This window comes from Melanostigma gelatinosum (genome assembly GCF_949748355.1).
Source record: "Melanostigma gelatinosum genome assembly, chromosome: 3".
In the NCBI taxonomy this organism is placed as follows: Eukaryota; Metazoa; Chordata; class Actinopteri; order Perciformes; family Zoarcidae; genus Melanostigma; species Melanostigma gelatinosum.
Window position 1 is genome coordinate 5,572,700 of NC_136636.1, and position 72,089 is coordinate 5,644,788.

At 43.3% G+C, this 72,089-nt stretch overlaps 1 protein-coding gene across 1 annotated transcript; it reads left to right on the plus strand.

The window, feature by feature from the left end:
• The first annotated feature begins 7,138 nt into the window (after window positions 1-7,138).
• cntn3b (contactin 3b) lies at window positions 7,139-53,284 on the plus strand. The gene is made up of 23 exons (XM_079296054.1): window positions 7,139-7,226; window positions 12,431-12,561; window positions 14,722-14,857; window positions 22,931-23,106; window positions 27,039-27,137; window positions 29,825-30,028; window positions 31,923-32,025; window positions 32,373-32,557; window positions 32,938-33,074; window positions 34,194-34,323; window positions 34,955-35,105; window positions 37,853-37,980; window positions 40,033-40,208; window positions 43,330-43,447; window positions 43,904-44,062; window positions 44,201-44,350; window positions 45,822-45,892; window positions 46,219-46,453; window positions 46,891-47,009; window positions 47,924-48,110; window positions 48,822-48,934; window positions 49,035-49,200; window positions 49,737-53,284. Exons 2-23 carry the CDS (start codon window positions 12,507-12,509, stop codon window positions 49,826-49,828), a joined length of 3,090 nt encoding a protein of 1,029 aa, XP_079152180.1. The 5' UTR covers window positions 7,139-7,226; window positions 12,431-12,506; the 3' UTR covers window positions 49,829-53,284.
• The last annotated feature ends 18,805 nt before the right edge of the window (window positions 53,285-72,089 follow it).

The window sequence follows — 72,089 nt, forward strand, 5'->3', positions numbered from 1 at the left end:
GAAATGAGTCAGTGACTCAAACAAGCATTCAGTAAAAAAAGTCTCTGAATGCTCACATTTTTTACATTGCAGTTACATCAATGTTTCGCACAATGTGAAAGGCATTGTATACGTTTAGATTTCCTTCTGTAGTGTTCTTTATATAGCATGGGAATGCAACAATGAGTTGGTTTCTATTTCTCAGTGTTGTTCCTTTTTCCCTACTTGTTCCACCTTTTGACAAGTCCACGGTCAGGCGTTACCCACATCTGTTGGCTTTTCTTTGCAGCACAGACTCAAAGTGAGCCAATGAAATATAAAGTGTTATTCTCGCCAGTGAATGTTGTTATACCTCCAACTTTAGAGAACTGGCAGTAACAACAATGAAAGCAGTATTGTAAGCTGCCAAGCCCGGAGCTCAAAAGAACTCAGCAGCATCTCAGTCAGTTGCTTGATATTGCTCGTTCACGGCAGTGTTGTGTTGAAGTGCAGCGAGCATGCCAGCCTTGTGACCTCTTTTCAAGTTGTTTTTTAAAATCTAACTTGCATATGGCTTCTTAAAGAATCCCTCAATTTGGTGCGACAGCGCCTATCAACCCAAGATTTTGTTTGGGTGATGAAAACACACATGGAGTAGGTCTTGGCAAGGCACAGCACAAAGTGATGCAATTTCCCTCAGAAATCTCACCCCTCCTTGCCAGAATCCTATGTCAGTCAAACCAGAACACACGTCATGCACAAGGAATCAGAGATTTTAGTGATTTAATATTGTTTCTTGCCTGCAGTAGACAGATAATTAGTTCATAGGTGTGTTGCCCACAATCGGATACAAAAACATATCCAGTGGGACTGTTGTGACAGTGGATTGTGCTGCAGGAGTCTGTTTAATCCTTGTTTGTGGAGTTTCAGTCAGCACCATCAGACCTGTAGAAAACACTGTCACTACTGCTAGCTACATTAAATAAGAAACTCGTTGTCTCATAATGGGCAAGTGTCAATTTGATCCCCCATAATTGTCTTTACCGGGAATATTTGCTCTAGAGGCCCAAACCGTAAACATGTTTATTTCTGCTGTAAATTTGGGCATTTTTACATGCGGCTCTATAGAGATTGACTCACTTTTGGAGCCAGCCTCAAGGGGTCATTCGAGGAACTGCAGTTTTTGGCACTTCAACGTTGGCTTCATGTCTTGGCATCAGAGATTTCCACTTGAATGAATCCTGTTGAACTTCCTGTTTACATCTCCGAAAGCATAACGGAAAAAAACTAAAAACAAATTCATCCCAAATTGAAGTTTTCAGTTTTTTACACTATCGAACATTTTGAACAGTATTTCGTCATGCAATGTCCGATCAACACTGTTCTCCCTGAAACACTGATATGTTCCTCTATCCGCTCAAATACAGAAACCTGCTGGGTTTAAAACCATGTGACGCTACAGGCAACAAAGCGATTCATTTCACATTGTGATTGATATATATATATATATATATATATATATATATGGCGTGCCTACGACTCATTCATTAACGAGTATGCCATAAGTCTGTAAATACAGGGAGTGAACACCGGGCAAAAACAATGTTCAGTTCAAAGGGTTAATAACAAGCCACTCTTTTCTGCCTTCATCAAAAAGTGGAATTAGTTTCTGAAGATAGTTTTGGAGGCAAAACGTTGGCGTTCTGTAAAATCTGGCAAGATTCTTTGACCAAATATTCATCTTTCAGACCTAATGAGTCTCAAAGTTGGTTTAATGAATATTCCTTTTGAAATGTACTGCGTCACCTCAACATTTAATTGTGAGAGAGACTTTTCCTTTGCCTGGAAAGAAGCTCGATGACCACAGCGTCTTTCTCCAGGAGACTTCAGCGGGACTTCTGCTCTCTGAAACGGATGCTTGTACGTGCACAATTGTCTCATTACTCATTTCGCTGCCTTAGTTACCCGTGGGTGAAGGTAGATTATCTGCAGTATGTGGCAGCCTCCCGTCTCTGCTGACCTTGAACTGTCATTTTTTTTCAAACGCAACACTCCCCCCTCCACACACACACACACACACACACTCCTGCACACCTCTCCACAACCAATAAGACACCAAATGACCTTAATTAATGGCATTTCACCTCGTCTATATTTCCCATCAGTCTCTCTGAAAACCCCCTGGAGTTCTCCGGTGCACAGAAACATTAAATATTCATATCTTCATCATTTCAACATTTAAGTCAATCAAATGGATTGCAGCAGATAAAACTAACAGCAATTATCTATGCAGTGATCGGGAGATTTATTTAGTGTGATGAGTGACAGTCGGTGGAACATGAGGCTGCATGTCTGCCGCTCTCTCCTTCTTTGCCTATTTTTCTTTCCCTCTTTTGGGGGTTTCTTTCAAGGCTCCCCTTAAGTTGAAAGGGAATCGCTAGCGCAGCTTATGAAGCATTTTTGAAAAAAAAGAGATATCCACTTTAAACGTCAAGTGACACGACTCTTTCAGTGTGGCTGACAACTTAAGAATTACAAACTGTGGCGCCATCCAGAAGATTGTTGTGGATATGGCTTGAGAGCTAATGTGGTGGCTCTATTTTTATTGAGATTTAAAGGTACAGTGTGTCAGATCTGGGCTAGACTTTTGTTTTAAAAGATTCAAAGAATGAGGTAACATTATCAACAGGAAACCTCCTCGTATTTCTGTTTCCTCCTCCCCGCCACCAGGAGACTACTTCTTGCATTTAGCAGATTCTTGCCGTGCTGTTAGTAATTGTAGATTGTGAAATTCTGCCACCTACTTCTTATGTGGGATTCCACCATGACCCTAATTGATAACCAGCCTCACATGTTTGATTCTACTGTTTTTAGCAACTTGGGAAAAGAAGGCTGTGATGTCGCATTCCCCCTGAATTTCTCCACATAAATCAAAGTCGTAAATCAAAGCCATGCTTTTCAATCGTGTGTGCTTCTTCTCCTGTGAGGGGGTGTATGATATCTCCATTGGGACGAAATCTTGGTCAATTTTGTCCATTGACCCCGAAACGAATGGGCTCCATCAATTATTCAGTATAATGATGGATGGTATTGGTTTTCAGTATCAGATGTATTTCAGCATCTGTGTTGATGGCTAAAAAGTCTGGTTCACTTCTTTATGGTGATAAATCAGGGATACCCACGACACATGGCGGATTAAATAAGGGACCTATTTTACTTACCTACAGCAATATATTTCCGGCCACGTGGGGCAGCAACACTGACATACAGTCAGTGTTGCTGAAACCAGACCGGTGAACAGTGGTGTCGCAAAAATCTGGGCCCCGTACATGTACTGAATCATCAAGTAAACATTGATATTTAGCGGTGTGTCGGTCTTTAATAAGACAATGGTGGAAAGCCATCCTACACTGAGAAAGGGTTATGTTTCATAACAACAGATAAGCAAATAAGAGTTCACTATCATGTTTTATTCTATAGCAATTGTGTCACGACACTGAAGTAGCATAATACAACTTGGAAACTTAAAGGCACAATCCCTGTATATCAACCCAGTCGGCAAAATAGAATGTTGGCATTGTAGGTTTCTGCAAACCACATTATGTCCAGATTTTGATTACATATCTTTTGATAAAAGATATTGTTTTGGATTCAAATAAGTCGGCTTCTTTTGGTTTCACACATGTGACACAAACACCACTCACCTTATGGACTTACTGTTCGCCAAGCAGGGACTTACTGTTTGCCAACTTACTGTTTGCCAAGCAGGGACTTACTGTTTGACAAGCAAGGACTTAATGTTCGACAAGCAGGGACTTACTGTTCGACAAGCAAGGACTTAATGTTCGACAAGCAGGGACTTACTGTTTGCCAACTTACTGTTTGCCAAGCAAGGACTCACTGTTTGCCAAGCAGGGACTCACTGTTTGCCAAGCAGGGACTCACTGTTTGCCAAGCAAGGACTCACTGTTTGCCAAGCAGGGACTTACTGTTTACCAAGCAGGGAATTACTGTTCGCCAAGCAGGGACTTACTGTTCGCCAACTTACTGTTCGCCAAGCAGGGACTCACTGTTTGCCAAGCAGGGACTTACTGTTTGCCAAGCAGGGACTCACTGTTTGCCAAGCAGGGACTTACTGTTTGCCAAGCAGGGACTCACTGTTTGCCAAGCAGGGACTCAATGTTTGCCAAGCAGGGACTTACTGTTTGCCAAGCAGGGACTCACTGTTTGCCAAGCAGGGACTCACTGTTTGCCAAGCAGGGACTTACTGTTTGCCAAGCAGGGACTCACTGTTTGCCAAGCAGGGACTCACTGTTTGCCAAGCAAGGACTTACTGTTTGCCAAGCAGGGACTTACTGTTTGCCAAGCAGGGACTCACTGTTTGCCAAGCAGGGACTTACTGTTTGCCAAGCAGGGACTTACTGTTTACCAAGCAGGGAATTACTGTTCGCCAAGCAGGGACTTACTGTTCGCCAACTTACTGTTCGCCAAGCAGGGACTCACTGTTTGCCAAGCAGGGACTTACTGTTTGCCAAGCAGGGACTCACTGTTTGCCAAGCAGGGACTCACTGTTTGCCAAGCAGGGACTCACTGTTCGCCAAGCAGGGACTCACTGTTTGCCAAGCAGGGACTTACTGTTCGCCAAGCAGGGACTTACTGTTTGCCAAGCAGGGACTTACTGTTCGCCAATTGGTGATGAACTCTATTCTGATGATGACATCATGAATTCCATGACATAAAGAATTCTATCCATGGAGTCCTTGATGGCATCGTTACTATGGATACCAGATTGAATTGAAATCTTTGAATTTATGAATGTAATGATTTCTCATGATCCTTAAAATATGGCAAAGAAATGAAACTATATGTAACCATATATATGTGTAAAAAATAAAAAATATAAATCATCTTAAAATACTGATATAAATGATCGTGTAATGTTTTATGTAGTGGGGCAGATAGTAGATTAATCGTGCAATTTATGATACAAGCATGAAATTTGGTGGAGTTGTTCTGCAGAGGTATCTGGTTAAACCTGCCTGATTGGCCATTAAAAAAATCCAAGATGGCCACTAATTGGGCCTCCCGAAAATTCGTTTTCTTAATAAAACTTTGTATTTCCCTGATTTGAATGATCTTGCTGTCTATTTGTAGGTAATAAAATATGCTTTAATAATTACCCACAACTATAACACTGGAAAAATGAATGTGCTGATGTCATTGGACATTTAGTGGAAAAATGAATGAATATAAGTGTCAATGAATAATTCAATATTTTATTGAAATCATTTCCTTCAACGATGTTCAAATTGAACATGACAAGAATATGAGGTTAAACTGGACAAAACAAACTGTATGGCACTGGATACTTAATTCATCTAACAATAATACATTTGATATTAAAGATAAATGTGTAACTTATAGCACATTCCCAGACTAGTCTAGTCAGCATGGACGGTACAAAAGTTGTAACTCATTCAATAAATGAAACAACTGTACTTCACATTTCAACATTGTAAAATATGCTACATTTTCATGTAAGAGCTACAATATTATTCTAGACACGAAATCAAAGCAGCTAAATTCACATGTACAACATTATAAGACTAGTTGCTAGGACACTCAGGTAACTCAGGCCCTGTGTTTGTTTGACACATTCATCCACACTGACCTCCTCCCTGGAACGCACTGCAATGGACTTGGATTAACCATATTTCTGATACATCAAATACAAAGGTAATCCTTTGTATTTTTTTGTTTTTTCAAAAGGCCAGGTTTCGAAGACAAGGATTTCGAAGGGGATAACAAGGGGATAACAAACATATATCAACATATAGTTGACAGTTTTGTTTCTTACTGGTGAGTGGACCAAACAGTAAAAACCAGACCGGCAATAATTCACTGTTTGGGTGAAAACAGGCTACAAACAACTGCTGTCACATTACACGTTGATTTGATCTACTTCATTTGAAAATATTGATAAGTGAAGCTTTCGAACAAACAGGACCTAATAACAGTTTTAAGGCCACCGCGCCTATTTATTTTAAAGAGCATCAAGGGGTCTAGTAGCCCAGATGTGTATACACCCATACTATTAGCTCATTAGCATATGACTGAATGCCTTTGCAGAACTAATGAACTAAGTCAAAAATCACTTTTTCTGCAGTTGCATGATTAAGTCAGTTCGATTTCGATTAGTCTCTTTGTCTGTGTGGTCCCACAATCAGACTTTTCAGTGCAGCAGTGCTTCTGAACGAAACCCAGCTCACATATACATACATGCAGGCTCTGGCTGCAGAATACGACACGTGGGCTAATTCTACTTCTAATAAAGACGAATCTTGACGTTTTTTATTCAATGCATGAAAAAACCTTTTGTGGGTCAGTTCTGAACCTTTCATCCTCTCCCCCTTCCCTCCTTTTATCAGCAGAAGCTGCAATTCACAACATCTGCAGCACCATCCCTGCATCAGTTCACCACCCAAACACTATAAGACGTTGATTGAGATTAGACATGAGGACAGTTTGGTTATGATAAATGATCAATAGGCTACGTCCTCCCAGGGGGTTTCCTCTCTCCTTTTTCCACCTCATGACTCCCAGTAAATTCTATCTCGATCTCAGCTCTTTATAACGACAAAATATCCCCGAGATCACACGTGCACCCACTCCAGCAGAGGAATGGCAGGTGCCCACAGGCTGGTGGCGCATTACTGTGCTGCGATGGGTGTTTTTTTTTTTCACGCGTCACCAGTGGGCGCTTCTTTCCTGCGTACAAAGAGAGCAGAGCCCGGGGATGCGCACAATGTGAAGTCTCTCTCCGCTCAGAGGCTGTCCGCTGTCCTCTCTGCTCGTTTCTTGGCAACATCCCGCGGAGTGTAACACGAGGAAGGTCGGGGAGCATTCCTCGGTGCGGCGAAAGCGCGCATCGTCCTCCACCGGCAAAAAAAAAAAAACACCCCCAAAAAACTCACTGATTGTGGAATTTAAAGCGACCGAGAGTCGCCGTTAGTCGCCCCGACCCTTTTTTTTTTCTTTCTAAGGAGCGAGAGACGCACTTGAACGGAGCAGCGCAAAGTGCAGAGCGGCAAAACGCCGCGTGAGAACAGAGCGACCTTCTTCTTTTGGCTTCTGGAGAGCACAAGAGTTGCAGTGAGAAATGTCATCCGCTCACTAGAGCCACAAACAACGCGTCTGTACTGGACACTGGAATTACAATCACTGCAGTTTAATGAAGAGGAAAAAAAGAAATCTGCATCCTAAAACAAGTAAGTATCAATCCAGGAAATCCTCACTCCACTGCCTTCTTTTTTAATGTGCAAGGAAACTGTGTGTTGCTAAGTTCTTTTTTTTTTCTGCAGAAAAAAATGGTTGCACGAACAAGTTCATTTGAATTCAGAGCAAAATGAAATAACCCAGAAAAAAAGCCATCCCTGTGGCGAGATGGCTTCATGTAGTGCTCTAAAAAAGAAGAAGAAAAAGGGGGCCACTGCATGCTGATAGTGGTCCCGCTATGCATGATGCTGATGATTGCGTTTCATAGACGAGTCTCAACTGATTCCAATGGTCCTTCTGGGATTTCCACCGCTGGGGCTCGTTTCCCTCATCTAGGACAAAGTCCATATGGTGCTGCTCTGCTCAGTCACACAGAGACAGCAGCAGGACGGGGAAAGCTCTCCCTCTAACTTGTTTAAACCAATTATCTCAGTCTCTGCGGAGGAAAACAGTCTGAGCTGTTTTTTTTCCTTTTGTTTGTGATTTAGTTTGTCATCTAACAGCATCATATTCTGATATATTTCTGCAGAGAATTGAGCTCAAAGATCTCACAGGAGTATGATATAGGTGCAGCCAACAGGGGAGTGTTATTAGAGACATTAATGCAAAAGCTCAGCTTTCATATTTATTTTTTTTCCTCTGGAAAAGCAAATATTTGGCCACCAGCAGTCTGCACACAAGTCTTCTTTTTTATTCTTCTTCTCTCCACCCAGACGCAAAAGGACAGACCCAACAGTGAGAGGGAAATGCTCAGCCTGCTCCATCTTCAAAGTATATTTTTTCATTATTATTAATATTAGGCAGGGATTGCAATCGTGCTCCCTTCATTTTATGTTTATTGATAGATCCTTTGCACATAATTTGAGCCGTAGCCAAACGAGAGGTGAAACACGTCTTTGAAGCGATGCAGCGAATTATTCCGTAACGCAGCATTTGCTTCGAAAACCCCCTTTTGATTGAACCAGAGTGGCAATTGTTGGACAGCCAGCTTTCCTGAGAAAAGCTGTGAAATGGATTGAATAGCGAAATAAAATGTAAAAAGCCTGTCTCCTGCTCCTCATCCTTGATTGTGGCTGAATAGGATGAGGATCTGGGGATGATGTGGCTGGCTGATGATGGGGTTGAGAAATGGATCGCTGCTCCCCTCTCTTTTAAGTGCACTTACTCTCCTGCCCCCTGCGTTAGGCAGCAGCTGAGGGATGCAGCCGTGTTTAACATGGGAGGGAGTCACTGGGGGCGTCCTGCTGTCCTTCCAGGGATTCATTTTTGAATGAAAATACACAGCTGTCAAAGGTCTGCAGAGCCTCCTGCCCAGATGTTGCACTCGTGGTAAACAAATATGTTACATGAGCGACACTAGTGAATTTGAAATGACCGTTTTTACGCACTTTGTGTGAAAACCTTCATATTGTCCCTGCTTTTAGGCTCGAGTGACATTTCAGTAGCAGTCATACATATCAAGTGGCTACTGTGTTTGTTTTCCCCAGCCTGCAGTCTTGAAATGAAACATCTCAAGAGTGAATATGCATTCAACCAATTCTTTCATGAATGCCAATTGTAACAGCTGTTGAGGCTGGGTGGCTTTCTTTTGTTTGCAACCTCAATAAAGAAACTCCCTCACCTGAGAGAAGGCAGAGTTGTGATGCAATCGGCGCCGGACAATTACCCAACTTGGCTGCGTCGTCTCACTTCACAAGTATTTCACTGTGGACATTAAGCTTCTGCCTTTTATTTGTGAATCACTTCAATAATTCTTCATTTTTTCCCTTGAAATCCTCCCCGGCTCATGCCACAATAGACCTGTGCCAGGCCCCTTTTGGACTAAATTAGGAGGCATCAGTGCGCGGTTGATCGTGGATTCTTCATTCATTGGCGAAAGCAACAGAGCAGCATCAGATTGAGTCCGTTCCCCCCCCGGGGTGGCAGATCCTCGACTCCCAGGTTCTCCTGCAGAGTGATTTAATGGAGACAGTCATGAAGACGATAACTATGTGGAAATGAATGCATCATGTACCGGAATGAATTCATACCTATTGTGCCACTGGTGTTCAATTTTGACAGAGTTGAGGTTTTTTCTTTGCATGATCCGATACATCTTGATCTCTGTGCTCCGCTTGTGATCTGAATACAGACCTCGAGCGTGCACACCCCTGCGATAGAGAAACTCTCCCTTTCTTCCCTTTCTCTGGTGGATTCTTTTCACAATGATGGGCTGCATGCCTTTAACCACCTTTCCTATCAATTATTAACCAAAACAACAACCCCGCCAACCAAGAAGCCATCTCATTTGCTCTGGAGTGTGTTTCGTCCAATGACTTCCATTAGGTTGAGCTCCTGCAGAGGTGAAAGTGTGATGCCTCATTACATTTGGCAGAGCAATCTTTAGCTCATCATTTTCAGCTGAGAAAGAAAAACCGCCCGCCTCACCTTCATCGCGTCGGCGACAAGTTCTTTTTTTTTTTCCAGTTTTCCCTGCGTCCAGAGTTGTCTTCCTTTTGGATTTGCTCAAGCTTTCCGCTTATATGCAGCTCAAGGTTTGACACTGGTGCAGCTTTCTGAAGGTCAAAAGTGATACAATTATTTCTTCAATTTGTACAGCTTGGCTTTCGTAGCGTCACGAGACACTTAAGCTCTCCACCGAGAGCCACTGCAAAGCTGTCGGGGGGGTGACACACCCTTGTTACACAATATCTGGACACACTAGCACACACACACACACACACACACACACACACACACACACACACACACACACACACACACACACACACGTTGCTGTTAATCAGACAATCTTTTTGCCCCAAAATGAAAATTGTCCCCGTAGGTTTTACCAGACTGCAGAAATGAAGCTGTGCTCTGGGGCAAACATCCATCATATCAGCACAGGAGCTGTGCCGTGAGCTGAGTAACACCCAACTTGCAAAGAAAGAGATTTTCTTCTCAGGATCTTGTAGCTTTTTGGACTGATGACGAGGTCGTATCCTCCAGAAAGCGAATGGCAGTTAATGCTGCACTCAAACTGAAAACTGCAGTAGCCTTTATTTTTTTTGCTTCAGTAGAATCTCCAACCATTTAATCCAATGTGATGTGTTTTTAAAGCAGCAAAACGCCCCCAAAATTTTTAAAGACACCAGGAAATCCACTCTGGAACTCTCTGTGCCTGCAATGACACCAGATGCGGAACAATTACTGGCACCAGGACAGTGCGGTTCAGCCAACACTGGGCATTAAATTGTGATCAGGCAAATGGGATGAACCCTACCCCTCTCCATACAATTATGTATCCATGCTTTCCATGTCGGAGCCCAGCCACAATAGTTACAAGTTGGTTTGAAACAAGTGATTGGTTCGTATGTTTCAAGAATTCCAAACACAGCCCTGGGTTAATCTGCGTCACAGGGTTGTGTTGTAAGGATGAGGGGCTGGGTTGAATTCTTAATCCTGGGAGGCGGATCAGTTTCCACTGAGTGTGATGTGGGTCAGGGCTTGAGCAAAGCCCCTCCTGTGCCACCGATACTGCATTTACAGTCTCGGGGCTCTTGGTTCCACCTGCTCAAGAGAAAAGTTGAACGGCCATTGATCACTGGTCAGATGGGTTATCTGATGCAGGTGTGTGTATAGGTGATGGGGGTGGGAGATGCCTGAGGATAAAATCTTCCATCGCAATATATTGTGCCAAGATACATTGATATACTGTCTTTTAAAGACTGGATTTTCTTTTTTTGGCTTGTCCGTATTGAGGCGGATGTCCAATGCTATGCAGTTCTACTGATTTATTCATAACAAAGCGCCTACTAAAACCAGAGATATTAAAGAGGCACGTCGGCAAATACGTATCATGTTCCGACAATGTTAGGGAACTCAGAAGAGTCAACTTTAAAAGAAGAATGATCAAAATCAGAACCTCAGAGGCCGACGTATCCTGACTTTAATTGTACTCGTATGTGTCAAGCACCAAAAACCGCTGGATCCTCCGTTTCCCATAATGCAACCGTCTACCCCACACCAGCAGCATGTAAGACAGACGTTTTGTTTCAAGCAGCATTGGAGAAGTTATCGATCGATCATAAAAACTGGATTTCCCCGGAACCTTTACATACAGGTTAGTGCAGAATGAAGTTCTCCACAGATGACTCTGAAGCTGTAGGCTCAGGTGTGGACCCTGAAAACAGAAAATACCAAAAACAATTCAGCAATTTGACAATTTAAGACCAATGCAATAAAATGATAAAAAAACGTAATAAAAAGGAATTAAAAGCTGAAATAGCAATAGTAGAAAAACAGCGTGAAATGAAAAAATAGATTAATTAAATAACAATTAAATGCAATAAGTCAACTAAAACATAGAGTAAAATTGTACAACTGAAAAACAATCAAATAAGTGAGAAAAATAATCAAAGGCCTGGCTGATGGGTAGGTTTTAAGTTTATGATGAAATGTATAACTACACTTTCCCTCGTCAACTGAAAAAAACAACAGAAAACAAAGCCTCCACATGCCCCGATGCATTCTGCAGTTTGGTCCTACTGGGACAAGAAAGACCAGGTTGGAATAAATCCAAACCAACATATCATTGCTCGAATATATTTGCTCCCAAAGTAGCTTAATAGCCCCTTTAATTGGTAGAAAAGGTATAGGCTGACAGTGAGATGTACCATTCGTATTGGTTTATATGCCGCTTTCCTTTATCCTCCGTCGATGAATTTATATACAAATAAAAGGAGTCGGTTTGCTTACATTCAGTCTGCAACATCAACCTTTGTTAGAGCATGAAGTGTCGTTTGGTGGATTTGCTGGTACACAGTCTGCCAGCTCCTATTAATCGTCAAATGGGAAAAGAGAAGTATTCCTTTCGAGGTCAATCATTTCCTTCCCCACTCCTATTTAAAGCTGCGTTCAGCTTGTTAGGCGGGATGACAACACCGCCATTTAGCAGCTGTTTCTTCTTCTGTGCCACCTGAAAAATCGCACCGCCGGCTTGTACCCTCAAGTTCTCTCTCTCTCTGCTCCTGCCCCCCCCCCCCCCCCCACTCCCTTTACATTCTCTGCACTTACAGCATCTCCCGGATAAAACAAACCAATTATGTAACTTAGCAGAGCTATAATCATGTTTTGTGTTTTATTTTTGCTGATGAATGCTTGTCGTATCCGGCTCAAAATGTCATTTTAATCACATGCATAATTACTTTCCCTTCAGATTAAAATTCCTGTATTCAAGGGAGAGCGTTCACAAGCAACTGGATGAGAGTCTCATTAGCCCTCGGCAACTAAAGATGATGTTACCATGGAAACAAATTGTTCTGCTATCAATCACTGGATGCCTTGCAGGTAAGACGTTCTTTACACATATTATGTTTGAGACTGCAGTTGTTTATGTCATGGCAACATTTCTGCTCATAACTTTGTGTCTTCCAATGCATATTCATGACGGGATGCTTTTTTCCGCTCACGGGCGGAAATGCACATCTGTAAGGTTCGAAGTTATGAATGGCGTTTCATTCTTAGGGAGCAGTGTTGGTATGGAATACGGAGTTTCATCCATTGGTGAGGAAGAGAGAGAATCAGAACAGTTGTAAATAACCTCGGATAGAAAAAAAAAAAACCTTCTTCTAGACTAAAAGAAGGTTACACTGATTAAGTTGCAGTCATTACATGCACACCGTACCCAGCACGATGCCCTTCGCCGCACACGTACAGCACACTGTCGGGCACAACCGGGAGTCCGATCCCCATTCCTGTTCATGACCCGTCCAGATCATTATCTGGATCCACGCAATGAATCCAGCCCCCCCTCCACACACACATTTTTGCACAATCCACTTGCCGCCGCGCCTCATTCTGCCCTTGTGTGGCCACCCGGGATTTGAGAGGCACAGACACGCCACCAGAATGTCAACCCTTGTTCGAATGACATTGTAAATCCCAATGAATGTTATTCAAATTGGCTCATGGGTAATTCACGCCCCCAGTACTCAAGGGAGCCAGATCCAAGCATTCTCACCTTCCTAGCGGACAAGTGTTTTTTAACAGGGCCTCGGGATTGCCGCCGATATAGGTGCTAGTTGTTATTCAGTGTTGTGATGGAAACCCCTTGACAAAATCACTACAGCTGATAACAATCATTATGACATCTGAAGTGACACGCTGTCTGGCTCTATATACTCACAAAACACTCCGACACCTCGGATGTTTGCCTGCAGGGCATTTTACTCCAACTCGCATTAGGGAGAGCTTGTTAAACCAAGCTGTGAGGTGAATACATGGAGACGTGTGTGTGACGCTACAGGTGTTCAATCAGTTATGAAAGGGTCGTTCCACTATGTTTTTGAAATGTGACAGTTTCAGATTCATCCCAAAGTTCAACTTTGCTCCAGTTTGGTTTGAATCTAATTCCAAGAAGAGTTGCAGTGATTCGTTGTCACGTCTTGTTCCCTCCGTCTATCACACGGCGAACTGTTATCACCGGTTAAAACCACGTGTAGAGCAGCTAGCCACATGCTGCAATCTGTTCGCGGTAGGATATTAATTGGACCTACTCCGGCCGTCTGTTGACTCTGCTTTCATTTAGTACCAGACTGTGTTCCACATCCTTTCCTTTTAAGCTGCTGGCAGATGAGTGCATCCTTATGGCCTCAATTAACCGGTGCAAGCAGAATGTGACATAGACGTTCTGAAAATAGACCACTCTGCTGTATTTATCAAGCCTGTCACTTGCAGGGAAACATTAATTATTGTGGAACTACCTTAAAATATTAAAGCGTTCTACTTCGGTGGTCAACGATTGTCTGAACTGAAGTCCTCAGCTGTTATTGTGATGTTGTTTCTAGCAAGTAATTAACGCAGAACACCTCCGTTTAGTTGTATCACCAACACTTGTCTATTTGAGTTCTGTGCGACTGCGTTGAACTCACCCAAACCCCCTAGCCAGCTAAATATTCACACAGTAATCATTTGTATTGACTTGCATTTTTTACACAGGACTTTTGAAGCAGGGAGATTAATTATACTGGACAGTAGCAACAATGTGATGATTTAGCATGATAAAGTGACGCAGTGAGGCCCCTCGCTGTAGAAAACAGGTCCAGCATGCAAAATTGGAGTGAATACCCATAAGCGCCATGGCCAGTGCTTTTTTTTTTTTTTTCGTCACAATTCCAAATGAGTCAGCAATAGCAGTGAATGCCTAACAAGGGTGAGTGGGATTTGCTCTTCTTAACGCGAGATATAGAAAGGGCGCACACAACACTTCTCAAGGAATGTCCGAATGCATTTCTTTGCTTTTTATATATATATATGTGTGTTCACAGTATATTGAAAAAGTCATGTACACCGAGTGTCAGAACATTGCTGTATTTCAGCAAGATTAACTGTTTGTCCTCACAGGGTCTGAGCTTTGGCTGTGTTCTCCCAGTAGTTTCTCTTCAGGTCAAAGAGACAATTTCTCTGGCTTGTACTGTGAAAGACTTTCTCCCCTTTCCCCTTCCCCAGCCTGTACAGAGGATGTCATATTTCAAGGGCCGAGATGGAGGACAGAGCCGAGTGACCTCATTTTACCGATCAACTCCCCGGACCAGCGGGCCACCGTCACGTGCGAGGCGGAAGGGAGCCCTCCCCCGCAGTACAGGTAAATTACCACATCAAAGTTGCATTGCCCCACGAGCCTCCCTCGGCTCGGCCGTCCACGCGCGGCATCTCCGCATCGCACGCCGCAAACTGGTTGCTGCCTAATTGCTTGTGAATCTTTGCTCGCTTCCGCGGGAAATCAAAGAGGGTACCGATAGCGTTGATTGCTATTGATTCGTCAAAGAACAACGTTTTCTGGACATAAATGCTGAGATTACGCACCATCCAACAAAAAGACAGGCTTCAAAGAGCTGCTGCTTAATTGAGCATCCATTTCCAATTGAAAAAAAGCTTATCTGTCTGAGCCGAGGATATGATGTAGAGTCAGAGTCGAGGCCACTGTGGTTGATGAATATGCCAACGCCCCAGATACAAGTGAGGTTAACTTTATTCATGATAAGATTTAAGCCACAGCACGGCTGATGATTTATGATACGGTGCACGGCTTAAGAAATCATCAGGAGAGAAAAGGAGATTCCAGCGACTCATTTGCACCTCGGATCCTTTGATATCTCCCCGCCTATTCCCTGGCGGTGAAGTGGAACCTGCCCCGAAAAACCGGCAGCTGGCGGTGGTTTTTTTTGTTGTTTTTTTTCTGGTGGATTGTGTTTCAGAGCTTGGTCAGCACCATGTAGATGCACAGCAAGCAGGGAAGAGAGGCAATAACCTTGTGAGTGACATTCTGTTAAATGCTTACATTTCCGATTATGTGTCCGTGCTGAAAACATGGTTCAGCAGCGGGGGTGGGAGGGGGGGGGGGGGTGTATCATGGTTGTGCAACCGGATAGTCAGTCGAAATAGAAGTCGAGACCATCACTTGCATTATTTCAGCCTTCTGACATTCACTTGTGTTGTGCGAGAGGTTTTCTCTGTTGGGTTGTTTGTGCAGGAGAGGGCAGAGTTTTTACGATACAGCTCTGATTAATGGACGTCTTCCCTCCTCCTAAATCAAGTCTCGAAGGACAGAGGGTGTTGTATGCTGTACGGATTTTAAAGTGTCTTTCATACATTTTTGGTCGTGGCTCAAATTGCTTTTAAATGAACCGTTGGAGGATTTAGCAGTTAAGAGCCAAATATATTTAACAGGAGGAGGTGGAGACCAAAACAAAGCCAAAAGGATGGTTAATTACTAAGCTTAGAATGGGCAGGTCCAAAGATGTCAGAAGAACCGATACTTCGGTACCAAAACGATGCCAAAATTCAGTAAACTTGTTTTTCTACAGTACCATATGTCCCGGCGATCAGGGCTCGAGACTAGCGGCGTACTGCCGTCGGGGACGAGGGAACATCTCCCCGATAATACTATATTGTGAACATCAATTCCATGTTGAAATTTAGCAGGAGGAGAGCTAATTTACTTCAGCTGGTAGCAGCCCATGAGCAGCACAGTCCTGCTTTGCTGACCGCGAACGGGAAAGGAGGTTGCATTGAGTTACATTGTGATCAAGCTCTATTTCGTAAAAAAAATGTAATCTTGTAAGGTTTAGTTTTGGGCAAGAAACTTGAGAAAAATTTCAAATAATGTGAAGCAGTGCAGTTTGTTTATTACCTTTACATTTGTTTTTCGATTTGAGCTAAAACACACTACAAAATATACTCCATGCTTTCAAAGAGATCTGGTGACGAGTACACATTTTTTATTACCCTTTCTACTACTCTGATCTTATCTCAAGCTTTTGTTCCACTTCATCCTGCTTCTCTTGTGAACCCTCTTATTTTGTCAATTTTTAAATGTACCCTACCCTGGAGTTCACTCACTCTCCACCATTTGGGAACACTCGGCTTCTGTTTGGTGCGCACATCTCGCTCTGGCGATATTCATCTAGGTCAGTAGATCCACTGTTTGGAGTCAGTTATGAATAAAAAAATATCTGAAACCAGGTTTAAAAGGAAGAATTGACGTTTCAGTGAGCCGAGTCACGACTGTGGATTGACAGTTGTGGTAATGCTTTTAAAGACGCACGATTTCTCCCCTTAATCTTACTTTGAGGAGGGAGTCTTTCTTTTTTTTTGGAGCTTCATTTGGGTTGCATCATTTCTTCTGATCGTCCTTGGCTTGTTTCCCTTCGGGCGGAGAGAGGACTTTCTTTTGTCCTGATGATAAAATAGAAAGCGTAAATTCTTGGCAATTTATTTCCCCAACACTGAAATTAGAACTTGCAGACTGAAATAAAATGACTGCCTTCAGGAAGTGGCCACTCTCTGACTTTCACCAGAGACTGCAAACTATCGGCCTAAAACCCTGCAAATGAAAAGTATTTGTATAATTAGATATGCCAAGCGAGAGAGGGTATTACATTCGGCGCTGCACACTTAATTTCCTCAGTCACTGCAGCTATTAAGAAAAATTCATCCATTTGGTTTAATAGCCATAGGAAAAAAAACGAGGTCACACAATATTGAATTTGTCAGAGAAGATGATGTTAACCCTTTGTCAGGGAGCCACGGAGCATTGAGGGTATCAGTTCTCCCACAATAGGGTGTTTCAGCTTTCCTGCATATCCTCCGGTGATGAAATGTCGATGAAATATTGAAATTATAAGTCAGATATTATTTGATCAGTTGACAGTGGACAAACACACCAAATGTATTGGATTTCCAGCAGAGCTGCAATGAACCATTGAATAGTGGTAATACCAGGAACAGTTGCATAAGTTGTTTATTTCTGTCATAAATATAAAGTCCACATGGACACATCTTTGTTATTTAGACAATATAGATCACCGCACATTAACAGGCAGTATTTCTTTACATGTAAAGAGGAAAAAACAGAAATACATATTTTGATTTTAATCCAAAATAACGATATATATTCATAAAATAAATATAAAGAAGAATAATAATAATCATTTTAACGTAGTCTGATTTCCCTTCCCTGTGTGGCTCTCACCTCCAAGCCCATTGGTTCCATGGAATTATTATTTTTAAACCGCTCACAAATAGTTAGTTTCATTTAGTTTCACACGCTCAAATTTGTCAAAAAATGACGTGTTAGTGGGATGAATTCATTGTTGAGCTTTTATTTTAAAGATTGATCGACGTTAATAACAAAATAAAAACATTTAATACCACCAACCTTTAAATGATGACCAGTGACTGTGTCAGAGACAATCTAAAATGTAAACCAGACAATTGCTCACATAACTGCTCCTGTGATATACTGACATTCAACAATGGAATCAGTCGCTTAATATGCTGCGAGACAAGTTTGAATATCCCGTCTCGTTGGTTTGAACGCCAGAGTAGAGAGAGCACGTACGATAGAAGTGAGAATACCAGGTCGTCGCTTGTGTTTAAGCTCATAGCTCTTGCTAGTGAGCTTCGTATGGTCCGATTGTGTTTCCATCACATCGACGCTCCCCTCCGCCTCGCCCCGCTCGCCAGCGCCATGAATATATGAACGGGGAGCCCTGACAGTTCTCCAGTTGACAAATAGTCCAGTGTAGCGCCAGAGCACACTCCAGGGCTGGGAGCAGTGCTTTATGAATACACCTGTCACTGTGTTTACTATGAATCTGCTGTAACACAGGATCAAGGGCACAGCAGTGATTGGAAAGGGGGAATACAAAAGTGCTCTGGCTGGTGTCTGCCATCATGTAATGTGACTTCGGGCAGATGTATGACTCTACCTTTGTTTACGGGTGGGTTCAGGGTAACAGGAACATGAATAGAACTGGGAGGGTGATTAGAAGATGGGTTGTTGTTTCTTCCGTTGCAGCATAGAGCCAGATAACAGGGCTGGATCTAGAAATTGTTTCGGAGGGTATCGATTTTGATCTTTTGGAGGGTTGTCCTTTTAATCCTATGAACCCTCGGGCGTACGAGATTATTTAAAAACCAATGGCATCAACTGGTTGAAGGCCGGCCTGTGGTCTTTTAATAAGGACAGATATACGGACTGATTGATGAATTTGCTTTTATTTGCTTATTTGACTTTTATCGAGGCTGTAAATTGTGATTGTAAATGGTGTTGTATCTGCTGGTAAGGGTTTATGAATGTGTGCATACGTGTGCATGCACATGTACTATATTACTGTTAATATTTCAGTAACTCCGTATGACTTTTTTTAAGCTGATACAGACACACACAAAAAAAAACATTCACCTTGATACAGGGTGGTTCTCCACTTGAAAGCCAAATGAAGATCCATTTCTTTTAAAAAGCAGCAGCAATAATCTACTCAACACAATTGCAGGGAGTACCCTGGTCTGCAGTTGACTTTCCATTATCAGCGCCAAGCCAAACAGTATGCGGTCTGTGTGGTCACTGCCGTCTCTGTGGGTGTCTGGCCTGGAGGAAAAGGCAGCTGAGCCAGTGCTGCAGCGCAATCTCCCAGTCTATTTGATGAGTATAGACCTCATGCAAAATTGATGTGAACCTCAAGGCCGGGGAGTTCATTCAGAGCATGCTCAGATCAGCCAGCGCCCTGCAGCACGCAGCACTCTTCTCCTGGAGTCTGTTGGACTTACTGTATAAGCTCCTCTGCACCTGACGTGGTGTTAGATACAGCTCGGCGCTAACGCTGAGAGCTCTGCTCGGCCTGCCTCACCTCTCTGTGCAACCAGTGCAGGTTTGAGAGGGAATTGTAAATGGAGGATACAGACAAAGGACAGATGATGTCGTGCAAAACCCCTTAAAACTAAAAATGTCGGTGATCGTCACAGGTAATGGACTCAGTGTGGCCGTTGTGAGACGTTCCTGCTCAAGTTTGTTTCGTTCACTTTGTGAGGACTGAAGAGCTGAAAATATAGTGTTTCAGAAGAAAATAGTATTTTCAAAAAACAGAAATGTCGTCTCCTCGATGGTTGAAAAATAACTCATGCTGGAGATAGAATTATGACTCACCAACTTTAGCTGTCGGCTTATTACTGAGGTAGGAGGTCGGTCGCAAAGGCTGCAGCAGAAATCACGCTGCTGGGGAAACATTGGAGGAGGCTTCAAACTGTCTGCCAACCAGAAGTGAAAGAGCGCTCCATTAAGAGAGGTTGCGTTCCTCTTTAGTGCTTTCCGTTTCATTCCGTTGGTGTTAAAAGATAACAGCCCAGCTGGGTTTATAGAGATGCTGTGTTGTGCTGATGTTTCTTCACCTTTTCCGAGTGTGAACGCTCACATGTCTTTTTCACTTGCCTCTCACTGTCACCATGTGGGAAAATGCAAGCACGAGTTCGTTATTTTGTTCTCAGCTGTCTCGTAATGACAAAGAGTGACAAAGCTGTGGTTGCACAGTCCAGTTACCCACGAAGGCCATCTGCTTTACCTCTCATTACTCCCCGATCTTTCTCTACACCTTTAAATCTGTCCGGTGTCTTCAAATACCAGAGCCTGTCTCAGGTGGTTTTTTTCTGCAGCAAGAGTAGGTGGCTTACTGATTGTGTCTGCTATGCAGAGACACAACACCATCACACCCCACCAGCTGTCTGCTCCGAGGGTGTGTGTGATCTGTCCAGGCTACCCACCTTCCTCCCCCATTAAGTTCAATTATGCTGGGTGGCTGCAAGTCTAACTAGCTTCCCATTCTTTTCCATTTAACCTCCTCTTCCTCCTGCACACACAATAATCCTCCCTTTGGCACGAACAAAGAAGGGAAAGGAGAATTCAAATGGAGAAAGACGAGGACTTCATCAGGAAATCACTTAAAATGTAATCGGAAAGTGTTTTACCAACAAAACGTTCACAGTGCGTATCGGAGATTGCGTTTTCATATCTGGCATATTCTTAGAAACATACGCTTTGCCATGACGAGTATTGTGCATAAGTAATATCATTGTTGGAACAGTGATGAAATCAGTCAGATTAAGTGACTGGCACAGACTGTTGGATGAATAATGCAGGCTTATTCATCCATTATTGTAGTCTTAAAGCCAGGCATGACTGGCTTTAAGACTGCATGCAGCATCATTCGAACAGCCCGTTAGTTTGCCTGGGAGGGGAAAGAAAATGAGATTGATTTTTTTCCACAGTCTTGTCACAAAGGCGGACTTGTAATAATTCTTTGTTTCTCAAATTCTATAAGGATGTGGGAAAAGTCATTTTGCGTCGGCGTTAATGTTCTGAGATGAAGTCCTGTTACCCTCCGTGCTCCGATAGGTATCACTCAGTTTGCATCTCCGTCAAATATGAGGCTGTCACGCCCGGCAGACTGTAGATTTGGGTGAATAATGTCTGAGGCGTTTTCATTGTTCAGCAAGAACATTGTTCAGTGTTTTGTCTCTGTTGGTCGTGGTGATTAATAGCTGTCACTTCCTGAACTGAGTTTGCATGACAAAGTATCTCGTGACCTTTCTTTGGAGGGAATGGTCTGAAGACAATGCAATGTGAAGGTGTCAGAAAGCAATAAGTCAGAGACACGACAGCACAAACATGAACTAATTAGAAAGCACTCAGCGAGCGCATAACTCTGACAGGGCCGCATGGCCTTTCAGATTTCTAATGTCAAAAACACAAAAATGTTCAGGCATTTTTATTCTGGATCAAAATGTGCAGAGAAATATACAATCATGCTCATGAATCGTGGCATATTTTTTATTTCAGGAAGTGCAGGGATTCATGAATAAATAGTAACAGGTTTTAGAGTCTACAGCCATGCTAGCAGCTGATGCTAACGTCAGCGTGCTAACATGCTCATAAGGAAAATGCTATGCTGATGTTTAGCAGGTGTAATGTTTGCCATGTTAACCATGTTAGTTTAGTGCGTTAGCTCCACCCCAGCCAGCTAAAACATTCAAATGCAGCTGAAACGTCACTGCATCAATAATGATAATACGACAGTATAATATGTAATAATGGAACAGTGACAACACTTTCACCTTTGTAATATTTTGAGTGTTTATAAACTGTCATATTGTTAGTTTTTCCTGAATCTATTATCTGTGTGATCACGGTAACTTTTGCTAATTGGCACTAAACACAAAATACAGCTGATGCTGACGGGAATGTCATTCGTTTTGCAGGTATTTCATGAACCAAAGTTTTGGACAAAGTGAAATTTAGATTTGAAATGTCACGTGATCACCAAAGTTATCACAATTCATCCTGAGTTTGGTAGGAATGTGTTTATCAAATCCCACACCAATCCATCCAATTATTGTTGAGAGATTACACTGAAAACCACAATTTTGAACCTCACGATGGCGTAAAAAGTCAGAGGATAAGCAAAGTCATTGGGATTCATCATCTGGACGGCATTAATATATGTGCCAACTTTAATGGCAATCCAACAGTTGTTGTGATATTTCACTCTAAACCATCAACCTCATAGTAGCGCTCAGATTAAAGCCAGGGGATAACCATAGGCATTAGGATACATCCTTTGAGGAACATGAATTTCAGCACAGAATATGTTTTGGTAATCCATTCAATATTTGTTGGGATATTTCACTCTAAACCATCAACCTCATGGCGCTCAAATACAATTCAAGGGATCGCCATAGTTGTTCAGACATTCTGTCAAAGTGTGAGGGACAAACAGGTCTACAATGTGATTCCTCTAATGTGGCTAAAAACAGAACAAAAATGTAAAGTGCTCCCTCACATGCTGTGATGCATCATTTTGGGTTTTCCTACGCTTACATAAACACATATGCCTTCAGCCATGACCTAAATTTCCACCAAATGTCAACAGAAATTTTAAACGTTTTTCAAATATCCTGCTAGCAGATGTACAATCTGGACCGAGAACATAATCTCCTTGGAGGTAATTAAAACGGGGATGAAATAAAACCCACTTCACCGTGCAAGTGGGGGGGAAATCAACACTCACCACAGAAGCTTTGCTCAGTTTTGGAATTTAGCCGACAAAAGTAGAAAACAAAATGAATGAATGAAGTCAAACCGTTGAAAACTGGCACCCGTTGCTGTTCTCAAAATGAAGAACTGTTTTTCTTTCTTCCTAAATTGCAATGAGAGATATTTACAACATCCCGATTTATCTGCTTACAATACAGAATGCTACTCCTATTACTCACCTTTTATCTCCTCAGCACGATGCGACCGATCCAATCGATCTCTGTGATAAACACTGTGAGCGTGCATCTCCAGGGGGCTCAGCCACTGATTGTGTTTGCGTTTTTCCAGATGGTCACTAAACGGAACACTCATTGATCTGGGGAATGACTACCGGCGTCGCATGTCTGGGGGCAGCCTGATCATTAGCAACCTGGACAAGGACCAAGACACCGGGGTATACCAGTGTACGGCCTTCAACACGTGGGGGTCCATCCTCGGCCGCAGAGCCAGCCTGCAATTTGCATGTAAGTGATCCCACGATTGCTTACACATTTTCTGGCGTGACTCTGACACAGTTATGACATCCTGGCATCGCTTTGTATCTGCTGTTTATCAGTCGGACGTGTGTAACATGGTTGTGGCCCAGGCCTTCTTCTTTTTTTCCCCCTTCACTATGCCGATTTCTCATTTAGATTGCCTGAGAATAGATTTTTCGAAAGGGGAGATGGTAATCGAATGAAACGTCAGATGCAACAAACGCTCACAGTGGGTGAGGCAGCTTCTGACTTCATCTGAACTCCATTGATTCTCATTAGCATTTCCAACCCGTGACAGCATCTATGCTCAGTCCGAAATTGACTCATACTTTGCCAAGTGACGGGCCAGCCCCTGTGATCCAGACTTTAAAGGAGACGAACACAAATTATGCTTAAGAAGTGTTCGCATCTCTGTAATCACCAGCCACTTCTTTATGCATTATACATACAGCAGATTGCGAGTGGATCAGTGACAGGCTGTCTGCCGCTCTGAACACAAAAAAAGGCCCGGGTAGGAAAGTGATGCTGTAGCGTGGTCCTACAGTACTTCCCAGACAGGCACCGTTGAGGCACCTCTCCTCTCTTGATCAAGCCTGCTGACTATTGATCAAGTCCCAAGGATAGAGAGCATTTCTCTTCCTCTCAGGAGATGGACTGCCATTATCCCTACAGCCAGCAATGAATCTTACTTGTGGGGACCGGGTGAAGAGCAGAGCTGCTTGACATTTATTGTCTTGCCTAATGTGCAGCAAGGGAGGTCTAGGAGATCAGCATGGCTGATACTGTGCTTTTCCGTGTAATGAGGCCACTGCCCTGAGATAGAAATGTCTGATGGGTTTGTCTTTTTCACAATGCCTTTGAAGAAACATCTAGTTTCATTCAATCTGGGTTTTATTTTCATAGTTTTGGCGACATCGTACTCATCAAGTTGTTTGCTGAGATCTGGGAACATTGGCCGAGCGCAAAAGAAGGTTATTGTTTCTTTACTCAGCCCAGCCTATACATTGGGATAACTTCACACACATAAACATATTGATTCTTTGCATACATTTCATGATTAAGAAAAAACAACCTCATAGTTAAAAGAGGTAATAATTACAGTTAACAGTTGAGGGTTACTTCTCAACATCATATTTCATAGTGTCAGTTTCGTGCAAGCAGTACCATGATTAGCCACCGGGGCAAATTATCTTCAAGATTTTTGCCTTATTTCCAGGCTCAACTCGACTAAGCTAATTTTTGGTACCGGGCACTATTTCATTTTCCACTGCTGGTAGTAGCCATTCAGTGTAGGCGGGATTCCAACATCACCTCCAAACAGTGGAACGTCTGCACTTTGTCAATTATGCGGCATCATTTTGTCGGCTGTAATTTTGTAAAGTCTGGGTCGATTGAGTAATACAATTGTGGTTGCCCATGATGGTAGCTTGACGGTTTAAAAATGGGATTTGTGCAGGATGTCCCAGGTCCCACTTGTGAAATTCTCTCTGACCAATCATTGGTCTGCAGTGTTTTAACTATAACTTCTATTATTGGTGCAGGTTGCTTGGAACCTTGCAGGGGTATAGTCAGTGCAACTCCTGTTGGGTGGGCAGGCCAGACGACAATGTGTTGGATGGATAACGGACCATTGCCATCTCAGCAATAGACCTGTATTCAAAGAAGAACTGACATTCATCTGAAAGTTGTGCCACTGGCTATAAACACCCTAAAAAAACAAACCTCTTCATCGTGGTTTTCCATTTTCGGGGATCAAATAGTCAACAGTGTCAATCTATAACAAAATGATATGTTTATAGTTAAAGTAGTATAAGATTACTGTTCAATTAAATGAATCATTTCTTATTTTCTTTGTTAGTTTTGTCATATCAGATATGCAGTGATGATTGCTGAGTAATAAGTATGTTGATGTTGTCCAATGGCAAGTCTCTCTTTAATCATGAGACAAGGAGAGGCGATATACGGTCGCTGTAGTTTAGGCACCTCGGCTCCACGGAGCGCACACTGTCAGCTGTGTTCGCTGCCTGCATCAGCGCCAGCGTTATCTACGAGCTGGTGAACATGTAAGCATGGAACATAGAAGCCCAAGAGCCAGATATCTCCTTGGAGAGTTTGGTGGAGACCAAAAACAGAGATAAAAGAGAGTGAATATTGGACTTACATTACATCACCGTAACACCATAACAAACACCCGATCAGCTTTTACGAGTTGACAATGTGTCGGTGTTGTGTTAACAGATGCTCATTAGCAGCCAAAAGAAGGAGTGAATACTGCTTTAAATAGCCGGTTGGTATGTGTACAACCTGTTGTTATCATCTCACTGCTCAGTTGTGTTGTAATGACGTCGTCTCGTTCCCAATTCGCAGTAATTGCCTCACGGTGTTATCATGAGAGATGAAGACAAAAAAATGAATAAACCAGATTTGTTTTGTTAAAAATAGCAAACACGCATTGAGACTGCTGCATCGTGTGGTCTCTGCAGCAGGTAAAAGCTTTGCTCGAGAACACTGTTGGTCACAATATATATAACGGGGGATACAGGCGGCGCCATTGCCCAGACCAATCATCTTCGAGCTGCAATGGTTGCTCTCTGTAATCTCCAAGCCAGCCATTATTTTTTTAGTTTTTTTGTCTCTGCTTACAAAAGGAATCACTGTAGCGACAGTGAGTTTGGCCTCCAGCTCTCAGAGTTACAGTGTGTGGTCAGTTCCCTCCAGTGAAGCCCATTATTCTTCTGCTCAGTGGCCGGGGAAAGACAGAAGTGTATCCCCTTCAGCAGCGAGCCCGGCTACATCTCCGCAACTCCTCTGTGCCAATGTTGCACGATCTTGGTGAAGTAGTCATCCTCTCCTCGTCCACTGAGTAGTTATTGTTAGCTCTCTGATTCACCGTAAAAGCGCGGCTGTTAAAATGATCAACTGCTATCATGCCGGAGCTTTGTTTTTTTGTTTTAAATCAACGGGATATCGTGAATGTCTTTAAGAGATGGACTCTTTATTGACGAAGGCAGCCTGATGAGATCAGCAGGAAGTTGCCTCCGTCTGTATTTTTGAAGTCAGCCGTCTCCTCCTGTGGCCTCCTCGGTGTCCTGCCGTGACTTGGCTCCGTTTGATTCCACTGCGGTCATCCGAGAGCTGCTCATTAATCTCACCAACACTCTGTCCCACTTCTCTCCGTAATCTTCCTTCCCCTAATTTCCCTTATCGGTCACACTGACTTTCTTTTGTTTGTGTTTGGATGGCTTACTCTCGGCTGTTAGCCAGAGGGTGCAGGCAGAGTGCAGAGCGGACTGCGGCAGCTTCCCTCCATCAGTCATGAAGCCAGGGGTGGTTTATCATCCCAGGTTTGGTTGTTTTTTTCGTCTGCCACCGACTGCTCATTCATTTGCAAAGGGGATAGATTGTGCCGAGTATTGATGGGGAGGCTAATGTTTTTATGTGCAAGATTACACCACATTTAATAATGATGTTACTTATTGCTGCTGGCACTGCAAACGGTCATTTGTCATGCACACATCCCCCCCCCCTGCCCCCCTATTTTTTCCCATTCAATCCGAATCTTCTTCGCTGTGCTAAAGTGTAGCGTCGCAGGCTATGCATCAACAAGGCAGGTCCATCTATTTCATCTGCACCCCAGATGACTTTGAAAGTGTCGGAGGCTGTCGGGAGGTGTCCCAGGGCAATCAATGGTGCCCTATTAAAGTGCCAATGCTCAAAATGTAACTTCACGGACGTGCCTCAGAGAATCACTGAAGGGAGTTTTGGAGTCTTCTACTTTGCTTTTGAAAGAAAATTGAGAACGTGGACTACATAAAAAACACACTTTCTGGCTGTCTGACACTGAGCTCAGTGCCGTTGATGATTTGACTTTTTCTTTCAGCTGCAGTCTAAATCGATTTTGATTTTATTTGCCTCATTAGATCTTGATAACTTCAAAACTCAAACGGTGAGGAGCGCCGTCAACGTCCGTGAGGGCCAGGGAGTGGTTCTGTTATGTGGACCACCTGCACACTCTGGAGGTAAGCTTGCTCTGTCTGGGAATGCTGCTTTTTACGCCCCTCATTTAAACATGACTCATAACAGGTCGTATAATTCCCTCTACCCGTTTCTACATGGCGACTTTTGATAAAGGATTACTCCCTTTACTTCCAACTTAATCTGTTTTTATGTGTCCGGTACACATGCTCTTAATAATCATCACCTTATGTGTTTCATACTGAATGCTTTTGCCAAGCAAATCCCTACTTTGGTGTTCCTTGACTTATTCTGTCTGTTTTTTAAAATGCACTCCGCCAGGTGTAAGCCCGTGGGGAGATCATGCGTCTGGTTGTATGTGTGTGTGAGTGTGTTTGCATGCGTGAGTGTATCTGTCCGCCCACAGATAATCAGCCTTGTATTTTTTGTGCATATTCATGCCTGTTTGCTCAAGGACCTGTCGTGGTTGCAGGGCTTCACAATTTCCGGAGAACAAATGTATATATTTTCTGTTTTATATCGTCATTGACTCATCTTAACCGTCAGGTAGGGCCACAAGGGATCAACAAGGGATGCTTCAGGAGCAAAAGGCATTTCAATCGAGAAGGTTAAAAACAAGCCCCGCCTGGTCCGTTGCAGGCCACATCGTGACATTTGTAGTGGCTCAAAAACTGACATCCATAGAATAGTTTGGTCCCGTTTTTAATTCCACACAATATATGTTCTGATCCACGGGAGTTAATGGCAATACAACATGAATAAATCCCTGTTTTTGTTAACTGCGCCGCCATCTCGACTGTCAGGGAGCCGGGAGGGACAACTTATTGAGATTCAACGCTTCTTTATTTGGGAGGGGGGGACACCTGGTCGTAATGAGTGCACTTTATTAGTTGCAGCAGTGAGTTTCCCAAAATTGGTCTCAAAAGGAAAAGTTTGACATTTTGGAATATACGCTTATTCGTTTTGTTAGATGAGAAGATCGATGCCTCTCTCCATGTCCGTCTGTTAAATATGAAGATACAGCGAGCAGTTGGCTAGCATAGCGTAGCACAAATACTATTTACAAATGGAAACGGCTAGCCTGACAGTGTCTGCATACAAGCGCCTCTAAACTTCACTAACTGACACGTAATGTCTTTTTTGTCAAACCCAAAAACAAAGTATTTGAACAATGTGGGTTGAGTGGGCTGGTGATTCCAGTCTTCATGCTGAGCTGATCAGCTGCACCCTCAAATGCTTTGATTGTTCTGCTGAGAAGCGAGAAATGTCGTCTTCAAATAAGAGGCCACAAGTAGGAGGTAAAGACGCAGCCTGCTCAGCCCCACCTCTCTGAGGATATGGACAATGGCTGCTGCCGAGCTCGTCTCCCTCTTGACACAGTAGCTTGCACATTGGAACAACCCAATTTCCTTCACAATGGAAGAGTGAATTGTACAGCTGGTCTATGGGATAATGGGTCAGAGTGCTCTGTGTGAAATACAGTTTGACAGCTTCCCGCTGACATAGGCCTGGGCTTATACGCGGTTGGCTGCTGTAACTGTGGCGCTATTGTGGGGTTTTTTTCTCGCATTTTCAGAAGTGAATGAAAGTAAAGCAGTGCAAGTCTGCTGTCCCTTTCTTCCTTTCTCGCCCTACTGCTCCTTCTCTTCCTCTTCCCCTCACACCATTCTCTCCTTTCCTTTTTTTTTTCCCTCAGAATTTTGAAAGCATCAATTTGCTTCATAGCCTTGCACTTCATTGAACTTTTTCAAACACTTACGGTATAAAGCACCCTCTCCGGCTCTCCTTTCACTTTGTCGACTTTAAATTCTGCAAAAGGCTTTTACCCCCACCACCACATTAATCATCACATCACCCAGATATGACAAATGAAAGATCAAATTGTCACATGTAATTGTTATTGTGCTCCACCGTAGCCATTTGTTTACTCAATGGGCTTTTATAGTCACCTTCTCTGTTGCATTAAAGCCCTCATCTCTTGTATTTCTACTGTCCACTTGACTTAAAATCCTCACTGCTCATTACAGCCGCATAGTTCAGATGGAGGTTATGCTGACTCTGAACTTTGTGGCTCCTGCTTGCCTAATCAGAAGCAGCGTCATATCTGCATCGCTGCTCCCAGCGTCGGACGCTCGACCCCATCCGAGGCCGTGAGGCCCGCTCCCCCCCGGGATCGGTTATGATTGACAATTGCCGCATGCGCCTTTTGACTCTGCACCCCTCAACTCCAAAGTGGTGGATCACACAGAGCATCTCCTCGCTCTCGCAAACCTGTGCAGCGCGCGCTTCTCGAGATGACGCAGTAATGCACCATGGCAGGTTTCTCGTTTCGTATGGTCGAACAGCAGCTTGTGAATGGGGCTTCACAACATGTTCCCACTTCCAAAACGTCAATCCCCCCCATGAATCCGCCAAGTCACTGAGGGACCCGGGGAATGGAGGCCATGTGTCGGGGGAGGGCCACTGACGCGCTGTAATCCATTTTGTTTCGCTCCCTTTCCCTGGGTCTCCCATTGCTTCTGCACTGATAGCTATTACATTTGCCATGTCTTGGTATATCTTCCCAAGGAAACTGCGATAAGGGAAGGAAAATGAGGTGATATGCTAAACTATTTCGGCCACCGTGAGGTATCTTCTCTTGGTTCAGACGCCCCGGCTGTAGAGGTTGATGTGACTAACACAGTCCGATGTGTGATGACAGCGGTTTAATTGTTTCTCCTTTCCATTCCAGTGCTGACATTTGCGTGGATCTTCAATGAGTACCCGTACTTTGTCCAACAGGACAATCGTCGATTCATCTCTCAGGAGACCGGGAGCCTGTACATCGCAAAAGTGGAGCGCTCAGATGTTGGCAACTACACCTGTGTGGTTAACAACACTGTGACGAGGGAGAAGGTGCTCAGCTCTCCCACACCACTGGTCCTCAGAAGTGACGGTAAATTCTTTAAACTGTGGCGAACTGATGAGGCTGATATTGGAAATGATCCATCGTTGTTACATCTTCATGTCGGCATGTTGCCGTTTGTGGTTGTGAGAGGTCTTTGCCCAGTCGGCATCAGTTTGATATTACATCTAGATTAAAACTGGGCTATTTTTGATTGAGCTTACTTGCCAGTTCTTAGTCATATTTAAATATACCACAATATAAGAAGTCACTTCTGACCATGCTTTGATATTGGACTGTCGACATCTTCTCATACCGTCGACAGCTCTGCACTTAAGCTGCCTGAGCTCACGTTAACGTTAGCGGAACATGCTGACAGGACAGGACTGCTTCCCAGCTGTGAATGTCGGACTGGTCAATTTGAGCCGCAGCATTTCATATCATCTTCAACAAGATGGTGTGACCTGCTTCTCATATACACTCACTGAAATGATGTGAAATATTTTTCGGCCAAACTTTAACCCAGATGTCTCGAGACCTGTAAATTGCCAAATCATTGCTGTTGTTTTTGTCTTCTCAGTCACACACTGTTGTCAGCACTGTGATGCATTTTTGTACTACCTGACACCGTTTTTAATGGCTTTTTTATTTTTCTCTCATGGCTTCATGAATGTTATTAAACACTTTTCAGATCAGTTATATACCGTTCTGAAAAAACAACTTTTGGGTTACCTGGTTGGTCGGTCATTATCACGACATTTTGTGGATCACAATCTATTTATTTTATTAATAATTATTAACTATTAATTCATTACAGCTGATTGGCATTCATTATAACTGGATTATTACAGAATCCACCAACCATGGATGGTAAAGTTGGGCAACCCATACATTGTTGTGTTCAATGGCTGATGATCAATAAAGCCGAAGTAGATCATTTGTTCACTGCTGATAAAGCCATTGATTGCAGGGTGCCTTATTAGAATACGGTACAGTGTTTTCCTTCTGTCCTTTAGATGTGAGCGTCTCTATTCAGCCATTATTCACAATTATCAGACCATTGATTTGAAGCACAAAATGCCGAAACTGTCAAGGCGTTCGTGAGTTATAGTTAAAATTAACGTTGACGTTTCTATACAGGAAAATGCCGCGTATCATTATGAACTAATGATTAAGATGATCCGCAACCTATTCATGAGAAAAGAATGTTGCATCATCCGTTTCTATCATGCTTGCAGAAACGCGCAATAAGTGGTTGACGTTGTGAAACGGTTGCTTCGGTTTACTTGTTTACAGTTGGAAAAAAACGACAATAGTTTGTGTGGAAATAATGACGTAACAACATAACCAGCGTAAATATATAACCACCGCACTTTCTTACAAAACTTTACGTAACAAGCGTAACCACAAAGTGACAAGTCGACGTTTTCTTTCGGTCTCCTGGGTTAAAGTTTATTTTTTGTTTGACCCATCCTCCTCACCTCTCACCTGCCCTTAGTGGAGTATGTACACGCTGGGGGTGACATGCGAACACTAACGCTTCAGCGTCTTCGGTGACCTTTAGTCTGAAAACATGCACAGGTCCCCAAATCATGCAGCTCTTGCTTCCAGACTGTTTGTGCTTTGAAATCGTAAGGGGCATACTGCCATCGCTGTGAAGACATCTTTGACTCGCTCCAGTGAACGTAAATAAAGTCATAAATGAAGTCACATGTGATGAATCTCATCAAAGAGAGTCTTTTCCCTGATGTGTTCTCTGAATCTTTTATAAGCCACCTCCTCACCAATCCTTCAGCGGTCACTTTTGCTCTACATGCCGGCGTAGAGACTTTTTTTAGTGAGCTTTGTCACTGCGATACTCTCTATTTGATCCAACACGTGTATAATAGGTGAACTGTTAATCATTGATGTAAAAAGCTTCTCATCCATTGTCTCACTTTTGCAGGAGTAATGGGCGAATATGAACCCAAAATAGAAGTTCATTTCACCGATTCAGTTCCAGCTCCGAAGGAATCGGTGGTGAAACTGGAATGTTTCGCTCTGGGAAAGTAAGTCCGCCTCATTGTGTGTGTGTGTGACATAATACTTAGCCTCGTTCGTGCATGAATTAGTGCTACTCAAGATGATTTAGGGATGCACGAACGTAACATTACTCACTCTTGGATTCATCAATCCATGGAGAGCAAGGGCCGCAACATGACAAGACAAGGGAGTAGAATACAAAGTTATTTTTAACAGCTTCTGAAATCAGGGCAATCACAGTTTGATTTGCAGGAAACAATAACTCACAAGGCTCTAGCGTCAACTGCTTTTCTTCTGTGCTTCATCAAACTTTGATCACTGGGAGTGACAGTCGCCACCACGGGAACTTTTCCGTGTCTTCTGTTTTCTGCAGCCCCGTCCCAGAAATAAGCTGGAGGAGAACCAGCGGCATCCCTTTCCCCAGCAAAGTGAAAATGAAGAATTCAAACGCCGTCCTTGAAATTCCCAACTTCCAGCAAGAAGACGCGGGGACGTACGAGTGCGTGGCGGAGAATCGGCGCGGCAAAAATGCAGTGCGGGGTCGTCTTTCATTCCATGGTGAGTGAACCGGTTCAAATGGACGGGGAATGCGACGACGCGGAAGCGAATGTGTCTCTGCATGTGACCAGCTGCTTTAATCGCATTCTTTTGACAGGAAGCCTATTTGTCTGCAACGTATGGGGCACAATGTCACCATGAAATTAAAGTACAGGCTTTGGATCCATCCTCGAAAACGTAAAAAGTGAATGTTATTGTAGAGACGCCAAATTTCCAGTCGATATTCAAACCTCATTATGCTGATAATCCACTTTTAAACTTTGATGATCTAATGCAACCCTGCTTCAACGGCCTCGGGATTTCTGACACCACCCTTTGCTAATCCTCTGCCTTTAGAATTAAAACACATGTTTGAAGGTAATCCTCTCGTTTATTCCAAGCGAAACCTCACTGGCTCCAGACAATGACGGACACGGCGCTGTCCATCGAGGAGAACCTCTTCTGGGAGTGCAAGGCCAACGGAAAGACCAAACCGTCCTACAGCTGGTTGAAGAATGGGGAGCAGGTGACGGCTGAGGTATGGAGATGTGTTCGACTTCAGACAAACTAAAGGGAAACAGCGGAATAAATGCGTGCGGCAACGCAATAAAAGCAGATGTTTCCGGTCCGGTTGGTTACGCTGAATCAAAAATGTACAGAAACTGTTTAAAAGATGAATTGTGAACGTACCCTGCTCAGGATGAAAGCATTATCTGTATCAGAACTGGCTTTTGATGACGAGAATCAACCTCTCGTCCATTTTCCACTTACTAGATAAAACTTCAAGGGGTGCTCCAGCGGGTGCTCCAGCGATTTAGTGCTGTGCTTTCATAATGGGGCAGACGGGCACACCTGGTATCTGTGTCTAAATATATCATGTGGACAACCACATCTGATCCAAGGGCCTTTGAATTTACACTTGATATTAACGAGCATTCACTAATTCATTCTTAAATCACTTTTTATATTACCGAGGTGAAAATTCACTCTCTGTCTGAACAGAAAGTGCAATTAAGAAAATGGTCCTCATTGTTTTACCTAACTCCCAATCTCCCCTCACACCTGTTCACCCATCATGCCGACGCCAAGCTAAATAATGTGGAATGTAATTATCAGTGGAAACAAATCGATTGACAGTGACGGCTGGCATTGTTTATGTTATAAGGTGACTTTGTACCTCACTAATATGTTCTATTTCACTGAGCTCCAGCTTTCCAAATGTGTCTATAATTAAGATAGCACTGAGAGAAGCCCCTCCCCCTGCAGCCTTGAGGATGTCTGACTCGCTCATTGGGTTAAAAATCAATCCAAGTCATCATCCGAGCTGTCATCATAGTTTTTCCAGCTGAGCAACCGCGCAAATAAATGACTTTTTGACATGCTCCTGGTGCTGTTGTCAACATTGCTTCTCTTCTGTGTATCTAAGACGCAGGTTCGCAGTTTCCACCGCTGCCTCCTCTTCGCTTCCCCCATTCCAATCTGAACATATGTAGAACGCCCCGATGCTTTTTAAGATGCGTCTCTCTCTCTCTCACTCTTCCTGCTCTCCTGCCGTCCTCCTCTCTTCATGGTGCGCCAGTAATTGCTGCTGCGCTTGTGGACATAATAGGCTGAGCCTTGCAATGGATATGCAGAACTGTTTCTCTCTCCTCCTCAGGGCCGGGTACAAATCGAAAACGGGGCCCTTTCCATCGATGCGGTGAACCTGTCAGATTCCGGGGTGTATCAGTGTGTGGCTGAAAACAAACATGGCATTATTTATTCCAGTGCCCAACTAATGGTGTTAGGTAAGATTGCAGCCCTCCCTCTGCTTTTATCTGTCTGTGCGTTTGATCATCTCCTGAGATAAAAAACAAAACAGCAGCCTGCTATAGCTCTCCTCAGCGATCAGTCCGCAGACTCATTTGATGTCTCTATGGGCTCTGCCAGCAAACAAAAGAAAAAGAAATAAATAAATCGGATGGAGTGTCTCATTTTACATTTGGTCCTTTCATCGTATTGATTTGGATCCTATAAACGCGTTGCTCTGTGGCATTGTGCATGCTTTCGCATGTAGATGGGGTATTGATTTATTTGCAACACTTTGATGACTTCCATCTGACCGGCTCGATGAGAAATTCAATTCCGTCTTCATACACGTGATGACACTTTGAGCGACGGCTGACAAAATGCGAAAACTGCGCAGGCTGGCAGCTTTCCGAGGGGTGGATTATGTGCGGCGCATTGAAAGGGTGGGCTGGCAGCTGGGTCCGTATACAGCCTTGAGCCCAATATGCATTTCTGCTGAGTTCATGCTGAGACTGCCGTCGCTGAAAGCTGAGGAGAGTTGATCTCGATACGGCACGGCTGATCTGCAAAGGTACAGGTTGCCTGTATTTTCTTTTTACCTCATGCCTTCTTCTGCTCTCCAACGATCAGCTTCACCTCCCAGTTTCTCCAGAAGTCCATTAAGGGCCTTGCTAAAAGCTCGCTCGGGCAGCGAAGTCACTCTTGAATGCAAGCCCCAGGCCTCGCCCCCAGCAATTAGCCTGTGGAAGAAAGGGAACGAGATCCTGCAGAGAACCGAAAGGTAGGATAAAAGTCAAAGTGCATATTCCTAACAGCTTTTATTCGCACTCACCGCAAGCCCGTTTGAATAGTGTGTTTGGGATTTGTGTGGATGCATAGAAGGGAAGGCTAATGAGGAGAATGAGAGCAGGAAAACCCACCCACGAGGAAAATTGCACATGGCTATTACAGTATACGATACATGTGCAAATAGCTCGGTGTGAGCGATGAATTTGCCAGCTGGTCACATCAACACGGCACGCATGACGTGTTTAAGACCATCAAAGATCAGCAAATGGAGTCGCTGCTGAAGATAAAGACTTTTCAGATGGAGGAAGTAAAACGGAAGCTGTCGCTCCTGCAATCATCCGAGGTAAATGCGCTCTTCTTCGTCATGACGTGCAAGCAGAGTTTGATTCACGCAGTCACCGGTGCCGCAAAGACAAAAAAGCCTTGTCTTGGATTTGAGAGACATCTAACGAGATTAGAAACACACACAGACATTATGCAGACAATGAGCAAACGTAAGGTGCCACTTTAAGCTGCACAAAGTAGTCGTTTGTTGTCCTCCTCTGTCTTATTATGGCTACTGCAAAGATTTCACACAATGCTAAAGGACCAATTAAAAGGTGGAGAAATTCAAAAGGGAAATCAGGGGCAAGAAATGACACATTGGTGACTAAAACCCCCTCGCTGCGCAGTCACCGTGCGCACATTTCGCAACCGGCGCACAAACAAGCAGGGCAGACTGAAGAAGACTGGAACTGGAAAACAGCACGGTGAAGAAATGCTTCACTTTGTGTCGTTTGAATCATCCAAAGCTGCAGAAAATTGGTAAAATTCCCAAGCTGAGTGCCATTGAGCACACAGCATGTGAAGCCCACGTACTCTTTCAAACACTGTGGGAAACGTGTTTTCTCTTGAATGCAGCCACGCTGCAAATTGTAGCGCTGTTTAGAAAGATGTGTACACGAAGCTATTAGCATTAAATGAACAGTACTTTCACCCAGATTATAATACAATCCAGATGTTCTTTGTGGCGTCTTGACATTTTTGCTTAATTTACTCAGGTTTTACTCATCTTAAAAAAATCTGTATTTTCTGTCCAGAACTGTCCAATTGTCCACGAAACTTCTTCACGTTGAAAGAAATCCAATAATACAGAGATGTGGAATTTAAAGATAGATCGTGGCGAGTGAATGCAGAACGGCTTGAAATTGGTCGCAGAACAACTGATTTGCAGAAGATTAGACGTAATGGCTGTGCTCTCGGCAGCTAAACGATAGCTTCTTGCAAATGCCATTCATTGGTTGCCCCATTTGGGTCTAGCGCTATCCATTGCACCCATTAAACTAATTCAGTTTTGTCCCAATTCGACCAATGAAGAGAATAATAACAAGCATCGGACTCAGTGTAAAAGGTTTCTGTCCGATTAAAAAAAAAAAAAAATCAATACAAAAAATGCGGACTTGGTGTGCAAATGCCTTTTTATCTGGACGATTTACCAAATCAGGACTGTTTCTTTGGTCGAACGTAGCTCCAATAACACCAGTTTTTAGTGAGGTCTGTGATTTATCGAGTCATTGTGTTCAGGAAAGACATATTGCTGTTGAGCTTTTGTTGTTTTTTTCAATTCTTTGAGCACCTCAAACACAATTCTTTTCACCTCCATTGCTTTTGGAAGTGTACAGATACCATGTTTTTTCCTTTAATCCAAAGCAAGACCATAAATCCTTTTGAAACACATCTTTCCTCTTACAAATAAAAAGTTTGCTTCATTGGCAATAAAACACACTCTTACTAAATTCAATACACTCTGGGGTTTTACTGCTACAACCTTACTTGACCAGTAGCTTATGGTGGCTAATGTTAGCATAGCTGGCGTTACTGAGTCAGTTCAATGACAGTGTGACTCGTCTCCATTTCAGCGGTTGTTACATTAGCATTTAGCATTACCACACGGCCCCTTGTGACAGCGGTAGCTGCTGCTACATCGTGTCGCTTTAGCTGAACCAACCAGAATCTGATGCTGTGTTCTGAAGGTGGCTACATCCAAGCTTACTGTTACATTGGTAATGTATTTATCGAAATTATGAGTGACGATACAATACATGGTATTTGTTAAAATTCTAATTCTATGTAGGAATTCTTCGAGGTTTTCTGAAGGAACCCTGCCACCTTGAAACACTAGGGGACCGCCAAAATCGGCACAAAATTAATTCAACTTTTTTCGTATTATAAACAGTGCATTATTTTGTGTGGCAATACTTGTGCTCACATGCAGTGTGCGCTGTATTCCATCACATCATATCAGACAGAGACTTGGGTTCCCAGTGTGATGCCGTCCTCGGTGACCTGAGCAACATAAAGCCTGTGAAGCACATTTTATTTATTCATTGAGCGATTCAGTGTTGCTGTTTGTAAAATACTTCCCCATTTAGTAATGTGTCCCAGAGTTTAGCCGACCACTGAGACAGGGTGATGGGTTCCTGCTGCTTACTCGCCTCAAAGAATTTCATTTTCCTGGGATCTAGGGGAGAGCTTTAAAGCACCATGCGGGGCAAAGTGCTTCAGAGGCGGCTCCGTTTTTACAAGAATACGGTTCGGTAGAAACTTGCTACTTGAAGACTAAAATAAAATGGGTAAATGTTGAATATAAGCAAATAATAATGACTAAAGACAGACGCATGGTGCTCATTACTTCAGTCTACTTCAGTGTGCAATGTCCACCTCGGTCAATACAGTGACAAGCTGTTCTGCTTCCCACAGGATTACTTTGCTTCCCAATGGGACGTTAAAGATCGCCAATGCAACCAGATGGGATGCAGCCAGCTACACGTGCGTCGCTAACAATCAGTTTGGGACAGCGAGCACAACTGGGAGGCTGCTCATCACCGGTGAGTCCTGCTCTCCTCCGTCAACAGCTCACCCTTTACTGACCCACTGCTCTACAACCCGCCCTACCGTGTTCATGTTATTATGCTGTGCGTGTGTTGTGCTTTTTCAATCAAGCAATTGTACACAGTGACAGATGAGAGTGGCAGGTTTGCCTCTCGAACAACGGGTTCGAGATTTCAAACGAAAGACGACAAAAGTAGCTTTTTGTTTCTAAATGGCAACCGTTGAGGTTGACAGCTGAAATAACAGCTCTATCTAGTGGATTTTATTATCCGTAGCTAGCCTGACAAACATCAAATCTGAGAGTTGGTGCTCTGGCTGACTTCTCATTGTTTTCGAGGTAACTCATAATGAGCCTCTGAACACCCCCAATAGGTGTTTTCAGTGAATCTGGCTGATTAAACCTCTGCCCAGGACTGTGTGGGCGTGTATAGACACAGTTGATTGACATCTCCCTGAGTCTCCTGTTGGCGTGGGAGAAATTACACCTTAATCAGTTTTTAATAGACGAAGCTTTGTGACCTAATCAATTCTGCCCAAAGCTACGCCATCTTCAACCTGAGCAGAGGTCTAATCAGCCAGAGCCACTGGAAACACCCGAGTGGATGTTCAGAGGGTTTAAAAAAAAGGTTTGATGTCTTGCGAAATGTGCCTAAATGCAGCTTCCATCACCCATGAGGCACACGCATTAAAACATTGTAGGAAAATGAAAGTGGAAAAATAACGAATGGCTGTTTAACAAGGGTGTATGTGTCAGGCCATTGCTTTAACGGGTTAGTGACTTCCTGGAGTCTGGAAATGGGTCCCAACCAACAAATAGTCCAAGCGCAGGTTTGTGGTTTGCCTTGTTGTTGGAGACAGGCTAGCTGTTTCCCCTCTTTCCAATCGTTGGGCTAAGCTAAGTTAGAGACAGTGGCATCAATCTTATCATCTTACTCTTGGCAAGAAAATGAATAAGCGTATTTCCAAAACATTCCCAGACTTTTCCTTTTAGTGTGCATTTGATGGCTACCTACATGATATCATAGTAATTCATTGCTCTAATAATGCAAGAAAGACTGAGGCTAAAGCCTACAAGTTCAACATGTAGACGGCATTGGAAGTAAAAGAGCAGCACTGTTTTTGTAATGGAAGGAAAAGTCAGTCAGCTCCAATATTAGGGAACATTATAATGACAAAACAATCGAATCTAAAACACACACGACACAGTTCCGGTGTTTACTGTTCCCTCTGGACTCTTTAGATGCCAGGTTTTGCTCTTTCTACAGCCCCAGCATAACGTCTTAGAAATCCAAAGCTTTTAAAGTCTTGCTGTGTACCCAGTTGTGGTCGCAACGCTGTGATTGGACATTTCCTATCAAGGGATGGATTCAGCTAATGGTCAATTTCCTTTCCTTTCAAAGTAAAGGTCAACCATTTCTTGTCAATTTATGGCTCGAGGGTACCTCTATTCATATTGAATGTTGTATTGCATGTTTAACGTTAACAACCAAAGTTATTGTCAAATGAATATGACTGGTATACGTTGTGATAAAAACAGGAGTTAAATAAGTAACAAAAACATTATCCTTGATTGAGTCAAAGGTCATTATTTATGAAGGCAGTGACATAACACGTACATGGAGCCCTCCGGTTTTGTCTGTTGTGTGTGCGTGGCCACCTGACCTATTTTTCTCATTAGCTTCTATTCTTCTCACACACTGGCAGCTGAACCATTTAATGTCACAGAATTTAATTACTGTGACCTTTCCTCAACAAACTCCAATCCACCACAGCCACCAGTGGGCATGTGCTCCCATCTCTGTAATCCTGTTTCAAACATTTTCTCCCAAACTGATCCCAGAACATCAAGTGCGAACCTGATATGTCATTAAATGTTGCTAATGGACAGGCTTGGAATTTAAGTGCTTCTTAAAATCAGGGAAAGCACACATCCGACTCAATGCTTTGATTCAGCCGTGGAACTGAAGTGAGATGGCAGGTGCCGGGGGTCACAGGTTCCCGTGGCAGCAAAATTAACATGCGCACGCCGTCGTCTGTTGTCTGCCCAGACCCCACCAGGATCACCGTGAGGCCCACGAACATGGAGATTATTGTTGGCGAGAGCATCGTGCTACCCTGCCAGATTGCCTGCGATCCAGCTCTGGATGTTTCTTTCTCGTGGGCATTCAACGGCCAGCTCATCGACTTCCAGCGAGACAGCGATCACTTCGAAAGAGTGGGCGGGGTGAGTCATCTCGATCATCGCGTTCAGCTACGTTCCGGGCTATTCCCGGATTAATTGGTGCACGCTGTGTGATGTGTAAGGGTGGGCTCCACTGCCCTGCTGAGGTCTTCTTAGACACCAATAACACTTAAGCAGAGAAATGTGCGCCAAGACCATTTGAGAGTTTCACAGTGGTCCGTGGCGGATGGAATATCCAAAAGATAGCCTCACTGTCATGTCTGTAATTCGGGGTCCATACCTTTCTGAATCGTCTGTGTGATCTGCCCTGTGTTACACCTCTCAAGATATATTAGTGAAATGCCATTTCAGTCATAAAGACTTCTAGCTCTCTTACCTCAAAGGAGAACATCTTATCGTCTTCCCCTGCCGTAATTTCATTTTGCATACCTATTTGTGAATCTCGAGCCCCGGAGATAATTAAGTCATGAGTTAGCTGGCATGGCACCAGTAAATGTCGATTTGAAATCCTTATTCCCTCATATAATGATCAGTGAGGACTCTCTGTCGAGTATTCGTTCCTTTTGATGAAGGGCAAAGTCAATTGTTCAGAGCTTGTTAGTGTGAAATTGCTTCACGTACGGCTTTTTTTTTTGCTTTTTATAGCGCCAGCCCCGCGGTCAGCGGCCTGATCGCTGCCATTCACGTGTTAAAGGTTGACACGATATCTGAATGCCCTCACAGTGTCACGGACACGCCAAATTCTTCATGAATGCCAGTGGAAATTGCTAATGACATTGAACTGTGCAAAGGAATATAACGAGATTTAGTTTTCACAGAATCTGTTTCCCCTGTCCAGAGAGATTACCAGCCCCCCTCGCTCAACAGCTTCTGATGAATTAATTAACATAATTAAAGCAAATCTGCCTCATCACTGCCTCCATGCCAAGGAAGGACGTCTTGCTCTCTCGGGCACAAGATCCCAGGTTGGCCAGGTGGCGGCTGACATTAGAGAGAGAGAAGCAGACATGGCAGAGCAGCGCTGTGGGAAGGGGGGTAAAAGAGCAAATAGAGCGGGAGGGGTCGTCTCTTTAGCTCTGCGCTGCTTTATCAGGCGCCTTAGAGAGGCGGAGATCCAAAGGCGGCGTTGCTGCAGAGGGGAGCTGTGCTCACTTGCCGCTGGGGGGGGTGATGAAATCCGGTACGAATGCAGCGAGTCTTACCTGGCTCGCCCCCCGGGTGACTCGCTTCTAAAAGCAACACACTTCCTCTCACAAGCTGACATGCTTTGTTACAGACTCTTCAAGAGGTGACTTTCAGAAGGAGGATTCCAGCGCACAGTCAAAACAGAATCATGGTGTCTGGATACAACGTGTTATTACAATGTTGTAAATTACTTTTCGCCTCGGCATACATTTCGCCATTTTAAAAGGACAACGCTTGTGATATTCTGTATTTTTGTTGTTGTGCGCGACAATGAATTGATCGTACTGAACGCCCCTTTTTCACGTCAGTGATATTGAGATCGCAGTGATAGTAGAGGTTCGGTGCATGTCACACTTTGCAAGATGGGTCGAGTATCTCATTTTGACATGCCAGTGCCTTAAGTTACTGATGAATTCTCACGCTAAAATGTCTCGTTCTTTGAAAATGCAGTCAAATTCAAGCTGTACTGCTGGCAATGCATCCCCAAAACATGACTCAAAAGTGACACCGTGTATGTGCAGATGTGTCCATGGCCACTTTCAATGTTGTTTTGATCGATGTTCCATTTAATGTCGCAATCTAATTAGCTGGTTTGTAGAAGTGAGTCGTAGAAACGGATATATTGTGAGAATTCAACACTTGATTTAAGATAAGCTGTTCCTTTATTCGTCCCACGGTGGGGGAATGTGCAGGATTACAGCAGCAACGTGGATAGTGCAAAAAGAGCAGATAAAAAAACAATAAAAGCTAAAAATACAATATCATACACATTATTGCGCGTATGAGTTCGGAAGTATGAAGTGTTTGTATTGTATTTCAGACATTTTCAAGGCATTTTCTGCAAGCTGACAAAATTAGCTGTAAGTGGGCGTGTCTCACAGTGTGATCCAGGACCACCACTTTTGATTGACAGCCAAAGATTTTGTTACGTTTCTCTCACAACGTTTGTGTGGGACAACCCAAAATTGCACATGGGTCATAAGAAGTACTGTTCTGTAATCAAAGGTCTGTCTAGCTGGTTCCTCTGTGCTGTTGGGCTCCACGGCTGTCTAAAAACCATTAAATGAGTCAAACTGGGCGACATGGGTACCGCAGTTGATTTTGAGTCGACCCCACCGAAACAGTCCTGCTGCTGTAGACATAAGAGAACCAAAAGTGCATTAATCCACAGCGGAAAATTGCTTCCAACAAATGACCCATTTATTCCTGTATGAGAATCGCTGAGCTGTTATAAGACAGTGTTCAGCCTTCTTTCAAAAGGAAACTAAACACTGTTCGTTGTTGTCAAAAAAATGTATTTACATCTTTAGTGGGAACAAAAGAGCCTGGTTCTGAGAAGCACAAACGGTGTAAGGAAGACGTTAAGAAGTGAGAGACGGACAGAGACATTGTTGGATTTTGCTCTTTAATGAGATTTGCTGACAAAAAGAAAAACATAGAAAACACCAGCCTTTTAAAAATGTATTTTACGCATCCACTAATAAGACAGATGTCAAACACAGATGAGAAAGATGACAATATTTGTGTTTTGCCGTGTTCCCTCACGCCCCCCCCCCCCCATGCAGCCAGCTTATATAACATAATATTTGCTCTCCACACTGGGAGTTATACTCATATCTTGCTTGAGCTTATGTAATTACAGAATAATTAGTATTGCCTTGCCAATTAACTCGACTGTTTGCTTGTGTGTCCTGTGTATAGCTGGTGGGGGGGGGGTTGGCAGGGGGCTGTTTGGTCGGGTAGCGCCTGAAGGACGGCCAAAAGCATTATTTGTGCAGACTACATCTGCCATGTCTGTTGTTGGTGTTTGAAGCGATGCAGAAATCTGTGGCCGGGAGACAATGTGATTGTGCAAAGCATTATAAATGTTTCAAACGTCCTCGAGCCAAAAGCTGAGTGATGAAATAACGCTGCATCTCTTACTTACACGCGTGTTTTCCAACGATAATATCCCCCCCCCCCCCCCCCCCCCTTCCAGACTATATCAGGGGATCTGATGGTCCGTAACATCCAGCTGAACCACGGGGGGAAATACGTCTGCGTTATTGACACTGATGTGGAGAGCCTGTCCACCTCCGCCATCTTGATTGTCAAAGGTAAGAGAGCCAAAGGATTTGGAGAGCTTGTTTTCACATGAACACCCCGGCACCTCTGCTGTGAAATAATGTGGCGTTGAAGCATCTGCATCTGAGTATTCAAAGAGAAAGATGTTTGACAGAGATGGATGTGAAAAATCCTTGAAGCTTCCTGTAAATATATACGGTGCTGCCCCAGTCAGAGTTATGTCAGCTTCTGTTTACGTTATATATGTGTGCGTACACATTTTTTAAAAAGGCAAACACACTCATACCAGCTCTGTTAGTGTCTGCTCCCATCGAGCCCCTCTTTCCTTTTCTCATGAATGACCCCATCCCGTTCGGTAATCACTTCGTAGCCCTGCACACGGAACACGCAGTGACTGAAGCGTCCCTGCGTGCACAAGCCCAGGACGTAGCCCTTAATTGAAGGGAGCACGGTCGCCTTGATACGTAACGATTGTCTGATTGATTCAGGTCCGCCAGGTCCTCCGGACAGAGTAGCAGTGGAGGAGATCACAGACAGCACGGCCCAGCTTTCCTGGACTCCCGGAAGGGACAACGGCAGCCCCATCACCGGCTACATCATCCAGGGCCGCACGCCCTTTACTGTGGGCTGGCAGGCTGTTGAAACAGGTACCGTGGAACACTCCCACCGTCCCTTTGCAGTATTTATCTGGATTGTTCTCTTGACTTTTTATTCATTCATCATTCAATTTGAGTCCGGTTGGTGCGACAACCTGATTTTCTAAAGAACACGTTTCCAATTCACAGTGCCGGAGATGGTCAACGGTAACACGCTGACAGCGACAGTGGTGGGTCTGAACGCCTGGGTGGATTACGAGTTCAGGGTGGTGGTCCGCAATATCGTAGGCCTGGGAGAGCCCAGTCCGGCCTCAGCCATGACCAGGACAGAGGATGCCAGTACGTCAAACTAAACACTTTTTTTATACAGATTTGCAGCGATTTAAAAGTCATTATTTACCAGGGAACTCTCTGGATTTCTTGTCATAAATTAAATATTTCAACCACAGGGCAACTGTAAATAACCGGATTATTTTTTTTAAAATGTTCTGATGTTTTTGCAACAATGCTTTTACACTGTCTTTGAGGTGGAAAAAACACTGTCTAGTGTCCAATCATCTGCTGAAAAAAACAGCCGGGAATCTGAGTGTAATGGTTTACTAGTGTGGTGGAGATGAAGTTAGACACTGATCAATCCTTGCCTTGCGTTGTCAGGAGATTTCAATAATGAAGGCAGTTGAAGAGGTTTCCAAAACCCTGTTTATATCTAGTGACATGTGAAGAACATTATCGGTAAGACCGCATAATTGACACGTCTAGCTGTAATAAATTCCACTTGCTTGGTGTCACATTTGAGAATGGACCGCACTTACATTGAGTTTTTCTACCGCAGTGAATTATTGTGATATTCAGAGAAAAAAACTTTGCGAGAAATGAATTTGCTAGAAAACACTGTTGTGCAAAACCATGGTACCACCAGCCACCGACTTAATTCTGTAAGTAGTAAAGTCGTGTTCTTAGTTTTCTGTCATGCTTTTTTTCGCTGTTCTTTTCTGAACATAAATAAATATTAATACAGTCATATTTTGCACTCGGCGGATTCCATTATGGCAGTGTTTAACGGTGGCGTCTGAGGTGTGATGAGGTTGATCCAAAATTGTAAATTGGTTCCTTGACAAAAAGTCACACCATTTTTGCGAGTTTTTTATCGAAAATGTACGAATGATCCAAGAGAATACCCGTGTTTGTTTTTCTCAACTTTTTCTCTGAATAATACCCCCCTTCCAATTCCCCGGCTCCATAACTCTTTCATTTGGAAGCCACAATATGCCGGTGTAGGAACGACTCTTAATAATAATCATAATGACATTCAGGTATTTTTCTCAGGATTCTGGAGCGGAAGTATCGTGATCTCCTGTCCCAACGTTCAACCCTAACCCAACAAGGCATGAGCATCAGATATAAGTGCTGCGTCAGCCATTTGCTGATATCACACATTAAATGCCATGCTCCACTTACTGTACGACACTAAAAGGACGTTCACGAGTGCTCCTCCACCTGCATTACCAGCTCTGCCACCGCACTGCGGTGCACAAACAGCGTTTGAGTGGGAACAGGAGTGAAGTGGGTTGGAGCCGAGTGGCATTCGCAAAGCTACAGCTCTTGGCTTGGTGTTTATGCACGTTGACATTTGGGAAATATCGGTAATTCACTACTCTGTGTTTGCACACAGTGAGGGATTTGCGGGCAGTAAAATAGAAGACGGCGTCTGCAGCAGGCAGCCTTGTCATAAGGCTACAAGTGCAGTTTGGGCTTGTAGTTGAGCTTTGTAAACTGTACTAATTGCTCCCCTCTGGGCTTTACCTCTCAGTTCCTGATACAGCTCCCACTGATGTCGGAGGTGGAGGCGGTACAAAGTCTGAATTAGTGATAACATGGGAGGTAAGTCATCTTTCACATTTTAGTGTTCTATCCATCGCCGAGTAAGGCTTCTGCTTAATTGCGCAGAATTGAACGGAGCAATTTTATGGCCCACATTAGAGCAAGGCACCTCAGGCCCCAAGTGCCCTCTCTCCCTCCAAAAGCAGGGCCGGAGAGCCCTCGTTCCGGATGTGTGATTTAGGAGTGTTCTAGGGCGGCGACGGCAAAGAAAGGGGCCGCGTCTAATCGCAGGAGCCCTTATCGGAGGTACAGCGCAGAGACGGGCCTGTCCGTTTCTTCGTCTGTCTGCGTTTTAATATCACTATAGTTTTGTGTTTCGCTCCCAGCCTGTCCCCGAGGAACTGCAGAACGGAGAGGGCTTCGGCTACATCATTGCCTTCCGGCCCGTGGGCACGGTCACGTGGACGCGAGCGGTCATCTCCACGCCCGGCCTGGTGCCCTACGTCTTCCGCAACGACACCATCCCGCCCTTCTCGCCCTTTGACGTGAAAGTGGGGGCTTACAACAACCGAGGGGAGGGGCCCTTCAGCTCCATCGCCACCGTGTACTCGGCGGAGGAGGGTAAGCACGGACTTCACAGCCCGGCAGCTGAGAGCGATGCTTAAATAAGCTCGAATCTCTCTGCTCACAACTATGACCTTGAATGGCAATGATGAAATGAGCTTTTTTTCTTCTTTTTTTTTACCCCCGAGCTGTTATTTCCCGCCCCTCTCAAGCTGGGAATGTCAACTTGATATTAGTTATCATGCTGGTAGATTACAGGAAATCCGAGCAGACACTTACCACGCCGCGCTGTCAGGGAGGTATTCTCTTAATTGAATTTGCTGGGCAGATAGTCTTCCCTTATGTCAGTCACAGATCCCATTAAAAGAGAGTGTGGGAAATAGCTTTTCAGTGAAACTACAGGTCTATTCGGTGCCTTTCTTATTGCTATTAGTGTGTGTGTGATAGTGTTGGAGGAGTCGGTGGGATTCTCACCAGTGCTCTATTTTCTGCAGTCCCCAGCGTGGCTCCGAAGAAGGTTTGGACTCGAAGTGTGTCTGCGGTACAAATTGAAGTGATCTGGGAAGCTCTCCCTGCCATCTCGGAACAAGATCCAAGAGTGCTTGGATACGAGGTACGATGTGAATCACTACTAAATCATTCCTTACTTTTTCTCCCCTCAAATGAGATGATAATTGAGCCCATGCGGCCTGTTTATCCGATCTTACCCATCCGTTAATTGTTCTTAGAATTAGTTTTCTAACTTGTAATAGTCTACAATATCTTCTCATGTAAGGATCTTGTTTTTAGTGTAATGGTATCATGAAATGACCCCAACACTGGTGCAACAACAGCAAACCCACACGAGGAAAATAAAAAACCCTTGTCCTTTCAAGAATGCAAAGAGGGCTTAGCTGGGGGGGTTTTCCCCCTCACCCTTCGGTGCTCTTTCAATATCTGTCACCTCTGCCCCTCAGCACAGAGCTCTCCAGTTGCCACGATGGTGGCCGCATTGTCCTTTTAGAACAAAGCCCATTTCTCCAAACGCCGTCCCGAAGTGGATTTAAGCTGCTGGATCTCAATAGGCCACCAACAGCATGCATCCGTGGCACTCAGCCTTTAATTAGACGTTGTTAGGATTCCAAATCCAGTTTCAGTTCAATGCAATCGCCGTTATTACTGCTCAAAAGATTGCATTACTGTAAACCGAATCCTGCCGCTTACAACTTTACATTGATAATACATTTGAAATATAATAATTCTACGCAATGGAATGGAGGCCGGACTTCACATTTCAATTTAATTATTGACTTAACTGTCACCAGACGCATGAATATTGAAGATGGCTGTTTTTATGGACAAAACAGGCAATTATCATGAATTTCCCTTCTTGGGTCAGTCATCATGCGATCAAACTCCCTCATTGTAATCCACAGATTTTATGACGGAATACAAATTTCGATAATGCGGTGAAATGCACCACTAGAATCTGGCCGTTTGTGCCCATGATTGTGACTTTCTTTTGTTTGGTTGTTTTGCACCCAATAGGTTGTGTACTGGGAAGACGACACCAAGCCTGACACTGTCGGCAAAGTGCGCATATCTGGCAAGTACACGCTGGTGAACATCACTGGGCTGAGAGCCAACACAGTCTACTACCTCTGTGTGGCCGCATTCAATACGGCTGGCCCCGGGCCACAGTCGGCGCCCATCAACGCCACCACAAAGAAACCACGTGAGTCCGTTCCCCGAGGGCCCATCGAAATCACTCCCGTATACCGTGAAAGGCCCCTCTCGGGTGACGTTGTACTGTCCTCTACATGACAGGCGTAGAGTTTCTTCAGCTTTGTTGGTTGTGCTCATTAAATTCAATGTGACAAGGGAACTTTCCATTTACCTTGGGATGAAAACAAAATGTAAACAGTGGGCTGAGTGGTGCTACAGTGGCAGTTTAGCTTTTCAAAATGTCGACACAAACATGGAGGGATTTAAGCCCTTAGATATTCTGAGATGAGTGAAGAAATAACCACAGCATTCTTGTGTTTCATGACACCAGAATAGTAAATAGTAAGCCCGAAAAACTCATATGCAAAAAGTTCAAACACAAGCAAATGAAGACATGTTGAATGAAACATGTGCAGCACTGAGAAAAAAGTTGCCAAGTCAGAAATACAGAATCGCAACCAAATAATGATCTTCTGACTTGTTTTGAATGCTGTGTTGTCAGTGTGCTTTGCTTTGTGAATATGCATCTGTTTTCTAAGTTGCAGTGTGTTGGGCTTTCAGGGTCTTAATCAGTGGAGGTGCTCTGCTGCAGCCACGATTTATAATTGAGGGTTGAGCCCACTGTGCTTTATGAAGCAGGACTATGTAAATGGTTCTACATGCATGCATTGATATTGACGCAGCATATCCTGTACTAGATGTTTACCAAATCCTTTTCCAGCTCCAGATCGGGCTCCGCTCAACATACAATGGACCATGATTGGCTCCATACTCACGATGCACTGGGATGCGGTCGTAGCTACGGAGACAGAATCGAGGGTCACTGGATATTTGGTAGGTCGCGATTCACTGCGAAGCTCTGATTTATCTTCAGAACCAGGGTCGACGGTTCTGGCCTCAGCTCATTCCTCCGCGTCACCTTCCCCTCCCTCAGGTGCTGCTGAAGAGACACCGCAACAACGACATCAGCGCCATCCCGACCAACAAAACCACCGTTGAGCTCAGCCTCTCCGCCAACGACAACTATCTCATTCAGATCAAGGCCGTGAGTGAGGGCGGCGAAGGTGTGGGCAGCGAACCCATCCACATCCATAAATTAAGTGAGTTTACTCTGGTCTGTCCTCCTGCACGTCGTTCTCTTTCTGACCACTGATAAATTGGAGGGTTCAATAATTCAGAGGGGACATTTAATTCGGCTTCATCGCATCCCTTTCCATCCGTGTGTAATAGACTTATTTCAAGGGCAAGAAAAGCGACCTTTTTAGAAATGCGTGCGTGGTGTCATCCATCTCTGCCATTGGGTTATTATTCCTTGTTGACTGGCTGCACAGCGCCGCAGCATATAAAGCAGTTCCCATCCCGCTGCTTTGCAAAAATTGTGAGGCGGCCCAGTTTTCTCCTCTTTGATATGATACGAACTTTATCTTCTTAAACAGCCTCTCCTGTTGGAAGCCAGTATTAATGTAGATATGGGAGAGAATAAAAGAAAAAGAAAGAAATCACAGTTGGCTTTTGATTTATGATGACTTGCCAGAAATGTAGGGGATAGCACTGCAGAGCGCTGGTTTTGTTCTTCTGATCTGAGGAGTATTTCTGAGTTTTTCACGAGCTGCTCTGCTGCTTTTTGGTTTTGCAGGCATGGGAGCGCGGGGCTCGGGAGCGATCCGCCTCGGTCCACTGTGCCTCTCTGCGGTCCTCATCGGCGCCCTGCTCTGCTCCGCCTGGTGATGTCTAATCGGAGCCTACAGAGCGCCCTCCCTGCCCCGCCGTCCCTTCAGTCAGCCTGTCCACTGGACTGGCACGAGGCCCGGGCTTGCAGTGGGCAGGATTGGGAGAGACTGGAAAGGACCGGACTCCGCCGAACTCTTTAAAGGGACCACGCCACTTCTTTTTTCCCATCAGATAGAGACGTGACGATTTTGTTTTGCATGCATGATACCTTTCAGTATTTCTTTCAGCGTCATAAGTGCCACCGTGCTCTAGGTTACTTTTTTGTCTTAATGACTTATCTTCTTAGTATCTTTTGGAGATACTAATGCCTTAAACAAAACATTCGACACATACAGTCCATACCAAAGTAGGTGACAGGCTGCTTGCTTTATGGTTTCTTTAATACTCACAAGAATTGATCTTCTCCAGATCGGCCTCTCAACAGGCGATTACATACATTCATTGATTTCATGTATATTTTATCGTCTCAAAAATGTTTAAAAGTTGAACTAAACCAGTTCCATTGACAGACTATCAACCAATGTCCTAATCACATTTTTCGCAGCTTTTGCCAAAATAAACACCAATTGCATGCTTCAAAAAATCTTACCAGGCTTTGACAGATATACGAAAGATGCATAGCAAATTGATCAACTGTGCCTCAAACCCACTTATCTCTGCATACTGAAGTAATATTAGGTCTGTTGGAGAGCCAGAGTCTCCTGAGCTTAAGGGCCTCTCTACAATACTCTGAAAGAGCTTGGCATTTTGCCATCTCTTGCTCCTCTAAATAATAAATGGCCATCACACTCTGCGTACTCAGTCTGGTTTAAAAAGCTGGGGCATGCAGAAGATATAGGCGTGTGGTGTCAGATCCCGTGTGTGCTGTTCCTCCCCACGCATTTAGACAACCCCTGATCTACATGAGTGCATCATCTCAAAGGAACATGTAACATGTACACACACCCCATATGACCAGCTGGCCCAGTGCACAATACACTGCAACATAACAGTGCCTTCACTAGAGCTCACTTATTCCTCTTTCTTTCCTTTTTCAAATAGCTTAGGGGAAAGATTCATGTTGCAGAAGAAGGAATTGTTTGCTTTTCTCTCGCCGAAGAAGTTCGTCAGGAAGGACAGGAAACTCAGAATGTAGAGGGAGCCCGTTATTGGAGAGGGTATGTTGATTAAATTTTCATCGGAACAAGCACCGGGTTTACCTTAGACTAAAAGGGTTGGAAGCTTTAGGAAAGCCGCAATGGATTGAGATATATGGCGGAAATTTCGGTCCCAGTATTTATGGCTTGTGGTTTTAATAAATGTATGACTCCATCCGAAGCATAATTTATGGGCTATTAAGGCATCAGAATAATTGATGCCAATACTGCGGTGAGAGTGCCCTGACTGGAAATGGAGCGAAAGGCACGGCTGTCATTTTACCCCCACCCCGTCACCGCCCATTGGACACACACCAGACAGAAGAGAAACAAAAGAGCGCTGCTACTCTGCTGAGGGGGAGCTACTGTTCACGCCCTTTTTTTAACATGTGGATGAGTCTGTCAAAAGCCAACCCAAGAAAGGTGTGATTACTGGGGTCCTGGCGATGTCCATTCATGGACATGGAAGGATACAGTCAACTGAACTGCTACACATACTGTGCCTTTGCCGAACATGGGGCTGTGTACGATCATTAGCTCGGAGGCTGTCGTCATCTGTATTTTGCACTCTCTATTACCCCACCACCCCCCGCTTCCCCAAAGTCGAATGAAAGCACAAGGAATTGATGCAAGGTGACTGGATGTCCTCACTTAGCCGTCTGAACAGGTGTGCAGTCCCCAGAGGCCTCGTAAAAACGTCCAAGCGGCCGACATAATCGGGCTGTCCCTATCTGCTCCTTCGCCAGTTTCATAAAGCTCTGTGCTCTTTGATTAGACCGCTGCAGAACGGTCAATGAGATATTGATTTTCTTGCCCCATTATTACAGCTGTCACAATTCAGCTGCTTGATTGACTCATGGCGGCGTTGTTATTGCACTCGTTCTGTTGTGTTACAGTACAGGCAATGATGTTTGAGAACTACTGTACTCCCGAGTGGACAACTAGAAAAGGCATTCTTATTCTGTTGTGTTTCGGTTTGCTTTTTACTAGAAATCTCACTGTATTTGCGCAATTAGTTTCACCGATTTTTACCAGTATTTTGTAGTGTAGTGGTAGATTGTGATTTTTGCATTGGAGCAGTGACCTGAAAGTGATTGGCTGGTTGATTCGTTTGAGTCACACATCTATGTAATTCTGTATCTTTCTTCCCAACAGCATAAAAGCCCAGTCACACCAGCATTTCAAACAGTAGCCTAAAACCCCACGGCGTAATCAGTTCATGTCAACGGGGCGAAGTAAATCTGTGTAAATATCTTTGTGCCGTAACCATTAGCAAAGAGTCTTGACAAACCGGATAATCCAAAATGGAGGAAGCTAATATAGCGTATCAGTTTTTAGACAAGTTATGAGACAGTTTTTGATGGTACAAATATGTGGAATAAACTGTGAAAACCTTATGTCCTGTTATATAACGAGCTAATGAGCAACGCTGAACAAGCTAGCTAGCTTGGGGAGTTTGTCTTTTTAATGATAGAGAACAAAGAACAAAAAGACTGACTAGCAGTAGCATGTTGCTGCTGTCTATGGTTTAGCCATTAGCTCGCTAGCTAGACTAGTAACGAGCCCTGCGATAATTCATGACGTCACCGAGCCTCTAACGATGCCTGTTTCACAAAGACGTGCGGTTGAAAATCGCTCTGTCAATTTCTGGTGTGACCGGGCCTCCAAGCAGCTTGTGTGTGCAAATACCGAGTGGCGTTAATGTTTTCGTTTTTTTTTTTGTGAAATAAGGTAACCTCATGGCAGACTCGTAGGTTATTAATTAATGTGTGGCAGTTTCGCAAAGCTTTCTTAATTTTTACATAGTTGTAATTTAGCCTAATGTTTCTTACCTCTGCTCATAATTGCATAAGAAAACAAAACTATTGTTTCTGGCCTTGTGCTTCAATAAATACAACAAAGTACAATCGAATAGAAGTGAAGGCAGTGGTCAGAGCAATCAGCTGAAATGGTTGAAGTGTACTGATCACAGAACAGCAACATATCTATTTATATCCACAGGGTCTATTATGTTAGGTTGGTTTCCGTGGTTGTTGATGCTAGACAATGAGTGTACCTGGTGTGGTGTAAATAGCTTGCATATATTTTTTAAACATGGCCATCAAAGATAAACCTTACTGCTTTTTATATCGTGTTTTCTCCGACCTTAATACTGGTGTATTAATCAATGATCTCTGTGAGATACTGACATGTAGAGTGGCATTTTCATATTGAAAAGTAACTGTTTTGTCTTGTATACTAAAATTGTGCATGTTAATCATTGTTTGTGACTTTGTGTTGGATTTTTTTCTAAAACTATAACTTAATAAAAATGTTTATTCCAGCCATTGGACTGTTCGCTTGTGTCTGCCTAACTCATGGACCCACCAACTGCTTTCTACTCGATCCAAATCCCAGGGGATCTTCCAAGTCGCAAGATCAGTTGATTTATGTTTGAACTTATTAACTGCAGATGTGGTGGAGAATTTCCACCCAACATTTCAATACCAGTTAATGCAGGTACACATCATTATCTGATCCTAAACTCTTGATTTGTACCTGAGCCCTGTGTCAAAATCCACATTTGATCTAGTTTTTGTTCTCACATAGGCTATAGTGCATATTCGTAAATGAACTTGTAATAAGTCAAAGTTACCACAAACATGGGGCCAGGAAGTACTACTCCAGCTAGGAAGGCTCAACAAGATCTTATTCCTGCTCGTCGTAGTTTTGTGTCGTATCTTGACAGCGAAGGTTCGCACAACGATGGTTAGCGCAACACAATAATGTGGTTAGGTTCAGGCAACAAAACTTCTTGGTTATAAAAAACATCATGGTTATGGTTAAAAGAGCTACATCTGTTATGTAACTTAAGCTACAGACGCCCTGAGACAGAGACGAGGCTGGACACTACTGACGAAAGCAGTTTGTACTGCTTACTCTTAAAAGAAGCCCTTAAAGCTCAGGGGGAAGAAACTATATCATACCACTTAATGCAATATTATTGCAATTAACAAACATTTCGATTTTTTATGTAATTTAACCATTTTCGCAACGCCTGGCGATCTGAAGTCCTCCAGTGGGCCACGGTATACGAGCCTACGCACGAGAACATACAGGTGTTACTACAAGTTAAAACTCTTACAGTGTTTATGGATCTGGGTAGAAATGACATATAATATCAATAACTTCACCCATTTTAAAGCACTATACATGACATTTTAAAGTAGCATAGTGCATGAGAAGACCGATAGATCTATAGAGCCTGCCGTTGAATGGCTCATAACAGTTAATTGCCGGGGCTTTAGCGATATCAAGTGAAATCCAATGGGCAAATGAGATGTTTTACATTTAACAACAATGATGATGTCGTAGCAACGCCTAATTGAAGTAAAGGTGCCACCTCCGAAGCAGGAACGTCAGAAAGCCGCTGCTTGTGTGATTCAAAAACCAGTGGCAAGCTAGATATGTTAGTCAGTGAGATCTAAACAGGCTTACTTTATGCCACAGCAGTCTGTAGAGCAAAGGGGTGTTTCAGAATATAATCACCCGATTCATCAAAGGACAGCTTTGCACTGCCTTCTCCGCTGTGCATTTTACCCATCATTAGCCCCACACAGGCACGGTATGTGTGAAGAATGGATGTTTCTTTACTTCTGACCAGAGGTCGTCTCTAAGTAATACACAGGCCGTGTGATTCAAACTTGCTTTTATGTGTGAGAAAAGGTTGCTTGTTTGCTTTCACCCCATGTTGGCCTCCTTGTACGCTTTTTTGTTGTTGTAGCTTTCTTTATAGGAGATGCATTCTACAATGTGCAAAATGATCCCCACTGAATGTCCTGTTGTAATGAGAGATATATGAAAGCATTTCTTTAGTGTGCCACTGTCCATGCCCCTGTGGTCTGTTCTTGTTTTGAGAAGTGATATTTCCTTCAGTTTGGGGAAATTGTTTTCAAAATATGGTGGCGAGCCCAACAGGAGGGCTGTTTCATTAGTTCCACAAAACGCTCACGTGAAAGGATTTAAAAACGAAAGTTCACTTTTGTTTTCCTCGCAGAATGTAAAGGCAGTACTTGCTCTGCAGGAGCATGATCTCCGTATGGTAAGTTCTTTACAGGGTATATTTAATACAGATGAGATGTTTATGAATGTCCTCGGGTCACTTCATGCTTTCTTATTTATTCCAAATGTATGCATCAGGGTTTTATGATCGAATAATTATAATGTTAAAAGTCTTTTCACACAGAGCCTCTAATGTGCCGCGCAAAGTGATTACAAAATATGAATGTGCAGAATGTGCAGAAAAAGACAGGTATTTCCACTTGCAACAGTTTATTTTCCACAGGAATGTTTAATCTTTCATACAAATCAAAAGAGTTCGACCTTCCTCCGATGAAATTGCTGGTTAATTTAAACGGATTAGCAAGATTGATGAAAATGGAAAAATATCAAAGCAATCATGCCTTGACCCGAGCTGTCACCCTTCTTTTTAAAATGAGGGCTGGTAATGCTCTTCAAAAAACATTTGTTTGTCATATCTGCTGAAACATTCTGACAGAAATCAACTTTGAAACGTTCTCACTAGATTTAACGACTTTCGAAACAATATACAAGCTACTTTCATTGGAAAAGAGTTGGCAACACCGGGATGGGGTTTTTGATTGGATCATTTAAAAAATATCGACCGTACTCTTGATAGCTTCTCATACATTAATCACCCTATCTTTAAGTCACTCGACGTGAAGTAGCAAAGTTACATTCATTTAAAAAACGTTATCATTTAAAAAAAGGACATTTATTCACCCTCTTGCCACGAGTTAGTTGATGACCGATTATGAAATAAAAGACTACAGCCAGATGGGGTGAGCTTAGCTTAGCATAAGCACTGGAAGCAAAAAGATATAATGTGTTAAAGCTCAGTGGATTTTGTAACTTAAAGCCCGATATAAATTCAGTTCATTTACCATTCGCAGTCCATTTACTTTGGACAGAGCCAGGCTGCTTCCAGGCGTTATGCGAGGCCAAGCTAACCATCTGCTGGCACCAGCTTCATGGCCTTTTTAATGGCCAGACATGGGAGGGGTAATAATCTTATCTTCAAACTCTCAACAAGAACCCGAATAAGGATATTAATTAAATCTCTCACAATCTCGAACTATTCCTTTACGGTTGTTGCTCTTGTGTCTCCTCCTCCCCTGTTTCCAGCTCTCCCCTGTCTGTTTCTCTTTCGGTGTGTGTGTGTGTGTGTGTGTGTGTGTGTGTGTGTGTGTGTGTGTGTGTGTGTGTGTGTGTGTGTGTGTGTGTGTGTGTGTGTGTGTGTTGGAATGGGTGTGGCTCCCCTCATCACACTCTCCCGCCTCCCTCCTGATTACGGCTCATTCCCCTCACCTGTCCAGCCTGCACGGCTGCCTTCCATCTACTTATCAACTTCACAGTCCATCCACTCCGGTTCGACGTAGACTCATCGCCACATCATTTACTCAGCTGCAGTGGCGGCTCACATCCCAGGCCGCTTGAATTGTGCCTTCAAGCATATTTCTTGCGTGCTTTTTTTCTGACTCACTTCTAAACCCGCTTCTTTGTGCCACAGGTTCACTGCCTTCCTGCTTCTGCAACCTCACCCTCGTCCAGCCTGGTCTGCCGTTCACCCCTGCGCCTCATCCAGCCATCTTGTCTTCTCTAACCACCGTTCCCTGTTGACCTGTAATTAAAACCCCTTAACCTTCACTAACTTCTAGTCTTTGCTTTGTGCTCATCTGCACCACACCACAGCTAAAACCCCATACCTCACTGTGGGTTCTTTCAAATAAAATGTACAGTGGAGTAGCAAGACTATCTTTTCGGTCAGTGTAATGGAGTTTGTCAAAAATCCTAATAATGTAAAAAATTTAAATAAAGTACAAGCAGGGTGATAATATGTTCAGTAAGCTCAGCATAGTGGTGATTGCATAGGAGGCTGACACAGTCCGTAGCGAAGCCGCAACTCTCCACGGGAAGTATACCTGCAGCTATATTCAGCAGTGAGGATACCATCGAATGTGAAGTGATTAAAATCAGGGTGTGTGTCGGTGATATTTTCACACAAGGGGAATCTGCATGTTTCTGAACCTCAGTCTTGGGATCGGGTCATTCTTGTCACAATGCTGTTGTTGCACCAAATGTTGCATCATTAAGGAAGTGAATGCCACTGACTATTTCACCAATTAAAAAATGTCAACTTCATCACACATTGTTGGTGTCACCTTTCCAACAACTAATTATGATACATATGTGTGTATATATATATGTGTATATATGTGTATATGTATATATATGTATGTATGACTGGTGTATTTTTAATGTTTTGCAACTTGAAGGTGTCAAAAGACCATTCAAATGTGAAACTCTGAGGAGTAAATGATATGTATCCCTTCAGGCAACATCCACCAGACTGGAGGTACAGATGAAGGGCTCTGCCACAGTGAGTTGGCTATTCATAGATTTATTTTCAACGGCATCGCTGCTCCTTAGCTTTGTCCCTTGGGCTTTATAGATGCTCGATCAGCGTTCACTAATTAGGAGGGCGCCTTTATTTTTTTCTCTCTCCTTACAGACTACAAGGGAGGGGACACAAAAGGCAGATTTGGAAATGAATCATTGAGGTTTATTAATGAGGGGGTATCTGCCCTGTGTGGCCAGAGAACAATATGAGAAGGAGCGGCCTGACGCAAGCTCCATCCATCACTGTGGAGACTGCGTGGAGAGACCAGCGGATCAAAGCTTTTAGAGGGGATCTTTAATGGTACACGTGAAGAAAGGGAAAGTATCATCTCAAACAGCAAATGATAAATTTAGACCAGGTATGGACCTCAAAGACTAATTTGCTGTCGTTGAAACTCTGCATATGTTGAATTTGAATGGGGAAAAAAGGGATGAATTTCTCTTCAAAGAGCTCCTGAATGTCAACCTGGGAGCCTCCTGGTGCTATTTCCTCCCCCACTGAGCATTTTAAAATCTTTCTGAAATAATTACGCCTGTAACGTGCAGACTTAATCAGCAGGGTCTAAACCTGCAGGAGCAACTACATCAAATAATTAAAAAAAAGAGTAATCGCCGCTCAGTGTGTGAGGTAATACTCAGCACAACTGAGAGATGGTAAAAAATAAAACTCACATATGGAATTTCTGCGATATTATACAGTTCAGTTATGCTCAAAGTTTAAAAATGTCTCAATATTATAACAAGAGTCTACAGCCATGTTAGAAGCTCTGTGAGCCTGTGCTTTTGGCACATCTGTGCTTTGCGCTGAATGCTAACATCAGCATTATCAGGACTTTGTGGACTGAGACGACCATGTCGTCTGCAGCGTGCCTTCACAGGCATTAGTTCACTTTCGCTGCTTGATGCCGAATATACTAAAGCGTCAACTAAACTCCTCTTCACTTCCCTGGAGTCAGCGGGCGATTGGCGGTTCTCGAGAGATTTCCGGTGGCCCGATTTGAACGACCATGCGCTCCAAACGGGTACAACCCAAACGGGAGCTACACAAGTGGTCACAGTGACTACATCGACATGCTGATATTCACCTGCTGTTGGCATTACATGGCGATCTGACGAGTGAATATCCCTTCAAAATATCTCAAGAACCATCTACTTGTGAAGTCCGGACCAATGCGGTGGACCAACCAGACGAACACAATTACCACAGCTTTTGAGGAACAATTACCATTGTCTTTTGGCTATTGGCTTAACAGAAAACGAAAGCATAAAACAAAGTGTTGTGCAATACAAGGAAAACATGGACATGCTTGTATACTATATGAAGAAAAACAGAAAAAGGGAAATTGTTAGTTGCGGTGATACATTGCACAAGGAGAGCAAGTATATTTGTTAGGTGCGGCGGCCATCTTTGTTTTATGCGATGGGATATGTGACATTTTGTATGACATCTACTTTAGTGCCATGAACTGATTATTTTTTGCACCAGAGAGCAGAGTGGTATTATCTTTAATAAATACAGTAATAGCAGTCAAATTTGGGGTTTTACTTACATTATCGAATACAAACAAGATATGAGAGGGACAGACTCGGACGAGGCCTTCCCTTCCACTCCGGTGAGGTCACCTCACATGGGAGCTTTGACTCACAGGGAGCAGCAGCCAAAACCACCGAACCCGGCTCCCCGGATCTCGCTGAGCTTTGGAGGATGAATTCAAGGCTCCCTTCCAGGAGGCGGCTGGTCAGGCGTGGAGAGCCAGGAGACGATGGCGGTTTCTGCAGATGACTTCATAACTGCTGGCAAGTCCTGCAGAGGCACGCAGGACCACCTCGGCAAAGGACTTTGCTTTCTGTCTTTAAACCCAGTGGCTTCAGACGACTGTTGGAAGTCGTACGGTATCGATGTGGGAAGGAGTTGGCGGTAACAGTGTAACAAATCTTTTAACATTTCCTTTTGCTCAGAGATCAAGATTGATTAAAGTGCACCAGAAAAAGACTGATACTCAATACTAGTCTTTGTCTTTGTTTCTATCTGTGAGGGTCAGGAAGGTTTCGAAGTAGACGGTTTATACTTTAGATCCCAGGACTAGCGGGGGAAATCTAAGCAGGAGAATGTGAATGAGGAATGTTTTTTTCCCTCCCTCAACGACTACCATCGAACTGCCCTTGTTATAGGCACTTAACCCCCATTTGCCCGTGTGGCGCTGCTCTGTGGCCAACAGCAGAGGACTGTGCTAGGCAGCTCCAAGCGGTAAATGTAACTGAGTGAGTGGGAAGCGTGGCATCTACCATCTCTGCACAGATAAGGGATAACAAATTACAAAAACAAGGTTAGCGTCTGCCTCTGAATGCTAACAGCGTTTTATTTTCAAAGGGTGGCCTAGATCAGATAACTTGAGTTTTTCAAGCTCGAAATGTGACTACACAAGGACTTGGATGGTAAAGGGATTAAAAAGATGTCTGTGCAACAGTCTTCTATGAATTTCTAAAAAGGTACAGAAATTTTAAGAAAATTCCTTTCAAGCTGGATGTTCAGATTGAAAGGTCAATCTTGAATTGGATACAGCAGTTGGCAGAACTTTCTCACCACCTGGTCCACTCAGTTCCTGCTCTGAAGCCGTCTGTCCGATCAGAAATTCTAAAAACCTGGTTAACTGAGGAGTTATTTCAGTTACTTTATTTTTTTTGTTTATGTCAAATATGGTCTGATCACACAAAGTAATGCATGATGGTGACTTATCACTGCAGCAGAGAGGATGTGTACGTTCACCTGCATCATACTGACTGAAAGAATAAGCTCAGAATTGGCAAAATATATAAAACTATGCCCAGATACCTGGAGAGATTCAGGATACTGTGTCACTGAGAGCAGGATGTTGTTTTCCATTGGAGACCTATTCACCAGCTAAATGTAATGTCAAAGTGTAACACGAGATGTGCCTTTCCGAAAAGAGCAAAGGTAGAAAGAAAGCAGCTGATATTTACAACTTATGTACCCGTGGTCTTTACTTCTCAACCTGTCTAATTGCATTTTCCTGAACCTTTGTTTTTAATAAATATCGGCATTGCCAGTTTTATTGCAGAGCAGTGCACGAGAGAAAATTCCACCAGTACATTCACTAGTGAGACCAAGACAGTGATAGATGATCTTCTTCATGCTTTATAAATTTTTTTTATGCCATGAAGAACTTTTTGCTCAAACAACTTCAGATGATTATGCCAAAGCTGAAATAATAAACCTTAATGATTAATCTCCCCTTGGATCCGAGCAGTAAGGTGCTGGAACTAAACTTGATCCACACCAGACACTTAATACCTTTTTTTTTCAGCGCACTCAGTGACAACTAAGGTGGCCCCGAGGGTCAAAACACATCAACATTTCAGAAAACACAACAACATTAAGGTGAGACTCAAACAGCAGAAGGTAAGTGAGTATCAGACAATGATTTCCCTGCCGCTGATTGGAAGTCAGTCGGCGACAAACAGAGGTACTTCTTTTGGATTTCTGGCATACTTCATGCCACGCGGCACATTGCTGCCTCTCACAGGTCGGGTGAGATACAATTCGAAATTACATATAGCCTATAATGTATCAACCACCATTATTTCAGAAGTTAAAGGCTTAGGTCTGTTTCCTCCAAATGTATGCATTATTCTTCATAAGCCGCTTCCTTCCTTTCCGCCGGAGACTCTGCTTCGCCAGATCGGCACACAGACTGGCCGGATCCAGACAAGTCACGGCAAAACATAGGGCACCCCAGCTCATTCTGATGTCGACTGACATATACGCTGTACTTTTGCTTTGATATGTATTAATACCACCAAATAATGCACAAAAGCTGTCAGGTTGGGTTTATGCCGATTTCTCCGTGTTGCATTTAGTTTAGCATTAAGATATGCCAAATGCGTTTGACTGTAGCTGCAGTTACAGAGAAGTAGATTTCTCGTAATGGTGTGCTTCTGCACCCAGGACAGAAAGTGTCAAATTTTTGGAACAGAAAATAGTCACTACTATGGTAGGGACGCTGTAACGCTACGTTGTTCTGTTACGTAAAGTTGTAATTTTACCAAAGAAATATTTTTTCTATCCTCAACCAAGTACTTCTTGCATTTCTCCAAGCATGATACGAGGCTGATGTGAGATGTGATGGTGTGCAGCAACGCACGATGCAAAAAAAATAAATTCTGCTGCTGATTTTCGAGGAGGGGCACATCAGCTATGGCACGAATCACAGCAGCTACATATCGGCTCTCATGCTACTCCATAACCCCTGACTGGAGAAGTAGCGTTTAATGAGACATCCTAATGCCAAGTATACAGACTTTAATATCGCTGGATCTGCTCGGTAAACAGGCTGAAGAAGGTGTATTGACAAAACACTTGTTCGTGCATGCAGAGCACACAGCATAGCCCTGTGAGTTCCATGCATCATAGCAAGCCATTTACACAGTCTGGTAGAAGTGTGACAGCTTTAAGAGACGTGCACGAAGAATTTAAACAGGCATTTAATTGAGCAGCTAGCATAAAACCAGGGCCTGGCAGATGACATATGTTAATATGTCGGTTCTTTTTCTGCTCTGTAATTTGTTCTCTCGCGCACAGGCCTGGAGCTAATTAAATATGTTTTTGAATTGTTTGAATTATACATTTATATCAGCAGCATGCTAAAGCAAAGGATGGCGTGGTGATTAACGTTCTTAAACTGCCGTTCTGTTAAATCAACGCGTGCCTACACGAGTCTAATTCCATTTATATATTCTTTAACAATACATCTGCCTGCAATGATAAATATCTTCCAGGAAAATTAACAGTATTACTCATGTTGTAGCTTTCTGTAATTTCCCAGTTTGTACGTCTTTGCGGTCCTCCGGCTCGCTGTGAAACATAATTTCTTCAGTCTGTTCCTGGTGCTCATGTCGCCCTGAGGTTTGCGGAAGACTGAGGTGACAATCATGGAGCCTATAGTGGTATAAATGAGGTCTGACACTGGGCACCAGAAATCCCTGAGCTGGGTGTAGCACCCCCACTTCATAATTACAGCTTAATTAAGCCACTCAAACACAGATGTGGTTTCTCTATGCTGATGGAGTCGAAACTCTCGGTTGAATGTACTCCCAGGATTTTTCCACTGTATGAGGGACATGGGTGCTTTGCAGTTTTCTCATGCATCTGCCAAGATGTGTATATCAGCACAAATATCAGGCGGCAGCTGCTGATAATTGTTGTGAGATCCAGCTACACTATGTCGGATGAACTCCCACGCCTCATCGGCTGTTGCAAACGGACACTGAAGTGAGATTTTGCGTATCATTACACTAATTTAATCCCGAACATCCTCCCAGAGTTTAATTTTGATATCGCTGAAATACAATTTGCACAAGAAAAATGCAGAGAACTCATGTGTCACACACATCTGCTTCATTCTGAGTTTGCCATTCATTTAAAAGATATTGTTTTTCTATTTCACATCGTCAGAATTCATGCACAGGCACACGCTGAACTGCCGCGGAAGGAGAGATATGTAGCGTTGGTGCCAATACCATGTGACGAGGAGGCAGGGCGAGTCAATCATTACTAATCTAGTTCATGGCACAGTGGCTCTCCTGTGGTTTCCACACAAGGGGCTTCCTTGATCAGAGTCTGGCATTTCATGGCAGGACCTGGATTTAGTGAGGCCTGTCGGGGCGGGAGAATGTGAAATACGGCTCAATGTTCCTCGACAGTGCTGAGCCGGTGGCTTCATCTGTTCTGACAGGCTCTTGACTGTGTGTGATGATGAGAGACAGCTCCGGGTTGGGGCTCGGCACTGGCTGTTCAGCTGACAATGTGAATTATGGAGACCCGAAGGAGCAAGAGCATGCATCAGCAGACCCCCACCCCTATTAATCCTTCCCTCAAAGGTTGCTCGGCGGACTCTCCAGACACAACTCGGTGCGGTTTGCACGCACTTGAAACATTGGTGAAACATGGAGTCAATGGACCCAAGTGTTCCATCGACTTAGGCTGTGTTGCAGCATCTTAAATTACTTCTGTATTTCAACATAATGCATCAACATTGTCTTTGGGATTGAAATTGAATCTAATGGCCTTTAATGCTTCAATTTGTTATCATGTACATTTAAAAAGAAACTATATGGAGCCCCATATAGGTCTTGTGAAAGAAATAATCATATCAAATATGTAATCATTTATAGTTTAATATTAACACTGGCTCCCATTTTTACTTCACAATGTTATTTTTCCTAGAGACACTTCCATGCCAATCACATGCTCCCTGCCAACACCCCCAACAACTGCTACCGGATAAAGTTAGCAGTTAGCTACTGTAAGCTAGGCCATCAATGTCAAACACGGATTGCAGTAACATACCTCCGTTTCGTTCAGCTTAACAAGGATGCAAATGCTACGCACCTAGCTGGCTACCAAGCTAAGTAGCCTGACAAACAGCTAGCTAGCTAGCTGCTGCCGTTAACACTGGCTCTTCCCAGCGTCCTGTTAGTGTGCTGCTTGGTACATGTAGCCTTGTTAAGTTGATTAAAAGGTGATGTTTCTGTGTCTGCATCCTGTGTTTATTTACAACAGCAGCCTCTTATCAGGTTGATTCAGAACTTCTTTGACATTGTTAGCATTTGTTGAGCTTGCCAGCTAAATTTTAATTGGCTAAAATCTTAGGGGGCGGTGGCATCTGACGACTTGTACTTATGCTATTATAGTAAAATATATATTTCAACATTTAATTAGAAATAATGAAACTAATTTTACACAATTTGTTCCTGTGTTCCATGAACACTGTAGGATTCATTACATTGGCATTTAATCAGTTGGAAAAGCACCATTTTACCACCTACAGATCACTGATGATCAGTATCTCTAGGTGAGCTCACGATTCCAAATGAATAATTCACCAGGTCATGGACTGACTGGCTGTTTTCTCAGCTAACGCCAGAAACCAATGCTGCAGCTGAATTATTTAATCATATCCGTCATTTTACGTCAGTTACATTTCTGGAAGGGTCCCATTGATACAACAATTTTCCGAACATTTCGTTGAACCCTAACTTGAGCCAAGGAGATCCGGCCAATCCGGAACAAAGACAAATCCTGTTGCGTGTTCCTTCGCTAATCCTCCCTTTGGACAGTAAATGCATTGCAGAGCTTAGAACCACACCACCCAGGCTGAACCGTGATGTACAATGTCCAGGAGACAATAGAATCGGTGAGTGTATTTTCTCATCTCATGCCTCTGCCAAGTTCACATGCCCACACACACACACACTCCAGTGCCAACTGCAGCCCCGCCGCCCCTAGCACTCACAACCCATCCGCCACCGCAAACCACCATAATATGACAGATTTATATGCTGTAAGGTATTGGTAAGAATATATAAAAACAACAACACGCTAACCTTATATATGAAGCATCTTGCACTTAAGAGACAAACGGTTTTGTCCACAAAATGAGCCGGTAAGTAATCATCAATTCCAAGATCCAATGAGATTCAGTTCTTTCTTGTAAAAATAATTTATTGTTAATGCAAAGCTAATGGATTCCACATTACAATCCTGCAACAGTAAATCTGACCAGAATGTGGAGTTGGTGAAGAGTGCATTGCAACCGAGACTATCCTGTTGCACAAATGCTGCCAGCTAATCTCATTACTTAGAGAGAGCAGTCTCCACTGTTGGCATGTCGTCTAAGGTTAACACACCCACTCACTCACACACACACATACACACCCACACACAGAATGTGTTGTTGAATATATCCATTTCACTTTCAGTACATTTGTATGTGTCGATGGAGATCTTTGCTCGACTGTAATGACGGTTGCGATTGATTTTACATTCCGGGCATGCAGTGTTTTCCTAGACGTCGGATCGGGATGTACCAGCATCAAAATGTATATTGTTGCACTGACTAATGCATGCGTTTGTGTCAACAATTTGTATCTGACTGGAATGTATGTGAAGTGTGTCACATCATGAAAATTTCATTTTCTTTTTCATTTCCTTTTTTTTTTAAAGACCATATAAGAGATTTTAGGTGATAAAAAGAAGGTAATCCTCTGTTTTTCCCACCAATTCAAACTGGCTTTTCACACGTTATCAATGTTCGAATCTCTACTGAGTCGACAGAGCAGCAGGCATTTATTCCTTTCATTGTTTTGTTGTATGTCAGTTAGAGGCCGTTTTTCCCGACTGTCAGGAGCAATAACATCTTTGCGGGACAATTGCCCAGTCATATCATCGGGTTTTAACCTCTGCTGAATTGAATACGATTCGGCACCAGGAAGGACACATTATTGAATTGACAGCTCCATACCAGTGGGAGCCAAGCCTCCTCCCTTCATACAGCACTATATGCATTTTGATTCCACAAAATTAAATTACTTTGAAAGCAGTCTCATCTCTTCCACTCAGTGTTTTCACACAACATCAGCACCATCTTTCATTATATGCCACTACTTTGGAGGTCCTCCACTGCACTCATAAATACTGGGGATTATTCAATTGCTGTCAATCCGTCTGCCGCCTCATATATTTACTGCCGTCGCGGGATTCAAGGGGAGAGCGCCTGAATCTCAGGTGGATTTCTGCGGGGGATGAGCGGAGTGGCGTGTTGTATGTGGTGCACTCTCCAGCAGCAGCTCCGGATGCACTGACAGTGGATTCTCTTGCCCGGGGCGACCTGATCTGCACCGCAGTGGTCATATATATGCCAACAGCCTTAGACATGCAGCTCCGATGAATAATTAATACTGTAGAAGATGTGTGTGTGTGTGTGATAGAAAGAGAGGGGGCACATGCAGCCACAACACACCTGGCTAGTGAGCTGTTCTGGTTTGACAGTGGAATGGTGTAACACTTCACTAAAACCTCCCCTATTTAGCATTCATAAGTATATAAACACAATAAATAAGTTACAATGCGGTTCATCCGACCTGGTGTATAAACGGATATAAATGGTTTACAGCAAAGTAGCATAACATAGCTGTAATTCTATTAAATATTTGATCAAACCTCAGTGTTAAACTTACGATAATGCTAGGATGCTTACAACGTGTGAATGTCTGTGCAGAATGTTGTGGCGAACCATCCGGGAGATATTTCACAGGATAAGTGAGAACTGGAATGTTAGTGTCTGTACAAAATTTGTATGTATTTATAAATAAGCACTAAATATAACTATAATAAGTACTTCATTAGTAAATGTAATTGGTGAATACAATAAATGAATAAACCATATTTCACATGCATAGAAATTTCATTTTGTTTCATTCTAATTATTCTTTAACTGTTACTAGACCTGCTAATATTCAGGAAAAGTTATAGGTGCTAATGCTTAATGCTTTTTTTTTGTTTTTTTTTAAAGTGGTATGTCAAAAGATTTTTGAAAAAACAAACAAAAAAAAGAAGGGTTTGAGACAGGTTGGAAAAAAATAAATGGCCAGGAGCGAATTGCGGTTTAAAAACTGTTTGTGAATACGATCGTGGCAGGTTTTGACGGGAGGAAGATGATGGTTGTCGACCCCAAAAAAAGCTTTTACTCACATCACGTTCTGCCCTTCTGAGTACTTTATATAGTTCTGTGAGTGCACTTTCACCTGGAAGGCAAATATAGTCAAACAGCATTAATAATATACACAGAGATGATGCAAAGCTTGCAGTGACCTATGTAGCTAAAAAACTATCCAAGATATTCGAAAGAACTCAGCGTCTCATGCATTCTTCTTCTCCTCTTAGTGTGGCCGTCAAATAGATTTTAGCTGCATGCTGGGGTTGAGATGTTGTTTTTCAGACTTGAAAAGTATGTACTTGTTTTTGCTCCAAAATTCTGGCTACTTTCTCAATGTGACGTGCTCCCTCTTGACATACATTACAATGTGCTTGCCAAGTCAGCAGCAGTGCTAAAACTGCCTTTCTATTGCTCACTCAACAGGAAATGTGAATGTATTGTCGTGTATCATATTCATGCTGGATGATCATGCGTAATACTGTAGGAAACTGGCTTTCCTGCATGTCCTCCCTTTTGTCTAACTGTTCAAAAATGTAATATTATTTGGGAGCGTTTGGGTGGAAACCAAACAGTTCGTCTGCGGGTCAATATGGGGGAACTAAACTGTGGCTGTGGCCAATTGTCTCCTTCACAAAAGAGTTTAAGGTCAAATAAGATGGCAGCTGCAGACACAAAAGATTGCTCTGCACACTTAGTGCACTGCCGTCTGAGAGTGACATCAATAGACTTGGCTGCACTCCGATTTATTCCATACATCATGCTCAAATGCACATGTCAGAAGTCAAATTTGGAGCTTGCAGATATTTGAGATCATAAAGGGTGAGATGAAATGTGGACGATAGGTGTGGCTCCTCACAGACAGCGTCTTTCTCCCCTGTTTTTAGGAAAGAACTGAGGACTTTGGCAAACAGGACCAGCTCTCACACTTTTCCACCGCACTAAAGCAGCTCGTTTGTTTTGCTGTGGCCTTTCCCCCCCTTGGCAAACACTGCCGCTGTCACGCAGGAGCCCTGAACCTCGCTGAGCTCTGAATACAGACGTGGCCTGTGTATCAGATGGCTCGGTCCGCACAATTCCTGCAGAGAGGCTCTGTCCCGCCCCGCCTCACCCCAAGTATCCTCTAATAGCATTCCACTTGATGTGTGAGAAGCACAGCTTGTGGTAGACCACAAAACATTGAATCATTGTTTGCTGATAAAACACTCCACACAGTGAACGCGCACAGGGAGTCCATCTCCAGAGTGCCAGCAATGACTGCAGATGAGACGGAGTAGCCCATGCCGGTCGATTTCATTACAGCCTGATATAATGGCATTGTGTTCATTGGAGAGAATGGCAACTTTTATTTCCCAGGTTTCTTAAGCCAGCACAGACTGGAATTATCAACAAATAGGATTGGGGAGGACTTTGGTTCAGGACGATAAAAGGATAATCGCAAGAATTCTGCAGCACGTCTCTGTGAAGGGCTCCTGTTAAGTAATTGAACTGGCCTCCCAAATGAGATGCAGAAGTACAGTAAGTATTAGGGGTGGGAATCGCCAGAGATCTCGCAATACGATATTATTACGATATTGCGATATTCTGAGTATTGTGATAACATATATTGCGATTTATTACTTTTTTCAACAACATGTTTTATCTGAGTTCTTTCTCTGATGTCTCCATCTTTGTTTCGACCAACTTCCTACCAATCACGCACGCAGACCCGGCACCTCTGCTGACCTCACCAGAAAACAACTCCGCACCATCTAGTGGACTGAAAAAGCAATTGATTTGATATATATATATTTTTTAATAGTTTGTAATATAATAAAAGATACTTGGCATCCGTGTATCGATATAATATTGCGATACTATGCTGTATCGATTTTCCCCCCCACCCCTAGTAAGTATGAGGACTGGATGTTTGATGCAACGTTTCAATTTTCTCTGCCAACACACCACCATCTACTGCATTCAAACCAAAAATTGTAGATAAAATTTTGTCCTTGTTTTATTTCGCCACACCATTAACGAACAAAAACAAAATCCCGTCCTCAGTAAAAAGAAACAAGAGATGTGTGCTTCGATAAAAAATGGCATGCGATTGTTCTGCTGACTGAGAACCTTACGGGCAAAACAGCCTGAGGCGAGGACTGTCAAATTAGGCACCAAATTATGCATTAGATAGCAAAGCGGCACAAGTGCTCCGGGACGTGAGGTCGGAAGGTTGTCTCCTGCTGCAATGGAGCCTGACAACCCCGTGAAAGAGCAGAGACAAAGGGAAAGCAATTTGTTTTTAGATACAGCGTGTCACTGAATCAGTTGAGTTCATTAAAAATTCTATTAATTGCATGTAACGAACAGAAGTTGACACATGTTGGTGGACTTTTGTTCCGAACTTTTTCCAAAGACATCGAAGCATCGTTTGAAGATAAGTTGAAGAATGACATAGCAGGGTTTAACATCGGAGAAAGTCAAATCCGAGTGCATCTCATACAGACAGCTAAAGGGGGCCTTGGTGTGTTGGTGTCAAGCGCCGAGGGCCACTGACGAGCTGGGAGTGAGCCTCGGTTGATTCATTGGGTTCTGTACTGACAGCAATCCAGTCGAGGACAAACCACCTCATTCAAGCTCCATCTACACCTGAATGTATGTAATATGTTGTTCATGTATTGTGGCCAAATTGATTAAAATATCTTATAGAATGTCTCCAAACCTTTAATTATATTAAATAAAAAGAGTTGGGGAGAGCCTACAGAGGGGGAAGCTGTCCAAAACAATCTTCATTTCATCAACTCACTTGTTTTATTTTGTAAAAAGCATCCATATTTCAGACAATATTATTTTCACAAACACGTGTGTTCAATCAATAACTTTATTCCTCGCCAGCGGGGTTATGGAGCAGGAGAATGCACACAGTTAGTGCACATTAAACACTGGTTGTCATGGTGCTGTTGGACTGGTGTGTTCAGTTGTTTGGCTTTTGTCCACCCTAAACCATCTGCACTGTTTCTATTCTGAGACTTGTGTTGTGTTCTGGTAGCATTCCGTTTGTTGCGCTAGCTGTACACTGTTTTCTGTAAGTTTTTTTTTCCCCATCTGTTTTTCTGCTGATGTTATTACATTTTGAGTTTCCTGTGCTTGCTCTGTGTGTTCCTTATGTTACCCAATCGTAGCGTTTCCCTCCTTATTTCAGTTCCAGCTGCGCCTCGTCTTGTGATTGTAGCTCCTCGCGTATTTTTATCTGCTCTTTGAGTTCTTTGTCAGTTCGTTTGACGTCGTTCCCAGTGTTGAAGCCGAATCGTTGCTCCTCCTGTTCTGCCTGTCTTATTTTCCCAGTGTTTATTTGGAGTTTAAAAATAATTAGTTTATTCTTGAGTTCCTGTCTCCTGTCTGTTGCCGTTTTCACATTTGGGTCCACATGCCTGCTTAAAACATGACAAAGGGCATTTAAAAACAACATTAAGACCAAAGTAAGTCCAATAAATACTCAATGAAAACACTCAAGTCAAAAGATAAAAAAGAACACGTAAAACTACCTTTTCCTCCTGGAGTTTGTATTAATAGTCAAACTCTGAAGGCCTTCACACAAGGGGAGGTTTTTTTTGTCAATATTCTTTTGAACCGTTATTTTTGCCATGAATACTTTGACAAAAAAACATTGGCACCGCGAATCGAGGCATCAATCAATCACGCTTTCAACCGTGATGAAGGCAGTGTGGACCAGATCGACTTCTTCTGTTCTTACCTTTCACAATAAAAGCCTTAGACATATACACAGCATAACTGTTTAAAAGAGGAAGCTCACATTCCCTCAGAGCATTTCACGAAAAGGAAACTCAATGAAATAGCTCCCAGTAGCTTTAACAACTGATCTCAAGACAGACTGAGGTCGCTCTGGGTCAACAGAAAAGTGGTTGGTCGTCCGCCTGCACGCTTCTAGTCAAACCTTTTATTGAAAAAGTGTTGCAACTTTCACAAATTCACATCACAAGTATGAATAGTTATGCTGTGAAATATTCTCAGGGGAGTATATTGCCTTCCAGATTGCAAAACACTGAAACTATCAATGTAAATAAAAGGACGGGAACAATAAGACGGGATGGGTGCTGCTTATTTAAATAACTTTATTTAATATTGCTATATTACATATTTTGCATCATTTCTTACATATCGTATTTTTAGGGCTAGACAGAAATTGAACATTCTTGTTTATTGACATTTCATAGAGCCTTAAAATGAGGATATTAATATATAATTTGACTGAAATCCATCACGGTGGAAGACTATGAATCCAAGCTGAAACAGCAGCCTGTCGTTCTCCATTGCCTCCATCTACGTGCACTGTCAAATGAAGCCCTGGATGCGGGAAGAACAACAAGGTGTTTGCAGCTGCTGAACTGCTTTCTTGGTCAATGTAACACGCACTGAGGAATTTATTGATTCAACCCACCATCAACACTGATTTGACATTCACATTAAAGGTGCTGAATTTAACCTCTAAGCTCAGCTGAACTTTTATTAGACTGTCATTTGTCATTTAGCATCTTAATTTCTCAGCATACCTATATGCTAAGCTAATATTGTCATGTTAACATGCTTGCGTTTAGGATGGTATATAACCAGTGGGACAATAGCAGGTTTGAGTCAAATGTATATGTTAGTACGTTCCATTCCCACTGTCTGCCTGAAATGATAAAGTGTTGGCCTGGGGCTACATGTTTTAAATCAGACTGCACCGGCCACAGCCCCGGCCCGCCAATCGCTATAGCACAGCAGAGAAGAAGAGCACAATCTGTGGAAATATTGGATTTAGACGTCGGTTTTGCCTCGAGCGAAAAAAGTGATCATTCCTGGTAGAAAGAAAACATTTGTAGGATCACTAAAATACAGATGCAAAGCCCCCTTCAGGCAACGGTTTTTTTTTTCCTCGAAGATTTGGGCAGGGACAGAATCACAAAGTAACGAATGGGTTCTCCGATGGGGCCGGTGATACAGCTGAAGAGTTGTGGGATCACAGCAGTGCTTCGGATTCATCTTCTGAGGACCATGTGCTTGCACACTCAGTTCATAGCTGTCGAGATTATTTCAGACTCGAGTGCAAATCGACAACAGTCGAGCAACAGATCGACAGACCAAGCGACCAACACCGCCGTCCCCAGAGCA

What these genes read in the sequence shown, in the direction of transcription:
- cntn3b (XM_079296054.1), top strand. Translation starts at nt 12,507, where the DNA reads ATGATGTTACCATGGAAACAAATTGTTCTGCTATCAATCACTGGATGC. An exon ending in CAAGAGTGCTTGGATACGAG is followed by an intron (nt 47,010 to 47,923) that starts GTACGATGTGAA and finishes TGCACCCAATAG; the next exon opens with GTTGTGTACTGGGAAGACGA. An exon ending in CGCCACCACAAAGAAACCAC is followed by an intron (nt 48,111 to 48,821) that starts GTGAGTCCGTTC and finishes ATCCTTTTCCAG; the next exon opens with CTCCAGATCGGGCTCCGCTC.